This window comes from Physella acuta, unplaced genomic scaffold, assembly GCF_028476545.2.
Source record: "Physella acuta isolate Inbredline_101_S28 unplaced genomic scaffold, ASM2847654v3 ptg001810l, whole genome shotgun sequence".
NCBI classification, from domain to species: Eukaryota; Metazoa; Mollusca; class Gastropoda; family Physidae; genus Physella; species Physella acuta.
In genome coordinates this window covers 507,599-579,687 of record NW_026733320.1, presented here as the reverse complement: position 1 = coordinate 579,687, position 72,089 = coordinate 507,599, and the positions used below count along the sequence as shown (strand labels likewise).

General features: G+C 37.6%; 1 protein-coding gene and 1 long non-coding RNA gene across 2 annotated transcripts; one reads left to right on the top strand and one right to left on the bottom strand.

Moving 5' to 3' along the window:
- Positions 1-29,580: 29,580 nt before the first annotated feature.
- LOC131930620 (uncharacterized) lies at positions 29,581-34,184 on the top strand. Its single transcript, XM_059287187.1, has 4 exons — positions 29,581-29,611; positions 30,109-30,195; positions 32,594-32,739; positions 33,538-34,184. Exons 1-4 carry the CDS (start codon positions 29,581-29,583, stop codon positions 33,640-33,642), a joined length of 369 nt encoding a protein of 122 aa, XP_059143170.1. The 3' UTR covers positions 33,643-34,184.
- Positions 34,185-45,805: 11,621 nt separating this feature from the next.
- Positions 45,806-48,021, bottom strand: LOC131930631 (uncharacterized). Its single transcript, XR_009384139.1, has 3 exons — positions 47,810-48,021; positions 47,356-47,514; positions 45,806-47,237 (listed from the first exon to the last, which is right to left on the bottom strand). It is a non-coding gene; the product is annotated as an uncharacterized LOC131930631 (long non-coding RNA).
- Positions 48,022-72,089: the final 24,068 nt, after the last annotated feature.

Genomic DNA, 72,089 nt, shown 5'->3' with positions numbered 1-72,089 from the left:
GGGAGACGATATGGTCGAGTGGTTGGGCACACGATTGCTATCCCACTCGACACGGGTTCAAATCTATGTGTTCTAGTCAGTAACGTATTCAAACAACGTGTTTTTTACGAGTTGTCTTTTTACGAGTTGTCTTTTTACGAGTTGTCTTTTTACGAGTTGTCTTCGTTTACCCAAAAAAAGTGAAAAGATAAAATCGATAGCAAGATTTTAATGCAAACAAACAGACAAAGACTAAAAAGTAGAAAATAATAATCATTAAAAAAGTTTTTAAAAACCCACGTTTTCTGATTGAACTAAAAAGTAGAAAATAAATGCTATAGGCCCTACATCACAATAATGCAAGCGATCACTCCTATAAGCGAGCAAAAACGTGGGGCGCCGTGATTTTCTTAGTTTCTAATACTGTTGACTCTCTACAAGCTCCCTAATAAAAGTCAATAGTATTATCTAATCAATAGTAATATAACTTTTACTTCGGCGCCCCACGTTTTTGCTCGCTTATAGGAGTGATCGCTTGCATTATTGTGATGTAGGGCCTATAGCATTTATTTTCTACTTTTTAGTTCAATCAGAAAACGTGGGTTTTTAAAAACTTTTTTAATGATTATTATTATCCTGTTTAATAGCTATGATATTCAACCATATGGCCATAACAATTCCATCCCAGTCTATAGTAGAAATAAGGGACAGTGTGATCGAATGGTAGATTATTTGACTGCTAACCCGAAATTAGGATCCGGGTAAATCCAGCTCTGATAGGTACCTAACTCACTTTAGGGAAAGTACAGGCGGTTGGGTATAATGTTGACCACATTATCCCTCGAAATATCTAGGCTGCTGAAACACGTAAACTCTACTTCACTTTCCTCATTGACAATGAGGCTCGAAATGGAACTTTATTATACAGTAACAATACTATTCAAATGTAAGTAGGTAATAGGACTGATGGTCTCTTAGGCTCAGGTGAAATAGTTGTCTATTTTATTCTTTTAATCTTTAACCCCGATTATACATGGATTGTTTACACAGCCTTAATTATCTTCAAAAAGGTCGAACAATTACACAATTACAAAACACGCAATCAAGAACATAACAACGTTTTACATGTTTTATTTGTTACACACAAAACGGTAAAAAAGAGGACATGTATGTTTTGGTATACAAACAAGAAGAAAATGGAAGCTATTGAATATCGTTTGGTACCTATATAGGAATCTATTAGATGATTGAACGTCGATAGAAATCGAAATAGAACTAATACTATGGTAAAATAGGTAAGTCATGAAATACCAACAGAGGTCTTCATATTAATTTCACATAGTCATACTATAATTACTATTGGTTTTAGAATCGCAGAGGTGGCTAAATAGATATGTATCTGTCTTTAGTTTAAAGATGTCCCATCCAGACTGTCACAATACTTACACACACACACACACATACACACAAACACACACACACACACACACACTCACTACCGAGAAAAAAAACACTTTCGTCCTTAGCCTCCATCACCCAACACACACACACACACACACACACACGTACACCCTCCCACACACACCGATACGGGCACACTCCCACACACAGTCCCCCACCTTCCACGTACTTCCGGTGATCCCCACCCACACACACACACACACACAAACTCCCCACTCCCATTCAAAAACACACACATAGTAAAATGAAACTAAACTTTACTAGCACGGTGTACGGTATATCATGACTTGACCTCAAACTGTTACAGGCCAAATTACCAGTTTAACAGCTTGGTTTTTCCAGTTGTAAGTCACCATCTATTTAGGCACCAAATGTACCTGAACTTAGACAGGCTCCAATGTTGTTATTTTATTTCCTTCAATATATGAACATCTGTGATGACGCAAGATTACGTCAGACATGTTTAGCAGGTATAGGTTAGCAGAAACAGACTATAGGCCTAGTTGGTTGGTTAAAGAGGCCAATGGGCGCACAGGGCTGACCGGTCACGTGGGACGGTCAGCTGACCACTGAGGCGTGGGGCAGTAGAGCGATAGGCCAGGAGGGTTAGGTAGCGGTCAGAGACGGCCGAGAATGTAAATAGTTAGGAGTTGATGATTAGCTAGCGAGAGAGAAGGTGTTAGGAAGCGGTTAGAGACGGTTGTAATTTGCATAGCTAGAGAACAGTTAGATAGTGTTAGGAGTGGTCACGGGAGTGTGTAGTTAGTAGTATAGTGAACAGTTAGTAGTAGTAGTAAACAGTAGAGAGTGTAGAATAGGCTGGTTAGATAGAACTGATTATAATTTTAATAAAGAACAATTATAGTTGAACTTGAACTGTGTGTTATTGGATCCATTCGTTTCGCATCGTAAAATCCCCACCCTCACATCTGGTGGAGCGCGGGTCGAGGACAGGAAAGACAGTATATTGGTTACTCATGACGGAGTGTACTGGTGTACAGCTTTCTTCAACTCAACACAACAGCGGGTTTCTTCAACCGGAACGAGTTTGGATTACCAACACAAGGGAACAGTCTACATGTCCAAAAAGATAAGTACCTTCCAAATTTTTTTTAAACGTTTGGGTTTAGACTCGTGCTGGATATTTGGTGCCAGCGGTTTTTCTGCCTCTTTCTTATCTGTTTCTTCAACCACACTACCCTTAAAAATGCCTCCATTGTACGAAGTGGGCACTAAAACTGAGCTTAAGTCAGGCCTAGAAGAGTCAGGTAGAATTGATAACTCGTTACTAGATATAAATGTTCAGAATACAGTCAAAGTGAAAAGCAATTCAAGAACTATTGAGGATCCAGATATTCTGGATGAATTGATTATTAGGCTTGGACAATACACGACAACAGAAAATCGAGACTGGTTATTAACTGTGAAAGAATTTGACGCAAAAACTCTAGATGATCCAGATGCTATGGAAGATTTGATCAATAGAATTGTAGATTATAAGGTAACCGGAGATCCAGATTCCTTGTTGACTGAAGAAGAATATGATGCAAAGAAAGATGCCGAGTTAGCAGAGAAACAAAGAGAAGCAGAAACATATATTGCCGGAATTAAAGAAGAAACAGAAAGAATTCGTAAAGAAATAGAAAAAATGAGAGAACTTCGCCAAGCCAAACAAGAAACGGTGCAAAGTTTAGATACTAATAATAACAACCAGATAGCCGAAACAACATTTTACTATTCCTATGACTCAGATTCAGATGACACGTCCAGTGAAGCAAGCGAAATACCTACTACAAAAAGTGAAACACCACATACACTCCAAAAACATAATACGGCAAATCACACCATTCAGATTAACTACAGTCAACAAAAACACAATTACAGTGTCAGATGCTACTATTGTAATAGAACAGGCCACAAACAAATAAATTGCAGAATACGATATTATGATAGACGCCAACAAGATGCACAACGCAACAGAACACAATATAGACAAATTAATAGAATAGCATTCATGTCATCGTTTACAGAAGCCAGTAGAAGAACAGACATATTTACATCAAAAGTCAATAACAGATACGCCACATCTATTAGGGATACACTATGCTCCACAGTGGCAGTACGTAACACATTCGTACAACACCATCAATACACAGGCAGAACACAACGTGTTCACAGTTCAAGAGGCAGCACATATGATTGGCCAACAGCTATAGTCACCATAGCCACACCCTCAGCGTGTAAAACAGTTGAAGCAGTTGTTTTCAAAAACGGACCATACGATATGATATTAGGCAACATTACAGGAGTGAAGCAATTTAATGTAGAATTCATGAGTCACAAGCAACAAATAAACAAGCAGCCCAGTATTCGAGACAACGAAAAAGTAGACACAAAAGTAGCCGAGTTGCAAATCAAAATGGACCAGTTGATAGAAGAAATTAACGAGGTTATTGAAGATCATTCTAAAAAGACTACTGAGATTGGTGCAGTTGTTCTTAACTTAAGACTGCAGAACGACACACTCAGTAACAGATTGCTGAGATTAGAGAAATCAGTAAACAATGAATCAGAGGAATATGTAACAAGGAATTTGATAGCAGACAAACAGTACGGTTACTCCTGGTCAGCCATAAACCAGATGACCCCATCAACACACCTACACAAACACAAGTATGGTAATCATAGACCATGTGAAAGTTCGCAACACAATTGTCCACACCGAGCCCCGCCCTATCGGTCCTAGTGTGGTATATTAATGCCTGGATAGAATTTGACCCGGACCGCCCCCACTAATGATTTGAATAAGGAACATAAGATTGAAGTCAAGTCGAGGTTTTTTTTGGTGTGAATCTAAGTCGCCGAGAAGTCGGCGTGAAGTAAATAGAGTCAGAACTGAAGTCAAAGAAGTCATTTAGAGTCAATCGAGGTCAGTCAGCGATGTTTATGAAGTCAGTCGATTTAGTTGTCGCAGTGAAGTTAGTCGTCAAAGAAATTAGTCGTCAAGTTGAAGTAGTTGAAGTCGTCAAAGTGGAATCAGTCGTTAAATTGAAGTCAGTCAAGTTACTGAAGTCAAAGTGAAATAAGTGAAGTTACTGAAGTCAGTCAAAGTGAAATAAGTCGAGTTACTGAAGTCAAAAGTGAAGTCAGTTAATTATTCAAGCCAGCCAGTTTAAGTCAAGTCAGAAGTCAGATAGTGAGAGCTGCTCCACTATATGATTACGTGTTCAAATTTTGATTTGAAATGGCACTATATTATTGATATACACTCACATGTCTATTCTTTTTGTGAAACTATTTCTAAGCTCTAGTAGTGTTTACGTCTATTGAGTTTATTAGGCTTTACAGATTGTTGTTAGATTAGAGTGTACTGATTTTTTTTATTTGGTTATTTTGTAATGTTATTTTTTTTAAATGTTTGTTATGCCGCCAGACAAGTGTTCAGCACGTATAAATTTGGGATTGAGTTTTTTTAATGGAAGGTACCTCTGTCTGAATACTCGTCTGCGCGGGCACTAAAATGTTCACGTAAAGCCATTGCTCATGGTCTCGTAATACAATTTTCAGACCACCAACGCTTACAGAGAATGAGACGAGATGAAGCAGACACTTCAAAGAATGCCGCCACCTGAAGCCCTGATTACGTTGAATTACCTGGACAGCGAACAGCCCTGATGAACAGAGAATTGCCCTGGTCAAGATAGCGGACGCATCGCCACCGCTTCGCCCCCGCACTGGGGTTGAATAACAGACCGCCAGCTACGTACACCTACGTCGGCACATACAAAGGGTAGACGCCGACCCATCGTCCAAGTTCCCAGCGTCGGAACGTTACGTCATTGTTCGCCACCGCATCAGACAGCTCCAGTTCATCGTATAACCACTCTACGTGGACATCTCAATCAGCGTTGAGTTTGTTGCGTCATCACATTGACCAACGAAAGTTACGCCTACACCCGCCTCACGGGAATTTACATCAAAACTCGCCACAACCCACCCACCACAGAGGAACGCCAGCAATTACATAACACTTACACATACACTTACACTGCTCGCAGAGCCCGTTCAACCAGTTACACATTCTACTAAGATTAGCTCAAGGCCAGTACACGACAACCTAGCCAGAACTGAGTTACACATGATTGAATTCACGCATACCATGAAACATAGACATACATTATCAAGCAGAGACACCACAGACGTCAGGATACTTACACAAGAACGAAAACAATGACATTTTTTTTTCAGGAACACAGACACGAGATTTTATGTTTTTGTAAACTGTGCTGTCCCATTTTTTATTTTGATTTATATGATTGATGTTAGGGATAGAATATAGTAGTAAGATAGATAGTTGTTGATGTATTAGATTAGTAGTAGACGCTGAAAAATATAATTTGTCAGCTACAGAAAGGGAGGGAGATATGTGATGACGCAAGATTACGTCAGACATGTTTAGCAGGTATAGGTTAGCAGAAACAGACTATAGGCCTAGTTGGTTGGTTAAAGAGGCCAATGGGCGCACAGGGCTGACCGGTCACGTGGGACGGTCAGCTGACCACTGAGGCGTGGGGCAGTAGAGCGATAGGCCAGGAGGGTTAGGTAGCGGTCAGAGACGGCCGAGAATGTAAATAGTTAGGAGTTGATGATTAGCTAGCGAGAGAGAAGGTGTTAGGAAGCGGTTAGAGACGGTTGTAATTTGCATAGCTAGAGAACAGTTAGATAGTGTTAGGAGTGGTCACGGGAGTGTGTAGTTAGTAGTATAGTGAACAGTTAGTAGTAGTAGTAAACAGTAGAGAGTGTAGAATAGGCTGGTTAGATAGAACTGATTATAATTTTAATAAAGAACAATTATAGTTGAACTTGAACTGTGTGTTATTGGATCCATTCGTTTCGCATCGTAAAATCCCCACCCTCACAACATCGATACTGCGATCGATTATAACCACGTAGTTCGTGAAGCAAGTAACAACAATTTAAAAAACTTCAGCACGAATCTAAACATATGCCCTAACTGTAGCTCTAACTCTAGCCCTGTTCCTAATTTTGATCATACCACCGAATTAACATTCGAGTATTGATTCTACATTATAATAATAACTAGATATAGCTAATCAATAAGGATCGAAATTCTAAGCTCTGATTTTAAATAAATTTAGCCGCACTTCTTCAGGAACACACTCCTCTGTCGTAGTTTATCCTGATAACTAACAGACCGTAATCATAGCGGTCCTGGGACAGAGTGGCCTAGAGGTAGAGCGCTAGTTTACTAGCCTGGAAGTCTCGAGTACGAATCCGGATTCAAGTCAGTAAATCGTCCTTGAGTCCACCCAGCACTGATGGTCCCCTAACACACATTAGGAAAAGGATAGGTGTCTGAGCATATTCCTAACCTAACCTCACCATGCCTTTATATGCCGAGGTAAAGAAACATGAACTCTTCTTCATCTGCCTAATGGATCGCTGGGTCTAAAGAGGAATCTACTTTTTCTATTCATAACTGATTCATAATGCCTATGCATTTAAATCCACTTGTTGGAACTCTGCCTAGGAAAACATATAGGGTTGGTACCTATTTTATATAACTCGATTCTACACTTATAGCTAAAGAGTTCCTATTCAACAGTCCCGTCAAATTATGACCTACTAAGGCGAACTTATAGAGACCTTCACCTTTACGCTTGGAGAGTTCCAGGTATTTAAAATATAGGTAAACAGATCAATAGCTAGTGGAATCGTGAGGGGGGGGGGGGGGTTCATTAATTATATATTTATAATTACTTATATCTCGTTATATCGAGCCTACATATATTATATCTCTATTTATATATCGAGAAAGTGGAAATAAGACAACAGACACTGAAACACAGACAATCATTGATTGTTTAATTTAAAAAATCCAAACCAAACTTCAAGTTGTAATTTCAAAAACATAGTTTTCTTAACAATTTGGTTACTTTTATCCAATATTATATCTCTCAATCATTCGTTATTTTAATATCTGTGAGTGTTTTTTTCTACATTGACAAAGTGTATGCAACCAGTATTAATCTACTGAGTGAAATAGAGGTATTAATTCATAATTTAAAGAGAAGTTATTATTCATAACAAATAGTTTCGTATGTAATTAAATAATAATTTACCTGAATTATAATAATTTCATGTTGTTATTATATTATCGAGGAAAAAATACGTTAGCAATAATAGCAACTGAAAGATTACGTAAGAAATACATTTAAAGACACTTTGGTAAACAGAGGCTTTACAGTAAAAGATCGATTGAATTAATTACTTACATGCTATTGAAATCCGGCTCAGCCCAACACGAGAATATAAATCAGTAACGTTGTGAATAGTTTATTTCAGTTAATCATGTCGTCAAATATTCAGAACAACAACAACAAAAATAGTTCAGTTTGTCATTTTTATTTTGGTGTCACCTCTCAAATATCGTCAGAAGATCTGTAGAACTTCGATCTCTTGCGTCTGATCACGGTGCCAGACCAAAACACCTAAAACCCAGTCAACCATGACGTAAGGCAGGTAAGAAGAAAAAAATTCCAATGGCTGGGACTGTTTAATGTGGTGTGGGTAGTGCTGATACCCCCTCCACCCCTCCTCCCTCTGGTATACCCGTACAATCCCCGCCCCCCCCCCCCCCCCCCCCCACCCCTCTTGTCATGAATCTTGAAAATTTATTATTTATAAACTGCTGTGTCCGTAATGTCTTTGCGCTTGGCTTCTAGCAATGGATTCACTAGTAAAACGGCTGATAATATTCAAGCTACTTTATGATCAGCACTTAAAAAATAAAATGTTATACCTTTATTATGACAGAGTAGACGAAACAAACTATGAAATTGTGTCTCGAGGTGTCCCCCATGCATACAATTTCATGTGACCGGGGATTTGATTTAGATACTTCGATCTGCTTTGATAAAATTCTCGACTGCAATTTTTTTTTTGTAGTAAAATTTATCCAACGTTGTAGGGGTCGGCGTGGTCGAATCGGTAAAGCTCATGGTTGCTAAAAAGAAAAGTCTCGAGTTCGAACCGTCGGGCAGATGAGGCTTGTTAGCTGGGGACAGCAACTCTTCTAGGAGAGACAACTCGTTGCCTTGTAGTTTATTCTTCGTTGGATAAAGGCTATGGAAGCAATCCAAAAAGAAAAGCAGGCTGAAATCGGAGTCAATGGCCTCAATGGCGCATAACCAGTTGACACGTATCCTTAATTGTGTTGGAGGCGTGGTCGAGTCGGCAAAGCTCATGGTTGATAAATTCAAAAAAAATCTTGAGTTCAAGATAAGGCTCGATCCCCTCCAACACTAAAAATTAAGAACGAAGAAGAAGAAGATCCAACATTGTGGCTCAAGTCTTCGTTCAAGCTTTCAAAGAATGTATGAAAGAAAGACATTTTTTTTATCTACTGATAAAAATCTTGTCTATGATTTTTTTTAAAAGTGGTAACAGTTATCGAATCTTGAGACTCAGGTCAAATTGTCAAAACATGTAAGAAAGTAATAGCTTTTTATTTACTTTTATAAAAGTTTAGTCAGTATTTTTTTTAAAGTGGTAAAAGTTATCGAACCTTGAGATTCAACTCTTAGGTCAAGCTTTCAAAGAATATAAGAAAGAAAATAAAATTTCGATCTACTTTTAAAATATGTCCTACTTTAAGACAAGTCTTAGGTCAAGGTGTCCAAGAAAGCAAGAAAGAAAGACATTTTAAAGTATAATAAAATAAAACGTCATCTGATCTTAAAGGGTCTTAAGATAAGAATGATAACGAACTGGGAAGTTTAAATATTAGCGGCATCTGTCGTAGAAATAAAAGTTGATGTATCAAAAAATTTCCGGAACGTCTCAAGGACAAACAACCGAGTGACAAATAATAAGCTGGTGATGTCGTAAACGTGGTTAACATTACGTGCAGCCTTGTAGCAATGTAGTGTAATAAACTGATTTAAGGGGTGTCTTTACGAAAAGTAAAACTTTATTAAAATCGGTAAATTATGTTCATTTATTAGTAGCATCACCAGTGTGAAATTTTTAAAAAAATCAAAGTGATAAGTATAAATCAACACATTTTTTTCGCGTTTATATATATATATATATATATATATATATATATATATATATATATATATATATATATATATATATATATGTGTGTGTGTGTGTGTGATATACTAAATTCATATTTATATACTGTACTAGATAGAATTCATTTTTTGTGTTATCGTTGAGAAAAAAATGAATTATCTTACAGAGATATTGAAAAAGTTATCTAAAAAACAGAAACAGAGAAATATAGACAAAGAAAGAGAAAGATAAATAGAACGATAAAAGAGGAATGCAATAGAGATTGGGAGAGAGAAATAAGTTTGGATGCAGAGAGATAGAGGGAGTTTATCAGAAATTAGAGAAATTGGGAGATTGTGACTAAACAGGTATCAGAGAGAGGCGGTAGAGAGAAGTCAGTGTAGTATTAAAGAGAAATAAAGAGAAACGACAGATTTGATTGAGAGAGTATCAGGGGGAGATCAGGGGGAGATATATAGGTAGATTAAAGGAATAGAAGTGAGAGAAAGAGAGAAAGAGAGGATGTGAGGAAGAGGGTGAAAGGATACGCACGTGCTTCCTCCTCAGCTGATCCAGCTCAGCTAGCGACACCTGCGACAGGCGTCTGAGGCGACTGGCAGCGCCACCTGTGTAGAGCTTGGAGCTGAAGAGCGCGATGGAATCTTTCCTGATGTGTGCGGCCAGGCGTTGGTCAGCCAGGCTGGACATTGGGATCGAATCCTGGGAGCTCGAGGACATTTCGGAGCCCCGTCGGTTGAAAATGTCCATGTCTGAGGAAGGAAGGGTTGGATTGTCTACTTTTATTTATGTGGATGTCTCTTTATGTTATTAAATGATACATGAGTGTTTTCTATTGAAGGCAATCCTTCACATGTATCATGCTAGCATACAGTACTTGATAAGATATCGACAGGGCACAAATAAGTTAAACATTTGCACAATTCCTGCAGTAGTATACTTGAGCTTATATAAGCACTTGCATTTAAGATGATACTTTTTTTAAATTTTTTTATTTTCTTTTAATAGATTGTTGTGTTGACAAACGTAGACATGGTTGTATTCATTATGAATAATATAAACAAAAATAATATTAAAACAATCATGTAACGGTGGCTTTTAAAACTATTATACTACATAAGCAACGACAAAAAGCAACACTGTTAAATAATTTATTTACCGTACGAGCCAAGGGTGAAAATTACTTTTTTTTTTTTTTTTTTTTTTTTTTTTAAAGGGTGAAAATTACTTGTCGCTAACACCGAAAACATAATTCTTACTTATAGTGGTTACATTTATTTATATGTGTTTTATGTCTTTTGTTTCATTATTGTTTCAATTTTATATATTTTTTATTATTTTTTAATGAGAAAATAATTGTCAACTGCTAATAGAATATTTGTAAACCAACGCAATTAAAAGTAAACTTTTCAAATAATCAGAGCACAGAGATCATTAAAATCTTGAGATTAAGCGGGGCCTCAACTCTTTCTACTATAATTTACAAGGTAGTCTCCCTTGCAAAAGAAACTGAACGCCTACATTTGACATGCAAATAAAACTTACCAATCTGAAGTCTTTGTGGAGGACTCTTCTCCGGAAGTCTGATTGCTTCACGGTCTTCCATTTTAAACCTCTGTTTCTTCATCGGTACGTAGGGCTCAATATCTTCGCTGACGGGCATCCCTTCGGTTATACTCGGTAAATTCCGGTTGATGACGCTGTTCTCAGCGATCGGTGCCGACTGGCTACGGAGAAACTCCGGGTGCGATTTGTCGGATATTTCGTGGGGTAAGGGAGGCACGCCGTACCGTCGCTCGTTAGAAGGGATGTTGCCTAAGTAGTTGTCGATTTCTTCATCGCTTAGCGTTCTTTCAAAGTTGACCGAAATACCGACGCTTTCCTCGCTCGGATGCCGAGAGTGAACTTGGTTTGGCATGCTGAGATATTCATCTCTAGGTCCAGCTTCACGAAGGTTGCTGAAGGAAAGATTACTACGAGTTGCTTGCATGGGCCTTGGTCCGCTTGTCTGTGAGTTATCTCCCTGTAAAGGATGATCTATCGGGAAGGTTTGGGAATACTCCAGGCTAGAAGCAACTCGGCGTGGTTCTTGTGCAGCCATTTCCTCTTGGAGAGCTTCATGTATGTCTTCGTGAACTGAAACCCGTCTTTTAATAAACTCCAACGTGTCTTTGATCCTCAGATCATTCTCAATGTGCCGGCTTTTTAACGGAACATCAACCGGGATGTCTGATGATATCATTAACTGAGACCTGCGTCTGTATTTGCGTAAGCCTTCGCTCATGGGGACTGATGGTGAACTTGTAGGACTTCGTTCTGCAGCAATCGGAGCTGTTAACTTGGGCGATGGTAGCTGCCTTTGCATCGACCTTGCTCCGTCAACCTGTGTTGGAGCTAACGTGGCCAGCCTGGTCTGGCTTAAGCTGGGTGAGGTCTGTCTCTCGTCTTGAAAAGACACTCGTCTTTTGTCTTTGATGTTGTTGTTGTCATCGCTGGGCAGCAGCAGGTTATACATGGAACGTGTCGCCTTCATTCCACTTCCGTTTTCGGTTTCGACTGTTAACTTTTGTGATTGGGAGGGAATTCCCGTTGCTGGTTCGGTGTTTCCTACTTCAGTATCTATTTTAAGAGGCTGTTTTTGAACATTGTTTTCACTTCCGGAAGAATTTAACGCATTGATGCTTTTATCAGTGGCATCGGGTTTATTATCTTTACCCTCTTGTGTGTACTCGATGACCTTTCGACCCATCTTCGGCTGGCGTTTGATCTTCGTCTCGTCGTATCCCTCTGGCAGTGTCTCGCCATTGAGACCTCCCACGGGTAAAGACAAATTCTCTTGGCTTGAAAATGCAACATTGACCACGCCTTTCTCTTTTGGAAATTCTTCATTTTCTTTTTCCGTCTTTTCTGGAGGCACGTACAACCCGAAATCGAAATCTTTTCTCAGCTTCTCCAGTTCATTATCATCCCCATTTCTTTGATCAGTCGAAATTTTACTTTTATCATCCTTCAAAGTCCCTTTCTTTCCTTCATCGTCTTCAACTTTAACGTTAGTCTTAACCGCACTTTGGTTTAGTTTCCCGAATAAAGGCTTGGTCGTGATTCCGGAGCTAATCTCAGATTTCTCTAGCCTGGTTTTAGAAACGGGTTCAACGAGCTCTTCACTGTTGAGGTTAGTTTTCTTGTACTGACCTAGCAGGCCTTTAGCAAAGTTGGGCGGCAACTTCCCCGGGGAAGGGGCAGGCAGGGCTCCGGGGGTGTTGGAGAACCTTGAACTTGGTATCCGAAAGAGCCCGGGTTTGTTTTTATCCTCGGTCTGTCCTGTGTAGATAGAGCCGTTGGATTTTGGGGGCTCTTTTGTTTGAGGATCTTTTTCCGTGGACATCCTGAAATGTATCCAAAATAAAAGGAATTAATTTTTGGTACAAAAGCAATAAATAAGTAAAAGTACGCAACATGTTTTCCTCTTTAGACAGCAATCTATTTGACCGATTAAGTAGGGTTCATATTTTTCTTGATCGCTGCATATGTAAGTATAGTGTGGTCAACACTATGCCCAGTCGCCTTGACTTTCATCTAAGTCACAGCAATGTGGACTCAGCGACGTCCTACATTCTCATGTCTGAACCGAGATCTGAACTCGTGACCTTTGGTCTAGCAGCCAAACGCTCTACCGTTCGACCACGCCATCCCACAAAAGCTAGATAAATGAAAGTTTTTGTTTCATTTTCAAATTGTAAGGAAAGTGTTTTTCAAGAATTGTGGAGTTTTAGATGAGATTTGTGGGCATTACGTCACATGATGAATGTGTGGGTTGTGTGAGATGACAAACGTGTGTGGTGTGTGACACGCCCGGTACGTGTGTTACATACAACAAGACAATCGTGTAGGTAATATGTGACAATACACAGGAGAGTGTTATGTGAGATACTAAAGTGATACTAAACTATAAGATTTTCTCTTGATATCTACGAGATAATAGTGTGATGTTATATATAATGTAAGGATATTCTCTTGTAATCTAGGAAATGTATGGTAATAATATAATTTAATAATATATTTTGCAATCTACAAGATAATATTGTAGTGTTATGTAAGGTCAGGATACCCTCATGTTCTGACTATGCGTTTTCACACAATTCGGATATAAAAATTATTTTTTATTCACTCGTAACTACGGGCTGATTATTTTACATCGTGGTAGTTTTAAGTATAGAGTTTCTTTATATTAAACATATAAAACATCAATGTTGTATGTATCATGTTAATGTTTTCTTTATAATGGTCGATACATATTTATAGCTTTGGTATATCTGTCATAACCAATTTAAAAAATCGATTTTAAATGAAGAAGCAGTACATTTAAACCAAAAATAAAGTTAACTCAAGACGCAACCTTGTAATTAAATCTGACCCTTTTAATGAGGCGCTTAAGTCAACAGAGAACAATTTCAAGCAGGGGCGTAGCGAGGGGGGGCGGGGGTTGCGGACCGCACCGGGTGACACCATTTAGGGGGGTGACACCAAGGCAAAAAACAGCAAAATATAGAGAGAAAAAACTTGAGGGGGGTGCAAATCGAAAGTTTGAGGGGGGGGGGGGGGTGCAAATCCAAAACTTGAGCGGGGGGGGGGGGGGGCAAATGGAAAGTTTGGGGGGGGGTGCAAATCGAAAACTTGAAAGTTTGTCCCCGGGAAGGGTTGCAACGCCTCTGGAGGGGTGACACCATTAAGTGCCGCACCGGGTGACACCCGACCTCGCTACGCCACTGATTTCAAGATATGTGTGAGATATTTTTTTAACTTTGCTTTAATTTAAGCCATTGGTCCGGTTAAGGCAGGGAAAGGGTTGGGAGGGGGGACCATTTTTTGTAATTAAAATGTATAGCACAATCATGAAGTCGTCGCTTTAACGTGTATACAGGAACCAAAAGTTGAAAGTTAAAAATGTAATCAGAAGGTAAAATCCGGTCAGCTGTCCGTCAATTCAACACATCCGGTTGTCACGATAATATCCTCGGTTGATAACATGCCCCCGACGGGGGAAACCCCGATATCTAAAAATAACTCGGCTAATCATTGGCTTACAAAGTAAGGAGTGTCCACTAGTGCAGTGCATTGTTTTGAGTGCTAACCCCAGCAAAACACATGGATTTTAATTCACCTCTTCATCTCATTAGATTACTTTATGAAGCGTCACGTACCACGCTGTCTTAATGGATTAACTGAACAATACAGTACATTATTTTAGAAAAGCCAAAGGGAAATTCAGGAAAACTAAGCGATTGTGTATTTAAGGGAAAGCAGACTTCAAATTCATTGTTCACGATTTATGCCATAAAAGCTTGGTGGACTCAATGCTTTCCTACAAGCAAGATTTCAAAGGCATGAAGTTTTCTAAGGTTTGAACTTTAGGTCTACTCGGTCTACTAACATTGGTTCTACAGTTTGACCACGCAATATTTTCTTCACATATCATCATCTTTTCCTGTTCGTGCCCAAGACACATGGAGCAGATGAATTAGAGTTCACCTGTTTCAAGGACTTCGACTTACAAGGGGATAATGTGATCAGCACTATGCCCAGCTGTATTTCTTTCACCAACGTGAGTTAGTTACTAGTTAGAGCTGGGTGGACTCAGGGACGTTCTACTGTTTTGAACACTAGGCCACTCCGTCGCTTCAGGTAGGTGAATCTAAAGGTTGACAGTAACCGTAGCACTAAGAACATTTTGCTAATATAGTAAAGAGAGCAGAGCTAGACCACAAGGACACAAAAACAGAGCAACTTTACTTCTACTGAGAAAAGTGTACTCGTAAAGTGTCACTTTTATTGTTTTTTTTTTATTTCTTTTTTCTTTTATTTTTTTCGGTGGTAAAATGTGGAACATGTAAAATTTGACAGAAAATCAAAGATAAAACATTGTAATTTTTATGACTATAGAAACAGAGCTCTTTCGGTCTCTCCTCTGCTAAATTTTTTTATAACGAGTTTTAAAAAAAAAAAAATTTCCTTAAAACGATTTCATTTACTATTTCAAAAAACATTTTTTACACTAAGCAAGTGCCTCCTCAAAAGTACACTACACGTCAGGTTTTCTCTCTGTGTCTTGCTACATTATTCCTAAACACACCCCTCGCCACCCCCCCCCCCCCCCCCCCCCCCCAACCCCACTTTCTTGATTCATTCTTGTGAACATGATGATACCTGTTAGTTTAGATGAACGACACAACATAAAATATACAGCATACAGCACATCAGCATATATTATGTAAACAATGTTCGCTCGACTGAATTAATACAAGGCGAAGGTGTAGACATTTCAAGTTTTTTGCAAGTCGTTCATCGTTTGTCATCGTTTGCTAGACTGCATTAGCTACACAAGTTGCTAGTGACGATTTGCTACATATAATTTGCCAGTCACCATTTAAGTCACCATTAGCAAGTCACCATTTGCTAGTCATCATTTGCTAGTCATCATTTGCTAGTCACCATTAGCTAGTCACCTTTTGCTGGTTACCATTTGCTAGTCACCTTTTGTTGGTTACCATTAGCAAGTCACCATTAGCAAGTCACCATTATCTAGTCATCATTTGCGGGTCACCATTTGCTAGTCACCCTTTGCTAGTCACCATTAGCAAGTCACCATTAGCAAGTCACCATTTGCTAGTCACCATTTGCTAGTCACCATTTGCTAGTCACCATTTGCAAGTCACCATTTGCGAGTCACCATTAGCAAGTCACCATTTTCTAGTCACCATTTGCTAGTCACCATTAGCAAGTCACCATTAGCAAGTCACCATTAGCAAGTCACCATTTGCTAGTCACCATTTGCTAGTCACCATTTGCTAGTCACCATTTGCTAGTCACCATTAGCAAGTCACCATTAGCAAGTCACCATTAGCAAGTCACCATTAGCAAGTCACCATTAGCAAGTCACCATTTGCTAGTCACCATTTGCTAGTCACCATTTGCTAGTCACCATTAGTAAGTCACAATGAGCAAGTCACAATGAGCAAGTCACCATTAGCAAGTCACCATTAGCAAGTCACCATTAGCAAGTCACCATTAGCAAGTCACCATTAGCAAGTCACCATTAGCAAGTCACCATTTGCTAGTCACCATTTGCTAGTCACCATTTGCTAATCACCATTTGCTAATCACCATTTGCTAATCACCATTTGCTAATCACCATTTGCTAATCACCATTTGCTAATCACCATTTGCTAATCACCATTTGCTAATCACCATTTGCTAATCACCATTTGCTAATCACCATTTGCTAATCACCATTTGCTAATCACCATCATCCACAAACAACTCTCTTGTCACCATTTGTTTCCCACCATTTTAATTTTAGTACGAGTGAATTATTTTTTTTTAAACACACTGACAGTTGATCGACATCCGTGGACTACGCCCCGGTTCATTTCTAATGGGATTAAACTTAATCCTGGATTAGTGGACTCCGATGTGTGGTCGCTAGATGTATGAACCATCATTTGTTTCGCCGATAATTAATTATTAAAGGCTAATGTCATCACCACCTTCCGTTAGATTTGTACAAATTTCAATGTTATGGGTCCTTTATTGGCAGTCCGTTTGTCAATGCTGAAATAGGTCCACTCTCGCCATCCAGGGCCGACGCTACCTATAAGGCGAACTAGGCGGTCGCCTAGGGCGTATCCCTAGGGGGGGGGGGCGCAAAAAGGTTTAATCGCTATCATCAAAAAGTATCTAACAATTAAAAACTTTGATTATCTTTTATAAACTATAGATAATATATAGAGGAGTGGCGATCTATTTCGGCGCCCAGGACGAACTATCAATGTTGCGCCCCCATCCCAAAATTTGGTCTATAAAGGCTCAAATTTAATCGCGATGTTGAAAATGCAACCCCACCTCCCTAATTTAGAAAGGTCTGGGCGCTTTTTACCAATCACTTTGCCTTTTTATTTTAGTGTCAGATAATTGATGTAGAAAACGATTAAATAATTTCGTAATTTAAATTTTGAATATTCCAAACGGTTTTCTAATTTTAATGTTGATTTTGTGATCGCTCCAGCGCATGACGGGACGTTCCAAAAACACGTACAATTTTGGTTTTTAATAGGGCTTGTAAGTCTCGTTTTCTCTGACTTGGAATTAGAAATCTGTATAGAGTTTTGTAATGACGGGGTGTTTAAAAATTAAAGTATTGTACTTGTTTGGTTAGTTTTGATGAATCGTACACAATCGCTTAATCGGTGGAAGGCTGTTGCTGATATGGTTCCGTAGGTATAAAGTATCGAAGTGTTAAAGTGTCGAATTTTTTATTTGAATACACTACAAAGAAAGGTAGGCGTTCTCTAGCTGAAAAATCTTTTGTTTTTTTAGGAATCTAAATTACTACTCTTAAAGTATTAATTTATAACGAGCCGCCCCGCGGCATATCATACGCCGCTACTATTTAGTTGTTTTATTTTCTACTTTTCAGTAATTCATAATTTGTGAATTCGACAGTACCAACGCTGCCACTGAAAATATTTCTTTAAAACGCTATAAGTAGCGCGTTAAGGATAATAACCCCCCCCTCCTTCCCCCCCCCCTCCTCTCCCCCTCCGTTGAAGTAAACTCCACTTAGTTACCCCCCCCCTACGTTTAAAATCGTTTCAAAGTAAATTATCTGCCCTTAACAGTCGTCGCTAAACCCGGCTCTGCTTGTAAACATTTAGCGTGAACCACAGCTCACCAGACCATGTAGTGGTGGGTGTGGTAGGGAGCGCGCTTACAGCTTGTTTTCTAGCGTCTCCCAGAAGAGAATTATATATATAGATATTACATAGGAAAGAATTTATCACTAAGCGTAATCTTTGTTTTTTCAAATTATAAAATTTTTTATATTTAAATAATCGATAATAATAGCAATGTCTCAAACAGTTAACCCAGTGGTCGGCAACCATTTGAGACGAAAGAGCCAACAGTTACAATTTCTAAAAAATGTCCCATTTTTTTTAAAGAGCCACATTTTTATTTCAATATTATGGTATTTGATTAGGATTAGGTAAATAAATTTGGTTTGTTATTTAAAATAAATAGTTTTAATATGAAATAATATTTATTCATATAAAAACATACACGTTTCGCCAGCATAATAAACTTAGTAATCAAATAATTTAACAATAGGACTATACCAATCCTCTTTAGAAGCTGTTAACTTCTCTCTTTCTGTCTTTATCGGCATCACCTATTCAGGATGTGTCTGCCATTAGCCAGGCAGGCCTCAACACGGCAAACGACTAACTGGCTTGGATGTAGGGTTGACTACCCCGCCGTCCAGTACCCGGCTCAACAGTAGGACGCTGATAACTAAAAACCTACGTTACTCATGTCAAATTAATGATTACTGACAGATATGGATATGCAGTCTAAATAAAATAACATTCCCCATTTAACGATATTTGAAAAAGTCGACACTTGGGCAGTGGCAAGCATGGAATAGTCGCCACGGAGCTGGCTATAGCACGGATGTGGGGCTGTGCCTGGCGCCTAAGCGGCTATTAGCTGTCCGTGTACTCTCTACTCCACGTATTTTCACTGTTCTCTGATGATTGTTTTTATTCTGTTTAAATTTTTATTTTTTTAACAGTATAATATTTGTTATGAGTTTGAAAATGAAATAATATAACTTTTGATATTTGTGCATGGAGCTGGAGAGCCGCATCTAGACATCAAGAGAGCCACATGCGCCTCGCGAGCCGCAGATTACCGACCCCAGAGGCGTAGCGACCCCTCCCGGCGCCCGGGGACAAACTTTCGATTTGCCCCCCCCCCCCCCCCTCGAACTTTTCATTTGCACCCCCCCCCCTTCAAACCTTCGATTTGCACCCCCCTCAAACTTTCAATTTGGCGCCCCCCCCTAAGGTCGGCGCCCGGGGACATATGTCCCCCCCTCGCTACGCCTCTGACCGACCCTTAAGTTATCCGTATTTTAGTTTTTTGAAAGGCGTCCCTCTATTTAGAGGGGATCCAAAATTTAGATTATATATATTTTAACATTTGCAGCTGGGGGTCGAATGTCGTCAAAATTGACTAAAAGTATGTTATAGTAAAGCTAGCGTATTTAGACTTTCAAACAAAACCTACAGTTAAGTAGTCAATTAGTAAAATATAATATTCTTTTGACGCGGCTCCATAAATAATAGAAAAGATTCTTTATAATTATTGCGTAATGAAATTTAGAGCGTTTTATTGTGTTTTTCAAGAATGTCTTAGTTACACTAGGTTAATTTAGCTACTCTTGTAAAAGTTATTTCCCTTGACTAAAATTTTCGTATTTGAATTTCTAAATGGGAGATAAATCGTTGATTAACTTTACATTCATTTCAAATTCCTGCACCTTAGGTTGACCGCTTACTTATAAATACAACTTTAAGTTATTATTTGCTATTGAAAAATTATACAGAGCAGAAGTTCTAAATAGTTTGGTAGTTTTTTTTTTTAGCATTATCAAGTAGAAAAACAAAACACGTAAGTAGCGGTTGTAGATTGCAAAACTTAATGTTAGTAGACATATAGTATGAGTGCAAACACATGCGTCTAAAATTATCTTAGTCGCAAATTAATAATCTAATTAATTATAAGTCTTTTTCATACTGCTCGTCCTCTACTAAAGGATTCAGATATAACAATTGTAGGCTGGATCTATAACATTTATAACCTTTAATTTTAAAAACAAAAAAATCGTTACATAATCACACAATACAGACATTTTACAATTATAACTATAGACAGTCAAGCTTAAAACAGGTAAGTTCCAACACTACTATGCTTTTTTCCCAGTATTTTTTTCCAGACTTTTTTTTCTCCCGTTAGAGCGGGGAGGGGGTGAGAGGGAAGTTTACGAAAGGGGGGGGGGGCATTGTTGTAAAGGTACAAAATAGACTCGTAGACTTAGCAACAATTTCAATAGAATGTGATTACGTCTGCAAACTGGAATTGAAGGAATTAGTACAAACTTGTGTATCCCCCTTTCTCTCTCTCTCTTTCTCTCTCTCTTTCTCTCTCTCTCTCTCATACACGAACATAATATTGAGTCTTTTGTGTACATAACAGTGTCCACCAAAATGAACAACCACCTACCAGTTAAGATAAAAGATAACTGTTTTCCTTATGTTTTTTTTCTCTACCTATTTTTTGACGATAGCAGTCGAAAGCACTATGGTTTGACCACGCGCCCAAAAATATTGGAGTAATACTTCTCATCGAATAAATAGGTCCATACTTTGGACGTAATCTTATATCCAGTAATCGCAAATGCAGGTAATCCCCGCCATAAATATATTAAGTTAAGCCCCGCCACTTGAGACCTGTTTTTGATGTGGACACGTTTGAATAATTAAAACTTAAGCCATAAAAACAACTGTTCCACCTCTAGGGTTAGGGTTGGGATTAGTGTTTCTTCTAGACTTTTTTTCTCTGGGGGGGGGGGGGGGGCTAAAATTTTCAGGGGTCGGACACTGTAAAAAGTATATATTTTCTATATAAATTCAATTTCGTTCGGGGGGGGGGGGCGTTAGACTTTCTTCGGGGGGGGGGAGGGGGGGAGAAACTCTGGTTTGGATTAGGGTTAGTGTTGGGGTTTAGGGTGGGGTTAATGTTGGGGTTGGGGTTAGGATTAAGTTTTAGGTTAGGGTTGAGTTTAGGATTAGGGTTAAAGGTTCCAAATACAACCTTTTCATGCAAATTATTAATGGCATATGCCCAATTTCATCCTCTTCAATAAAATTTAAAAATATAAGTTTCGAATACTATTCTTTTTTTTCTTCTTTTTTTGCGGGGCTTATCTGGACAAGATTCCAACACAAAATTGTGCTAAATCCCCAGCTATATCTCGAGTTTATATCCTATTCGTAATCTTACGGTAGGACTTGGATTAGTGTATTGGGATAGGGTTAGTATTGACATTGGCTACACTTTACAACTAGTAACTTAGTAGTCTCTATTTAATGATACTAGTTTTGTAGCATGATCCGTGCATAACACCCCTAATTCTAACTATAACCCTAAGATAACTCTAAATGTATTGGCTAATACCATATGTAGCGATAACCCTAAGATAACACTAACTGTATTGGGCTAATACCATATGTAGCGATAACCCTAAGATAACCCGGTGCGGCACTTAATGGTGTCACCCTCCAGAGGCGTAGCGACCCTTCCCGGGGACAAACTTTCAAACTTTCGATTTGCACACCCCCCCCCGCCCCCCTCAAACTTTTGATTTGCACCCCCCCCCCCCCTCAAGTTTTTCTCTATATATTTTGCTATTTTTTGCCTTGGTGTCACCCCCCCCTAAATGGTGGTCACCCAGTGCGGTCCGAACCCCCGCCCCCCCCCCCTCGCTACGCCTCTGTGTAGCGATAACCATCTATACGAGTATCTGGGTACGGGTAAACGGTAAGCACCTCAAAGCTAGCCATATCACACACCAAGGCCTGCAGTGACCAAAACACGACTTGCTTCACAGTCCCCAAGTTTTTCATTCATTGATTTCACAACACCGCTACGTCGCCGTGCTGTCTTCTGCTACACACACAAACACGCACACTCACCGACACACACACACACACACACACACCGTGTCGTCAAGCTTGGCTGCGCGTGGCCTTGCTCAGTATTGATTGGACTAAAACTGTCTTTATCCGAATGAAGAAGAGAGAGAGAGAGAGAAATTACCGTGTGGCGAGGCATGGCCGAGGGCAGACGGATTTAGCGTGACACGGAACTAGACGCTACTCGCGAACCAAACAGTTTGACAGCTGTTTTTTTTTTTTTAGTTTGTTTTGAATTGCAGTTGTTTTAAAAAGCTGGACAGGAAACATTCAGAAATAATGTACACCAAGATGGATTAATAAGTTGTTTTTCTTTTCTCATTTCCAAATATTTGGGATAATGAAATTCTGAAGCTGAAGATATGCCAATTTTGTTGTATACACTAAAGTGATATAAAAGTAAGATGTTTCATATAGCGTGTTTAAATGATGTTTATATCTTATATGTTTTTATTGACTTTTTACTATTATATTTGTAAACACATTATAATACAAGTTAGGCCTAAATGTAGTATTTTGTATTTCTACCCCATAACAATGATTATTTTTTATGCATCGTAATCATTTAAATAAAAATAGAAATAGCTTTTCTGCTGAAGAATTATTTCGGTCATATCAATAATTACCCAATATTTAAAAAAAAAAAAAAAGAATCGTTTGGGGGAAAATCGTGTCAGGCATTACGAGTTAGATCGTTGGAGGGGGGGGGGGGGGCAACAAAATTCACAGAGCCTACCAATAAAATATTTTCAAAGTTCGACTAAACTATGTAGACAATCTTGTCAACAACAGCACCAAACTCCAATGGCTGTATATTCTGAGTATCCTTTTTTATCTGAACAAAGTTTTATAAAATTTAGTTTTCCGAGCTCTTTGTGAGATGTTGAGGTATGTGCAAATTCAAATTATTGGATTAGGATGGATAAGGTCAATGATTGTTAAGGGAGGGAGGGGGTTAAGGATTGGTGGGAGAGGGAAGGGGTTAATGATTGGCGGGGGAGGGAGGGGGTTAATGATAGGTGGGGTGTCACTGAATGATGGGGAGGGAGGGGAAGATCTATTACAGTGAGTGAAGGAATAGTTGATGTAAAATGAGGGGGGGATTTGTTTAGGCGAAGATCGAAAGCTTGGAGTAGATGCTGATGTGATCGGATCAACTTAATTAAGCAAGTGGTAATTAGCTGGTGTTTAATTACTTTATACTTCAAGATTATGTATCTTTAATTTTCCTCTATTTAAAAAATGTGATGCTGCTTAAACCCTTATTGTATACACACGCAACCCAAACCTTTTACCCGTTATGAAAGATCAAGCTTTTTAAATTTATTGTCAAACGACTTGATAACTAGACGTAACATTCCGAAAATAGCACATGCTAATGCACGTGAAGACCAGATATCGAAGGTAAACAATGGCCATATGGCGCTCATTAAAGGAAATGTAAAGACATTTTTCTATCCCAGGTCTAAATTAAGTAATGTCTCCGCCATAAACATATAAATAAGGTATCGATGTTTTATTATTGACATCCTGCTTAACCATATCGATTTTAGTTAAATAGGTATCGTAATGAACGTTATTATTAAGATCCAGTTTGTTATTAGGGCTATATTCGCCTGGTACCCTTTACCGGAAAAGTCCAATTTAAAAAAAAAATTGTTTTCAACTTAAGCCACACTACTATATAACGTTGAGCCTCTTAAACATTCTAGCATCTGATCCAGCTGTCTCCAATCCTGACGTCAACAGTTTTAAAATAATCGATAATTTATAGCCGCCCTTAGTGCGTTACTTGCTACACTTCCAAGGTGACATCAACCTCGCATTGATCTATTTACTTTGTAACGCACGTTTTTTTTCCCACTTCTTCTAAAGCTCACCTTAGTCAAGGGAAGTAATTCACTCGATAATCGAATGGGAGGTCACTCGAGTGTGTGATTTGCACACTTTTTTTTTAATTCATAAAAAAGTATTTAAAGCAAACATTTTCTTCTTTGTACGTTAGAGTCGTCGAAAAAAATATGTAGAGGGCAGGGGTCGAGCTTTATAAAAGTGTCTAAATGGGATAGGGAGGGTGTTGAAAAGTTTACGTTGTTTAAAATTGTTGTTATTTTAAGGTGTGGGGTGAAACTCTGAGAAAGGGAGTGGAGTGTGTGTGGGGGGGGGGAGGGGGGGGGTCGAGGTTCTAGATCTAAAATGGGATGACGTTGTTTTTTTTTTTTTTCGTTTTTTTTTTTCTTCTTTTTCATTTTTTTTTTTTTTTTTTTTTTGAATGGACGGTTCTTGTCATTTGGAGTTCACATACGTTTGTAGAACTGTGTTCAAGAGTTGACATCCTCCATTAGAATTGACAATTTATAGAATTATTAACGCTCTAGTACAGCGGTTCCGCTTCTTGTAAAACATATTGATCCTTGAACTCAAACGGTATAGGGTTAACTTTTCGTATGGGCATCAGTGTTTCTTCCAGACTTTTTTCTTCGGGGGGGGGGGGGGGGGGGGGGGGGGGGCAGACACTGATAAAATATATATATTTTCTATATAAATTCCATTTCGTTCGCTTGGGAGGGGTAAACTTCCCCGAAGAGATGCCTGGAAGAAACTCTAATGGGCATGTCAATGGCAAAAACAACCGGGCATTTACAAAGCTGAGCTTGTTATATCTGAAATCTATAACTTCTCATTTTGTCAGCTACTCAACCAACGCGTATTTGTCTATTTAGTCCATGTATCCAGCAATTTGAATAAGGGTTTTAATGTTAGCTGTTTAATATATCATGCCGTGGTCCTGTGTTCGGATATGAGTGAGAAACAAAAAAAAGGAGCCAATGGATCGCAAATCAGCTTAACATCCAAACTAGTTTGATGAATTTAGAAGTAGATTTTGTAATTACGTTTGGTATTTTTAATATATATTTATTCATGCATATAATTTTATTAATTTCTGACAAAAAAATCTCAAATTCTGTTTTACTCCAACCCTGTTCCCCTACAAGTTTCGACACATTTGTGCCAGTATTATGTTGTAAACAAGAAGTCCTGTACATGTTTATATTCGCTATTCTCTGGCATTTTTAAAACCTGTGTAAAGATGTCAGGTATAGCCTTTTAAATCGTGACTTTACAATCAAACATGTCTAATATCTAAGCGTAAATAATCCTTCACAATGTTGATAGTTTTTTGCCGTCCTTGAATGTACAAGTCCCATAGGTAATCTCCCATATTGAGAGTTAACTCCCCTTGTATTTACTCGTCGCACAAGTCTAGAGCTTACTGCCCTTGAATGTACAAGTCACATAGGTAATCTCCCATGTCTAGAGCTTCCTGCCCTTTTAATTCACTAGCCCCAATCTACCCACTGTTCTGCTTGCTAAATATCTGAGACCAAATGTACAAGTTCAAGGCCGATTTTCTTAAACTTTAAGATTGATACGATAACCTTAATTTGATGACAAAGTATCGTGATATACATGAAGACAAGACACTACAAAAGAAACCAAACTAAGCCCAGGTTTCTCAAAGAATTCTGGAACTAGAAGCACAAGTGTAAGAATCGTGTCATGGGACAGTTAAAGACCTGGACGTATGGGGGGATCCATCATGCCATGAGAAAGTAGGTCACACAGGTCATACGCGGGGATAGGTCAATTCCATAAGTAAGTCACTACATACATAGGTTACCTGTAAAGAAGAGAACTCGAATTTCCGTTGTTAAAGTGATCAATGGGACATAATTTGCCAACATTTTCAAAAATTATTCAGTTTTTTACAATCCCGTGTACGCGATAGTATAGACATTAAGATAAGTCTACGTGTGTCTATGTGTAAACTTGTGCCTACTTTAGTCTACGTGTGTCTATGTCTAAAGTTGTCTTTAAGCTAGTCTACGTGTGTTTATATCTAAAGTTGTGTTTAAGCTAGTCTACGTGTGTCTATGTCTAAAGTTGTGTTTAAGGTAGTCTACGTGTGTCTATGTCTTAAGTTGTGTTTAAGCTAGTCTACGTGTGTTTATGTCTAAAATTGTGTTTAAGCTAGTCTACGTGTGTCTATGTCTAAAGTTGTGTCTACCATAGTCTACGTCTATCTATGTCTAAAACTCTGCCTAAGCTATTCTCCGCAAGTCTGTCACGTGTGTCTAAGTCCACAAATGTCCCGCATCTAGAGCCGACGGTTCACTGGAATCTGCACTACCTAGCAGTTACTGTCACTACTTCCACTGTCTCCTGTGTCAGGTATCTGTGGCTTCCAGCGTTCGATGTTTACATGGTATCAAGGTCTACAGGTTCTTAAATTTGTTTTCACAATCATTCGAGTCATAAGGTAGAACTTTAATAAAGCATACAAACACTCGGGTCATAAAGTAGAATTATAACACATAATAGTATAATTCATATATATATATATATATATATATATATATATATATATATATATATATATATAAGTATTTATACATATATATTCGGTTGGACAAAGTACCTAACCCTACAATGTGGTAAAGAGCATAGAAAACCCAGTGAAACAAGACATTCGGAAAAGATTGTACAGATAGAAAGGCCATAAAACCTGTTAAAATATAACCACGTTTTACGGAATCCACAATGGGAAAAAATAACGGAGACATGAAAACTATTGTAGAAGAAATAAACCGGGAGTGATCTCCCCTAAACTTTCTCGAATATTTTTATATAAAATAACAGGGGGTGGGAACTCGGGCTATAGACATGATTTTTAATCCATTTTAAATACTTAAAGTTTTAAAAATAGAATAAAATCTCGTAGACAAAAGAATTGCACTCCAAGTGAACGCTAAATAAAAAAGCGCATAATAGTGCGCAATATTATTAGTACTTTAAAAATTTACATTAGTTTTTTGAGAAATCGGAAGTAGCGTAAATTACTACTTCCGTTCAACGGAAATGACTCAAAATTTAACAGAAGGTAGAGAATTAGATCTTTTACTTACATGTGAAATTTCATTTATCTATCTGAAATAGTACTCAAGTTATAGGCTTTTGAAAATTTCAAAGTAGGAAAAGTACCACTTCAGGTTATCAGAAATCGCTCAAAAGTTGATACGGATCTACGATTTTAATAAAATACTTATATATGAAATTTCATCAACCTAGCTGTAACGGTACTCAAGTTATCGTGTTTACACACGGACAGACAGACAGACACACAGACAGACACACAGACAGACACACAGACATACGGACAAGATTGCAAAATTATGTTTTTCCGTATCAGTGAGATGTAAAACGTCGAGATTTGTAAAAATCTCGATTTTTTTTTTGCACGATTACAATACTTTCTCTATACTTCGTTTATACGAGAAAGTAAAAATGGAAAGAAATAGAAAATATAGTATACGACAGAAAATCTTGTCGTATTTGGGAATTGAAACAGGCGAAGAAGATGAAGAACAATACACAGTTTTCTTTGGTCGCGAGAAAAAAAAGGAAGGAACAATTATTTTCTTTTGATAACAACTGCAAGACATAGATACTAAGGCTGCTACAGCAAAGAGTTATCTAGTTGACATCTATGTTCCACGTCTCCATACGTTGACCGATATTTATTTACATGCTGTAACTCCCATAAAACTTCTCTCAATCCTTTATCCCCAGTTGTAAACGTGACACACTGTATTGGCGACCAGCTTTGTATTGAGATACAAACACGCACACATAAACACACACACACTAACACACGCACACATAAACACACACACACAAACACACACACAAACACACGCACACACAAACACACACACAAATATACACAAACACACATATATACACAAACACAAATAAACACACACACATACAGCAATAAATAAACACTAACACACACACGTACAAACACACGCACAAACACACGCACACATACACAAACATACAAACAAAATTGCACACATACATACTCACACACACGCTCACATACAAAAGCATACACACAAACACACACACATACACATACAATAACAAACACACACACAGAGGCCTCTCGATTTTAACATGTGTTGCGAGCATCTGGTGCCAGTGATCCAAAAAACGACACTGCACGTTCGTTCATTTTCACCTAGGGGTGGTCCATATTGACGACACACACATAGGGGGTAGTAGGGGGTCTTAGACTTTTTGTGACAGTATGTGACGAGAGATAAAGGGGGGGGGGGGGAGCTAAGAAAATATGTCGTAGAATATATTTTGTACTTTATAACAGTACAGAAAAACGTAAAATGTAGTTATGATTCTATTTTTATGGATGTGGGCAGAACTTTGTGATGCCATGTATGAGAAAGGGTTTGGTATTTTCTGACGATAGGGTGGACCGTGGGGGAGGGGGTTGAAGGGGGGGGGGGGGGTGCAGGATACACAACTTCAAATGCGTGAAGTGCTTTATTGACGATCCTTGATCATGTTTTAATCAGCCCTTTTTCAGCAGGTTGGTTTGATAAAAATCAGCTTGATTAATCGCTTTTTATCGTGGTGTAATTATATCCTTGTTCTCTTATTTCAGAAACAGGACAACGGCTGGTCATGGTGAAGAATATAATCGAATACTCAAGCTCTTGCCTGGACTGTTTGTAGTCAACAGCAGGGTATCGATTCTCAATTAAGCTGAGTATCGATTCTCAGATAAAGTGGGAATCGATTCTCAGAACTGGGTATCGATTATTAAAACAAAAGGGTATCGATTTTTTTGGGAATATGACTGTGACTGTGGCCCACGTGCCGGACACGAAAACGTCACTTCCGGAGACGAGCGGCCACGTGATAGAGTGGGACGACAATGAGAGTGAGTAGAGAGGAAAGTTTATGATAATGAGAGTGAGTAGAGAGGAAAGTTTATGATAATGAGAGTGAGTAGAGAGGAAAGTTTATGACAATGAGAGTGAGTAGAGAGGAAAGTTTATGATAATGAGAGTGAGTAGAGAGGAAAGTTTATGATAATGAGAGTGAGTAGAGAGGAAAGTTTATGACAATGAGAGTAAGTAGAGAGGAAAGTTTATGATAATGAGAGTGAGTAGAGAGGAAAGTTTATGATAATGAGAGTGAGTAGAGAGGAAAGTTTATGATAATGAGAGTGAGTAGAGAGGAAAGTTTATGATCATGAGAGTGAGTAGAGAGGAAAGTTTATGATAATGAGAGTGAGTGGTGAGGAAAGTTTATTTTAATTAGTTAACGACGAGCTACGCTTCCAAAGACTGGATGTCTAGATTTAAAATCTAGAGCGAAAACACAGCAACCTAAGTTTGCTTCCCCCCCCCCCCCCCCCCCTCCACCCCCAAACACATATCACCTCACTGCATCAAAATTGACAACCTGATAGGAATTGGTGTTTTATGTAAGTTAATATATCGCTGTATATTAATAAAATAAATTTTAACATCCCCAACCACCCCCCTACCATCATAACTACATTTGTGTAATACACTTTAAAATGAATGCCATGAAGGATAATCACCCTCACGGTGCTACTTGTTGATAATCCTCGGATTATTACTACATTTTATGTGACGTGCAACACCTGTTCTGTCCCCCTGCCCTTCCCATTGCACGCCATAACTGTAAGCATTTGTATATAGCCAACATACTCATTTACATGTCACAAGTTGTATCTACATTCCTTCATGAGAAAGCGAAACCAGCAATGTGTTAACAGTACATGATATATATATATATATATATATATATATATATATATATATATATATATATATATATATATATATATATATATATATATATATATGCATAGTAGTATCTGTTGTCAAGCCTATTATTAATCTAAACATGTTCCCAAACCATAACTCATCAGTTGACGTCATAATATCAGGAAACCAATAACGTTTCATCAGGTAAAAGTCCATCATCAGCTAACCTTAGTGTGAGCGAAATGCCTGAAACAGTATACCAGATTATCACCAGTCTGGTACCTTATAACGGAAATGTCTATTTGTTCAAACAGGTACAGCCGCGCCCGGGTTGTGCTGCCTACAGGGCTGTTTAGCTGCCTCGGCTGTTGGCTTCTCTTTCTTCATAGCCCTCCCCACAGGTATATTAGATCACTGTGTTTAGTTACTATCGAATTATTGTTGTATGGTTAACAATAAAACGATCCAATTTCTAGACATTTAATTATTGTATATCTGCATCATTAAGTGTTTTATGTCCAGTCCAACAAGTCTTGTGTATTTTACCAACAATATAATTGCATCATATTGCAAATAATTATTTATGCCTTAATAAACAATTTTTATACGTCTTATTTAATATTTAAAGTGTCTAAACAATTATTTTACGGCTTAATAAACAATTATTCTATGTCTATGTGACGGCGTGGCCTCGCGGTAGAGCGCTAGACTGCTAACCTAAAATTCTCGTGTTCTTATCCGGGTTCAAGTTAGTGGAACGTCCCGGAGTCCACCCAACTCACGTTAGGTAAAGTAAAGGCTGCTGGGCATAGTATTGACCACATTATCCCTTCATATGCCGAGGTCACAGAAATAGGTAGACCAATAGATTGTCAGGTTCGAAAAGGGAAATTTACTTTTTTTTAAACCAACAATGCATATTTAATTTTTTTTAAACTATGAAATATATAATAATAATTATTAATATCACTTTTTAAATAGTAAATAGTTTAAAGCGATGATCTCACACAATCATAAAACAGGAGTTCAAGTTTTGGGGAGGGAATGTGAATGCAGGAAATCCATCATTGATACCCAGGTTTAAATATTCATTAAACCTTGAGTCTACTCAGCGCTAATCGGTACCTGTCTCGAGTTGGGAGGATAAAATAAAAATTTAATAAAATTTAATTAGTTTTCTACTTCTAGTCTCAACGTTCAAAGGGTAGAATTCTCTGTAACTGTTCAGCTGTACCCCATCTTACTATTCTTCTAGGCGTGCTACACGAATAGAATCATCGTACCATCAAGGCGTGCGACTAGAATAAAAGTCCTTTATCACAATATACATTTTATAGTTTATACAAACGCAGATTGAATTTAATTTAATCTTAATATGGCTCCCTAGGTATAAATTGTAATTCAGCTCTTGGTTTAATTTTCATAAGTTTAGCTTTGTTACATTTTTAATGAAGTCCATTGTATAATAAACAAATACATTACAACAAGTTGAAATTTGTGTCGACTCTTCGACCAAGCCCACGGTAAATTTGTTAATTAACTAAAATAAAATCAATGGAAACACGTTTTAATTACCGAGGCTTTAAACAACGTTATCGAGATAGCGCTGAAACGGGGGAAATTGATTTTCTTAGGCATTATCTGGGCGGTGTAATTTTTCTGTAAACGTTTGTCGTGGTATCTGTAAACGTTTGTGTGTGTGGGACATTTTTGACTGTCAAAATTTGTTTGTGTTATTTGTCAAATTCAATTTTAAGCATCATGCTTATTACAATATACTGTAAACATTCTAAGGTGTTATACTTGATGCATTATCCTATAAACATTGTTTTTAGCTATTATCCTTCTGTTCTTATACTCTAAACTTTCTATTTTAACCACTATATTTTATGGTATTATAATGTAAATATTCTAATAAAGCATTAGTGTTGTGTTTCTGTACTATACAGATTTTATTTTGGGCATCAGTTTTACATTGCTGTACTTTAAACATTCTATTTTAGACAAGGTTTGTTTTTCTGCACTGTGAACATTCTATTTAAGGCATTAATTATGTCTTCCTGTACTGTAAACTTTCTATTTTAGGCATTAGTTTTGTATTGCTCTACAATACTTTCTTTTTTCGGCATAGGTTTTTTAGTGTAGCTTTCCTGTAAACATTCTATTTTAGCCATTTAATCATTTTTGCTGTACTATAAACATTTTATTTAAGGCATTAGTTTTGTGTCAGCAGTACTATAAACATTCTATTTTAGGCATTATTTATGTTGGTGTGCTGTAAACTTTCTATTTTATGCATTGGTTTTATGTTGCTCTACTTTAAAATTTCTTTTTTAGGGATTGGTTTTATCTTAGTCTACTGTAAACTTTCTATTTTACCCAATAAAATCTTATTGCTCTACTGTAAACTTTCTACTTTAGGGATTGGTTTTATCTTACTCTACTGTAAACTTTCTATTTTAGCCAATAAAATCATGTTGCTCTACTGTAAACATTCTATTTTAGGGATTGGTTTTATCTTACTCCACTGTAAACTTTCTATTTTACCCAATAAAATCTTATTGCTCTACTGTAAACTTTCTATTTTACCCAATAAAATCCTATTGCTCTACTATAAACTTTCTATTTTAGCCAATAAAATCCTGTTTCTCTACTGTAAACATTCTATTTTAGGGATTGGTTTTATCTTACTCCACTGTAAACTTTCTATTTTAGCCAATAAAATCCTATAGCTCTACTGTAAACTTTCTTTTTTAGCCAATAAAATCCTATTGCTCTACTGTAAACATTCTATTCCAGGCATCATCCTGGTGGTTCTCTCCTCCAGTAACCATGACAACGCCCTGCTGGCGGCCGGCTGTGTCCTTGTCTCACTGCCCCTCGTCATGCTCATCATCGTCATCGTCTTATGTCTCAATCAGAAGAGGCTCAAGTGTCTCAAAAAGGTTGGTTGGATGGCCCCCCCCCCATTTACATGCTCACACCGCTGAACTGTATCTGATATCTCACTAAATACACCTGAAAAGTTTTACTTTAATTTTTAAATAGCAACTTAACTAAAGGAAGTGTATCCCAATTGGAGTAAATGTCCAATTAAGCTAATGAACTCATTGATTGGTATCAGTATAATTAAATCAAAAATGTTAACGCATTTTGTACTTTAAGTAATTTAAGTAAAAATAGTGTTAATCTATTTATATATTTTAGGTTTGGGGTGGCGGTGGGGGTGTTGTGGGGAGGGGGGGTCTTACATCAGATTGGGAACTGCTAGTCAAGATCAAAAGATTGATATTAATGTATGAATTATTCCAATGATTAGTAATACATTACATTTCATCAGTGGCGTAGCGAGGTCGGGTGTCACCCGGTGCGGCACTTAATGGTGTCGCCCCCCCCCCCCCCCCGGAGGCGTAGCGACCCTTCCCGGGGACAAACTTTCAATTTTCGATTTGCACCTCTTAAAAGGCTATTTAACACTCGAATTAATCACTTAATTAAGTGGAATTATCATTTTTCTCTATACATTTTGCTATTTTTTGCCTTGGTGTCACCCCCGTAAATGGTGTCACTCGGTGCGGTTCGCACCCCCCCCTCGCTACGCCACTGCATTGCATGCAGAAATAATTTATGCTTAAAATCTTTTAATAGTTTACTGCAAAGTTTGTGAAGCTCATTATTACACAAGGAAGCTTAAAACCCAAAAATCCATTTACAATTTGAAAACCACGTGTTTTTTTTTTCAGAAAATAAAAAGAAGGAAAAAAGTGTTTGAAGAAAACTCGACTATTGAAACCACAGTAACTAGTGGCCTTTCTCCTTCCTCGACCGGCTTTGAATCTCCCGTGTAATGTGTTGTGAAAATTATTTCACTTTCAAGGGAAATAACTCATGGCAAAACAGATGAAGAAGGAAAAAAATCGGTTACTTCCCTTACATTTCAAAGCTAAGTTCGCTAGACATCTCAAAGCTGAAGTTTTATTTTAATTTATAAATAGCAATACAATTAAAGGAAATGTATTCCAATTGGAGTACATGTCCAATTAAGTTAATAAACTCATTGGTCGGTTCGAAACTTTATCAACCACAAATTTTTACAAATCCTAATCAAGTGCAATATAAACAATTAGCAATTTCTTCAGTTGTGATGTGTTTATCATAGTACTTACCTTGCCTTATTCAGGTAACAATTAAAAACGCAAATTAAAAATATTTTTAGGACTTTCTTAAAGATGTATTTACTATACTGCTGAAGACTAAGGAATTCCTCTTAATATCAATAATCGTTTTTGATTAGTAGATTGCTAAATGCTGTTTTTACATTCTACCACACAAAAGATTTTACAAGATTTTGTTTTAAAATGATATTATCTTTTTATGTATAAATTAATCTCATATTATAACTAACATTATGTGGGTGCTTTATACTCTATCTAACACTTATTGAATAAATCCCCCAACTTTAATATATGACACTATTGTTTAGCTTTTTGGTATACTTAACGAAATAGCTTCTAACTTAACAATAACAAGTGTAGTCATTTATCAATTGCTTTTAATAAGTGAATACACAAATATTTTTAAAACTCTTTAATATTGTTTAAATATCATATATAATGTACAAAACTTTTAATTGAAATAAAACAGTATATTTTAAAATGAAGATTAATTTTAAATGTTGGAGTAAATGTAATTTTTAGTCTACAGAGCCAACAGTTGTGAAGATAGTCATGTCTGTAACAAATACTTATGTTATATATTAGTGTATGGTAGGCTTTATGTTAACTCCAGTACTTACGGTATAGATTTATGTATAGTAGGCTCTGGTTTGTGTTAAAGTCATTACATTACGGATTAATTAAATGTTTATCAACATTACATAGAAGACATAAGCAGGATCACTGGTAAGATTCAGAAACATTTTACAATGTTCCAGTGTGTTTATTTGTTGTTAGCAATTATATGTGTGATGGTTGAAATGTTTTAACATTCCTCAATAATAGATCACACCAGTAACAATCATCCTGATATACACCTAGCTTTAGACACATAGCTTTAGCAATTTACTAAGACAGCTATTTCAAAGGACATAAATCTTTTAGTTGTTTTATTTATTTATCTGTTTGGAGTTTCTGTGTAAATTATTTGTTTTTAATTCCATTAAAACTGTTGGGTTTAATGTACTCTTTCTAATTAAAGAAACCAGCATTTAGTTGTTTTTTCCCATAGATTGTATCTATTTGGTTTTTTTTTAAGAAATAACATATTTTAAAATTTGAATGATTTAAATGCAAAAGACTGAGGATTGAGAGAGTTATTTTATTGTAATAATACAAAATGTTGTGTAAAATTATAACACTTTATATTTTAAATTGGACCAGAATTTGTTGGTTACACTGTTAATTTATGTCAACATTCCTACCCTTCACACACTGTATCTGTTTTATCCAATCAAAGGGCTGAGCTATTTTTATCATAGAATGAAGCATACTTATCAAACCTAGTTGTGAAGAAAACTTGAGTTAAAATCCATTTTCTCTTTACCAATCAGATTTTTTTCATGCTTTTGTTTTATATGATGTATATTATCTTCATTATTTTGTTTCCACATTTTAGTTAATTGTTTTATTTGTGAATGAAAACCAATTTAACCTTAACGAGAATTTTAGTAGTTAAATTCATATTTAAGTTTTGAGGGGCTATTTTCACAAAATAATTTTTATTATACTATTAACTCTTTTCAATTCATGCTGGGTATTCATTTACAGCTGCGTTATTTAAAGTCAAGATCGTGGTATTGTCTGTATTTGAAATTAGAACACCCTGAAAAGTGGTAATGGGTTCTTACAGCCACATATGCAAAGTGTAGTCTTCAGAAAGGGTTTAATACATTTGAATGATTGATACTTGATTACGTCCAACAAATTTGTGAGAATACTTAACAATAATACATTTTGAGTAAAAAAAAACATCTTTTTATGTAACAGTTCTTGTATACAGAGGCGTAGCTAGGGGGGGGGGCGGGGGGGGCGGCCGCCCCGGGCGCCGACCCTATGGGGGCGCCAAAAGGGGTGGGAAAATTTTTTTAAAGCTGATTTTATGCTGCAGTTTTGAATTATAAACTGTCTAAGTTAAGAAATGTAATGGCTACACGCATTTACATACTGATTTAACTGTTTTCTATCTTGATTTCTTAATGTAAAACATATACTCTTAAGAAACAGTGACCGGCAAAACCGCTTTGAAGCTTTTCCTAGATGGGGGGGGGGCGCTTTTTCGAGACTTAAAACGGAAGAATTTACACTAGATTGTTGAGTCGATAAACGTTACCACTATTAAAAGAAACCAATTGTATTAAAACGTATTGTACGATTGTTGAACTGTAAAATACGTTAGTGACTTATCAAGATGGTGCAGGGGGGGGGGGGGGGCGCTTTTAGGCTAAATAAAATAGAAAAATTACACAGGATTCTGAGTAAACAACCTTTAGCTCTCAGAAAGAAACGAATTGTACTGTGCATTGTATAATTGTGTAACATTTTTTAAAAAAAAAGTTAGTTACGTTAAAAACCGCTCTACAAACTTTATCCAAGATGGTTGTGATGAGTGTGTGTGGGGGTGGGGGGGGGGGGGGGCGCTTTTTTCGCTAACAAAAATCGCAAGTATTTGTACTGGATTGGTGAGTAGATAACTCTCTTAACACTTAGTAAAGAAACCAAGCGTATTAACGCGTAATGTACAATTTCAATAGCCAGTTTTGTTAAAAAAAAAGACACGACTAGTTCTTTGTAAGATTCTTACGATTCTCTCAACTTCAACGTGAGAGATCAGATACTTTTGATCAGTGTTTCTTCCAGACTTTTTTCTCCGGGGGGGCACTTGAAATCTTCGGGGGGAGGGGGGAGGCGGTAAACTTTCTTCGGGGGGGGGGGGGGGCGGACACTGTTAAAAGTATATATTTTCTATATATAAATTATATAAATTTCATTTCGTTCGGGGGGGCGTAAAATTTTTTTCGGGGGGCTTCGCCCCCCCCCCCCCGAAAAGATGCCTGGAAGAAACTGTGTGCGAGAAGGCAGGGCAAATCTGCGAAATCCAAGACTACGAGCTGTTAACATCCGTTGGATTCCAGTTTGTTTTCTCTAGCTTGTTTTGTCATACCATCAACCAATCAACGAAATACCCATATCGTATTCCAATGTGAACAATAAATATTTCTGATAACTTCTTCTTGTATGTCACTTGTGTGTCCTTACTCTAACAAACTTCGAATCCAACTATGTACCATATCACAACAGAGATCGTTCAAAACTAGAACATAAAAGGCTGGTCTAAACATATTAGCGTTAGCTACAAACTACCCTCTAACACAGATCAGGCTTATTTTTTTTTACTGACATTACTAATCTTTCGCAAAAAAAGTTAAACGCATCTTAATGGGAATTAAATTGTCGTAAAGTTTTAAGGAATGAAAATCATACAATGTAATTATTAAACCTTGTCCGGACTGTAGCATACACGCTTACACACACGCTTACACACACAAATACACTCTTACCCACACACAAGCTTATATATAAACACACTATCACACACATAATTATACACACACACACACACACACACACACACATATATATATATATATATATATATATATATATATATATATATATATATATATATATATATATATATATATATATATATAAGCGGGGGGGGGGGGCGCCAAATTGAAAGTTCGCCCCGGGCGCCGGGAAGGGTCGCTACGCCTCTGCTTGTATAACGAGAACATCTTTCTTAAAAATTATTAATTAAATATTGCATTTGTTTAATTAGCTCCGCAATACATTTGTATGTATAAAATATGTATATAATTTTAATTTACATATTAAACTCAGGAAAATTGAGAAAAAAATTATTTTGGTTTGATTTTATTTATTTTTCTCTAAATTTTACGTATTCTAGAGTTATAGGGGCAAATTTGCCGTGGAAATGTCATAACAGATGAGAAAAGGGAGGTAACTGTAAACAAGTTAAATGTTGCACGAGTCCACTCACCTTTTTTTTACGGCAGCTACTTCGCTAGGGCACGGAGTTCTGCCTTCGAGGGCAGATTATATATTTTTGTTATGTATTTTTGTTTATATATGTGGCAGCGTCACAAACCTTTGCATAATACAGCAGTGTACAGCTCTCTCTCTCTCTCTCTCTCTCTCTCTCTCTCTCTCTCTCTCTCAAACATACACGCACACACACATAAAGTTGTTTTGTTTTTACTAAAAGTTAGTTTAACAGGGAGATGACTGCTTCACTCCGTTATCATAGAGCACTTGAATTATGTCCCTTCAACATACAACTTAGCAAAACGCATTATTGTTTACATGAGTTAACATTGCAAACATTCAGGCTATATAATTTTAGATGTTTAATTACAAACTATAAAATGTTCAAAACTTTAGACTTGTCCCTTTGAAACCTTTTTTAAAAAAATGTGTTCACAAAATAGCGTGACGTCATGACATTCCATTAGGTCCCATCTTCTTTCCCTATAATTATTGTAATTTAAATTTTTTAAATCCATCTCCAAAACAAAGGGAAACAATTCAGAAAAGGAAAAAAAAGAACCACCACCTAAATTCTGTTGAGTGACGTACAATAATTTTCCCCGTCACCCCCTCCTCACGAACACAAGCCTAGTCGGTCTCGTTAGGAAAACAAGTGCACCCTATCCGTATCCAATACGCACCATGACGTGCACCGTGCACGTAATTTTGATAATTGTCCCACATTATTTGCACAATGAATTACCGCCCTGCACCGACCAACACTAGTTAAGGGCCGGTAATCGAGTCTGTATTGTATTACCTCCCTTTGAAAAAAACCTTACTATAGTGTGGAGTTAACCACAGATTTTTCCCGAAAGTTTTCACTGAATCATACATTAAAAAAAACATTAATGTGTTTAGTTTGCAACGCCAAATGAACTGCATCAGGAATGTGTGTTATTTTTTATTTTCTTTTTTATGTTATCATCAAAAGCGATTGGAATTGAATGGGACATTGATTTTTTTTTTACCCATCGTTTTATTTGATACCACTCAGCCGATCAATTATTAGTGAATTATCTCCATGCTAGTAATCCCATGAGGGAGGGGAGAGAGGGAGGTGGAAGATAATGGTAAACTGGTATAGATTTCTAGAACCCGGTGGGAAACAGAGGCGTAGCGACCCTTCCCCCACTCAAACTTTCGATTTGCACCCCCCTCGAACTTTTCATTTACACCCCCCCCCCCTTTCAAACTCCCGATTTGCACCCCCCCCCCCCCTCGAACTTTTCATTTGCACCCCCCCCCCCCTCAAACTAAGGTCGGCGCCCGGGGACATATGTCCCCCGCCCCCCCCTCGCTACGCCTCTGGTGGGAAAGGATACCTACTCATTTCGCTTAATTCACATCTTCTACTTCCATAGCCGTGTTCTTCTTCTTCGTTCTTAATTTTAGTCTTGGAATGGATTCCAATTAAGTATTACGTGTCAACAGGTTATGCGCCATTGAGGCCATTGACTCCGATTTCAGCCTCCTTTTCTTTCTGGATTTGCTTCCATAGCCTTTGCCCAACCAAGAACAAACTACAAGGCAGCTTTTCACTTTCGATACCTAACGTACGTCACGTTTTGGCGTATGCATGCAAGGATTATTTTTACTTTACCCTTGCTCTAAAAATAGACACTTCAAAGACGGCCTAAATTACCGTGAGAACCCACCAGCGTGTACATATCGTACAACTTGTACATGAAGGTAATGTTTTAAATAGAAGCTCCTTGCTTGCTGTACAAAAAAATAAATTAAAAAAATAGTAGTAGTTACTAATTAGACGAGGCGGGCAACGTGAACTTGGGGGGGGGGGGGGGGGGAGAAGAGGATGTTAGGTCATCGTGACATCGAGGGGTGTTTTCACGTTTTTTTAAAAATTATGAACGCTTTTGTGTTTGACATACAGTGATGGGAGCGGGGGGGGGGGGGGGGGGGATAAAATTTCAGCTAGAAGAAAATAGTGCATCCTTACCTCTTTCTCTTAGCTTTTCAGTCGAAGTTTAAAAGGAATTTATAAGTTAGTTGATGTTTATAATAAGTGTTATTTTTGTTTTCAATGTTTTTTGAAAGCTTTTGTTTATTTAAAGTTATTTTGATGTTATATTGTTGTTCTATTGATATTAAATTGATATTAAATTGATATTATATTAATGTTATATTGAAGTTATATTGATGTTATATTGATATTATATTGATGTTATATTGATGTTAATGGTAAACTAGTTTTGATTTCTAAAATCCATGGTGGGATTGGATACCTACACCCTTAGGCTTATGTATCACACCATGCTTCATAGGGCACGGGTGTTGTGGCAAAACGTGTGGACCCTAGCAAACCTTGAACAGACCTGGGTTGGCACAGAAGGCAGAGGTCACTAAATGGGTCAGAGGTCAGTAAACTGACCCTGGTGACTAAATTGGACAGAGCCCTTGCTGACCGAATTTACTAGCCAAGTCATAAGGTTACTAACCTGGTCTCATTTCTTTCAACTGATCCAAGGTTATTAAACAGATGATTAACTTTAACCTAAAGCCTAATCCTAATATATGAATGTTATTATTTTTTATTAATTTTACTATTGCATCTTAAGCACTTCATTGATGTTGAATGGTCTTCTTCTTCTTCGTCGTTCTTAATAGTATTCATATCGGAGGACAACAAGTACGAAGTAGAACTGGACAATGGTTTCCAGATCTGCGGGCAGTAGCGTAGCGAGGGGGGTGGGGGGCGGGGCGGGGGAGGGACATATGTCCCCGGGCGCCGACCTTAGGGGGCGCCAAAATGGGTTGGAAAATTAAATTTAAAGGTTGAGGGGGGTGCAAATTGAAAGTTTGAGGGGGGGGGGGGTGCAAATCAAAATCTTGAGGGGGGTGCAAATCGAAAGTTTGAGGGGCGGGGGGTGCAAATCGAAAAGTTTGTCTGTTTGCGGGCACCCCATACATTGTGTTTGTTCTGAGAGGAGTGTATTGGGACCAGAGTCTAGACCGCGCCTAATCATACATACGGCAGTCATGCATGACGCGTTCGATGATTTATGGATATAATGGTCTAACTAGACTTCTCTGCATAGGTACGATGTTCATGTCTATTGTATGCCCAGTACTCATTAAGGCTGAGTCTTCACAAGTCGAAATCATGTCCTGGTTAGTATTCCAATCTGCAATACTGGTAGAAAAGGTCATGATTTACGGGACTAATGTATGCTTGGTACTTTTTTATCCTGACTTCTCTAATCAAAATCATGTCTTAACCAGTGTTCAAACGCTAAATATCATAATTTACAGGACTAATCTGTGCTAAATACCCATTAAGACTGAGACTTTCCGCGTGAATCCTGAAACCGTGGTGCTAAATATCATAATTTACAAGACTAATCTATGCTAGGTACCCATTAAGACTGAGACTTAGCGCGTGAATCCTAAAACCGTAGTGCTAAAGATCATAATTTACAGGACTAATCTATGCTAGGTACCCATTAAGACTGAGACTTAGCGCGTGAATCCTAAAACCGTAGTGCTAACGATCATAATTTACATGACTAATCTATGCTAGGTACCCATTAAGACTGAGAATTAGCGCGTGAATCCTAAAACCGTGGAGCTAAATTTCATAATTTACAAGACTAATCTATGCTAGGTACCCATTAAGACTGAGACTTCCCGCGTGAATCCTAAAACCGTGGTGCTAAAGATCATAATTTACAGTACTAATCTATGCTAGGTACCCATTAAGACTGAAACATCCCGCGTGATTCCTAAAACCATGCAGCTAAAGATCATAATTTACAGGACTAATCTTTGCTAGGTACCTATTAAGACTGAGACTTCCCGCGAGAATCCTAAAACCGTGGTGCTAACGATGACGATCACAAGATTCCCCCCCCCCCCCCCCACGTTTCCTGCGTGAGTTTTTACGACTTCCCGTGAGCAACAGACAACATGCCGTCAGAACGTCAGGGGGTGGGGGGGTGGGGAGGTGGGGAGGGGGGAAACGAGGGAGCAGGTTTGTTCTCCATTCAAGCCGTGTCTTCTAGCTAGTCCAAGGCTTCCCAAACTGTGCTAGGTGCAGAAGGGAGCAGTGTTTCTTTCAGACTTTTTTCTCCTTGAGGGGGCACTTGATATTTTACGTGTGGGTGGACTACATTTTCCGGAGGGGGGGGGGGCGACACTGGTAAAAGTATCTATCTATATAAATTCCATCTCGTTCGAGGGGGGGTAGACTTTCTTCGGGGGGGGGGGGGGGCTCCGCCTCCCCGAAGAGATACCTGGAAGAAACTCTGAAAGGTAGGGTCAAACTATTTACCCCTCCCTTAACAGACGCTATTCTGGAATCACTCAAGTACTAATAAGTTTGGAGAAAACAAATATTTAAATTAATATCAATAAGTTATTTGTAAAAAAAATGTTTTTAATAACTTATTTTTAAAAACTTTCGTAATTACATTTTAAAATCTTTTAAAATTTAATAAAGCAATTAAACATTAAGATTCTATGTAACTTGTAAAAATTTGACTATGGAAAGTATTTTGAATATTTTTAGACTCTAGATTAATACAAGCACATTTAACTTAAGACAATGTAATTTTATTACTATTCACTTTGATTGCCTTTAAAAAACAAAACAAAAACAACAACTTCAGTACACAATGTTGCTTATTGTATACTTCTGGTTAAAGTTTTTGTCTGTGTTTATGAAATGTCTAAGGCTAGGCCTAGAATTTGTGATAGTACGAGAACCGGTGCCCTAAAAATGGCATATTTTATTCCATGTCTGGTGAGCGAAGGAGGAAAAAAACACACTGCGTATGTAGAGGGTTGGGTTTTTGGGAGTGGGGGTTGATGATGGGGGGGGGCGAGTGGGAAGGTGATAAGATTAAACATGAGGCATAAAATTCCAGCTCTCCCCCATATCAACGGTATTTCAGGGAGGGAAAGCTATGAAAGATTCCATCTCGGTGAATCTATGTGTGTTTATTTTAGCACCAAATCTATCAAGGCCGCTGGATATCTTAGGATAAAGCGTTCTTTGTATGTGTGTTGGTACATCATGTATGTGTTGTGTTTGGTATGTTAATGTTTTGATATATCTTGTGAATGATGTATGGTACTTTGATAGTTACTAGGTTGTTAAAGTGTTGCTACATCTAACGTGTGTGTTTTAGCCGTGTATGTGTCGGTGCTATATGTTGGCCTGACATATGATGGTTGTTTAATGTGTTGACACACCAATTGTATTATCTTATGGTGTTTATGGGTTGGTTAGTGTGCTGACAAATATTTGTATGGTGTTGTATGGTGTTGTATGGTGTTGTATGGTGTTTAGGAACATGTTGGATAACGTGTACAAGTGAGTTAGTGTGTTGTTGTTTGTGTTTGATTCCATATGTAGTTGTTAGTGAATGTTGGTGTGTGTTTTATGTCTTTTCTTGTAAATGAATCAGACATTAAGTTTATATATGAGTATGTTCAAATGTCGTTCAACTATGTTCTCGTCTGCCCATTAATACTAGTCTACTATTTTTTAGCGCAATTTCCATACTGACAATTGCGATTATTAATTCGTTATTTCTGGATGGATGGATGTGTGTCCGCAGCTTTAAGTCGTATCTCCTCCTCAACGAAGCAATATCGAGGACTAGTTCCAAAAGCAAATATGTTAAGCAAGTTCCGAGGATGATTGTGGGCCAAAAACATTCCGGAATTCCTTCCTGGATTTCCCGGAAAAGCCAAAAAATCTCGAAAAAAAAATGCAGTTTTTGGCCCATAACTCGGCAACCAGACCACTTAGCGACTTGAAACATTTACCAATCGATTTCTGCCATAATTTAGAACAATATTGCCGAAGAAAGTTTTCAAAAATATCCTTTCGTTCGGTCACAAAAAATTAATTAAGGAAATTGCGCTTAAATTGTCACTAGACTTTTTATTAACTTGTTTCCTCTTTCTATTACGTAGCTCTAACTCTATCGTTTACTCTAAGCTTGTGGGAAGTCTAATACAACCTCTGGCACTACATTTTTAATGCTCATTTTACTTGTCATTTTAACGTGATCTGACACAAGTAGAATTGTAAGTGTTTAGTCCAGAATTATTTTTTTTTAGATGTAAATATTTTGTTATGCGGTACCGTACACAAAGACTTATAATTACTTTTTTTTCGAATAAGTGTTGCATTTTATTTTGTCATTTTATATATTTTTCTTTATAATTTTTTTCTGCTTCTTAAATTATTTATCTCTAAATATTTCACTGTATTCGAATTTCATATATCTTTATGAAATTTAATAAATGTATCTCTTTGCAAAAAAAAAAAAAAAAAAAAACCATTTACAACAACACAAAATATCACTGAAAATATAAGTAAACCTAGTAATATTTAGATTTTTCTAAGCAGAAATAATCCTAATTAACTAAATATTAAAGATTGACACTGTTCTCGGTTATTTAGCGCCCTATGCAAAACTTTTAAAACGCCCCCTCTCCACACAAATTATCAATTGCTAAAACATGCATAAGAAAACAATTAATTAAAAGTGACTTATTTATATATTATCAATAGCATACACGTTATAATTAGACATGAATATCAAGTTTTACTTGCCTCCTTCGTCTCAAAAGTTTCTACTAATTCCTGCAATTCCAGTTTGTAAGCGTAATCACATTCTATTGAAATTGTTGCTAAGTCTTCGAGTCTACTTTGTACTTTACGACAATGCCCCCCCCCCCCTTAGAAAATTTCCCTTCCCTTGATAATGTTTAAAAAACCTACCAAACTATTTTTTTTCCCACGTTTTCTTTAACTTGCTTTCGCGTCCGGTTTTCCAATCAAATCTTGCGATCGAAATTTCGGGCACTTGCCAGTTAGCTAGCGCGCTGAAATTTTCAGGGAAGCTTTGTTTTGGATGACCATAGAATATTCAATTGTTATTATTACTAAATTGATCCATGGAAACATTTTATTGAGCATTTTAGACCGCTATATAATCTTTATATATAATTCTCCTCTGCGAGCCGTTAGAAAACAAGCTGCAAGCGCCTCCTTACAGTCCCCTCACTTTCTCTCTACCACCCCACCCCACCCCCACATTGTCTGCTGAGCTGTGGTCACGTTAATGTTTACAAACCGTACAGCCAGGTTTAGTGACGGCTATTAGTAGGCTGTTGCTCGTAATTTTTAAACTCCACTAATTTCAAATAAAATTATACCACAAAAAAACAGTATTTTTTTCCCTACACATTGATACCAATTTTGTGTCTCTAGCTTAATTAGGAGCTAAGATATGGCCTTTTAAAAATTTGTGGGCGTGGCTAAAACAGCTTAGACCTTCGTCATTCAAGTCAATGTTACATAAACAAAAAAGTTGGCACCGATGGTTTTTTTATTGCATCATCACGGATTCGCATTTTTCGAAAAATTAAAAAATTATAATTTTATTGCATCATCCGGGATTCGCATTTTTTGAAAAACTTAAAAATTATAATCAAGCTTAAAGCCTAAGTTATACTGGACTGGATGTGATTTGAATGAGTAATTACATGCCATTGTCAGCCTCATAACATATTGACTTATTGCTCCATGTACAAAAAAAAATTAATGTGGGTTTAAAATAAAACTATATCTAGTTATTGTAAAATGAATTATTAATATTTAATACTGTTACTACACTACTATTATTATATTATAGAAATGCACAAGCACATATTACTGCACACATTCTTATTGTAATGAACAATATTACTTGGGTAGATGAAGTAGAGTAGACCTACATACACACACACACTACATGATAAATGAAAGTTGCAACTGGTTGCCTTGACGTTACTTTCTCAGACCCCCCCCCCCCCCTTTGTACTTGATATCAGTGTCTATATCAGTAGGCCATAATAAAATTATAAAATAAAAAGGAAACAGCTGTCAAAGTGTGTACCAGTATTTATTTATTACTAGTAAATAATTCAATGTAACAATACTGACAATACAGACATTTCAATGTTTGCTAAAAGAAATATAAATTATTAAAATACAGTTATCAGATCACCACATGAATTTTGATTTTGTCTAATAAAATAGAAACATTTACGAGAATGGCAAAGTAAAAAACAAAATTTTTTTTGCAATAATTTAAAAATATGTTTATCAGAGCAAAGAAATAAATTACATAGCGACAACCTAAATTTAGCCTTTGTATAATCTACAATCAACATAGTAATGTAAAACAGTTACATAATCATAATTAGTGTGAAGAAACAAATCTACAGTACAAGAAATCAGCCTCGTCTCATTACGATCCCTTTTAAGAAGAAAAATAGTATTAATTATCAAGGAATAAACACCCATGCCTTGAGTGTATGCTGGGAAAAAAAAATTAGTGACAACAAATTTCTTGGATTACTTTAGTGTTTAAAACAATTTTCTAAGGTATCAATTGTAATTAATCTTTAGATAAAATTTCAATTAGCACATAAAAGGAAAAGAAATAAATTTTTAAAAAGCGTTACTACTTGAGTGATCAAACTGAAAAAGAAAATAGTTTAAATTAGTTTGGACCAACATTTTTGAAGCACGTAACTACTGATTCTAGGATTATCTTGCTGATTCAAATTACCCTGAAAAATAAGTTACGTAATTAAAATGTAATTATTTTTTTACATTATGAAAACAAAACTTAATTATAAACATTGTTAGTGTTAGTTTTCAAAATTTTTACAATTCACAGCAAACATTTTTTCAGTAACAACTTATAAAAACACTAATGTTAAAAAAATAAAGTTAATTTGTATACTACAAATGAAAGAAGTACTCTGTAACTCTTGATTAGCAATTATTCAGTAAGAAAAACAAGATTCCTACAAAGCAAGTCAACAACCAGTGATTCTGCCAGATGACAGATTCTCAGCATTATCCTAATCATCTGCCCAGTAGCTTATGGTGTAAAGAGCTGACTTTTGTTTTGTTGCTGGCACCCTTTCAATAGTCCTTCCACTGTATTGCGACACACCCTGATCACCTTGCTCCCACTTATGAGTCAGCTGGACACCAATCAGATTTCCCATCAGATACCTCTCCAGCTGTCGCACCAAGAAAGGCTCAGTAGAAGTCAACAACGCTTCCATGACTTTAAGAAACAGAGTACATTTGATCGCCACATTGCGTTATTGTAAATGATCTTTATCAAAGGGCCAGAAATTAACTTCTTAATCAGCCTGAGTGCTTGCGGTGCTGCACGAGAACCCCAGGCTTCTTGAGATCTGCAAGCAGTTGAATGTAGATTTTAGTTATGTCCCAGCAGCCACATCATTCTCTTTAAGATGAGCCTTGAATAAAAGCTGGATCTCCATGAAAACTGTACCTGAAAAGAGAAGGGCAAATGGAATTAGAATTAAGCAGACCATTTCACAAAATATATATTTAGCTCAACATATAAAATAAATATAAAAATTAGAAATAAATTCAGCCTCCATACTTACTAAATGTACTTCCACCTGAGGCATTGAACATAGATAGGGCTGTACACAAGTTCAACCAACCTAATCCACTCACAAGCCTCTGTTCTCCTCAGCCGCTTTATCTCAGCCATCAACTTTCTGATTACTTTAGCAATCCTCCTTACACTGGGTTAGTCTTGCCTATAAGCAAATAAGATTTATAAGGAAAACAAATTTACTCAAGCTGTAGGCCCTATGTATAGGCCTATTTTTTTTTTTTTGCTCTAAGTCTAGTATTAACTTCATATTTAAATAATCTGCTGAAATAATAGAGGGCATAGCATAGGGCTTTATAAAAAATTATATATAGGCCTAGTTATATAGATATATTATATATACATATATATTATATAGACCTATTATAGGCCAGGCCTATTTGATGGAGAATTATGCCTGAACTAGTCTAAATCTAATCTTAACAATAACAATGTCTTACTATTTTTACAAGATCTAGACTAGATCTAGACTCCTTGGATGAAATAGAATGCAAGTTTCTGCAAAAATAAAATAATAAACATTAGGGGCCTATTGTAACTAGATCTAGGCCCTAAACAAAATTAACTAGTCTATTTCTTAAAGTTAATAGATAGATCTAGATTAATTTTTACTAGATCTAGATCTAGAATACTCGAATCTTAGATCTAAATACTAAATCTAGATCTAGATCTAGATTCTTTTTAATTTTTTTTACTAAGTCTAGATTCTAGTTACTAGATCAGTAGATTTTTCTAAATCTATTCTTGATGATGTAGAATATAATTAGTAGATCTAGCTAGATCAAGATCTAATAGCCTATTTTTATGTAAAGATCTAAAAATAAAATAAATGTACAGTCTAGAGTCTAGATCTAGACCTATTCAACCGTAATAATTTAGTATGTAGGCTACTTAGCCTAAACTAATAAAATTATAATTAGAATCAAGGCCTAAGTGACAATGAATAACTAATACTAATATCAGAGAGCGGATATCAAGAGATGCGATATTTTAATTATGTAATAATTACTGGGAATTTGGCGCGAGAATAAGGCTTACTCGAGGGCGACATTTCTGCCTATGTGGAGGGTTAAGACATAATTTTTTAACAGATATTAATTTTTTTCGACCCTTAGACTTGAATCATTAATATACTTTTCTCTGACTTTAAATTTTAAGTATATAATTAATTATCCAAACTTACCTTATATTTGAGCACACTAATCCTTGGTGATGTTTCAAACAAAATACAAGAAATAAAACGCGATTAATTTTTAAAACATCTTATCGTAAAGATGAGGACCCCTTCGTAATTAAATGTAGACCGTGGGCTCTGCTCATTAGCATAAACTGATAGGCCCCTAAATACCTAAGGTCAACCGGAAACATGGAATTTAGGTTCAAGGTACAGCCATGATTACCATGGCAACAAAGGTCACGGCGCAAGCTGCGCAACTCGCTACTATTAGGGGCAGATAATTTAGTTTGAACCGACTTTAAACTTACAGGAGGTAACTAAGAGGAGGCTGCTTTCACGGGGGGGGGGGGGGGGGGTTAGGGGAAAGGAGGGGGGTTAGTGTTTTAAAGCAAATATTTTCAGTGGCAGCATTGGTACTGTCGAATTCACAAATTATGAATTATTGAAAAGTAGAAGATAAATCAACTAAATAGCGGAGTATGATACGCCGCGGGTCGGCTCGTTGTAGTAAAACGTGGGGAAAAAGGGACATAACCCAGTAACTGTAATTTGTGTACAAACAACTGTAACAACTGGTGGCCAGTATGGGGGAGACGATATGGTCGAGTGGTTGGGCACACGATTGCTATCCCACTCGACACGGGTTCAAATCTATGTGTTCTAATCAGTAACGTATTCACACAACGCGTTTTTTACGAGTTGTCTTTTTACGAGTTGTCTTTTTACGAGTTGTCTTCGTTTACCCAAAAAAAAGTGAAAAGATAAAATCGATAGCAAGATTTTAATGCAAACAAACAGACAAAGACTAAAAAGTAGAAAATAATAATCATTAAAAAAGTTTTAAAAAACCCACGTTTTCTGATTGAACTAAAAAGTAGAAAATAAATGCTATACATCACAATAATGCAAGCAATCACTCTACTATAAGCGATCAAAAACGTGGGGCGCCGTGATTTTCTTATAGTTTCTAATACTGTTGACTCTCTATAAGCTCCCTAATAAAAGTCAATAGTATTATCTAATCAATAGTAATATAACTTTTACTTCGGCGCCCCAAGTTTTTGATCGCTTATAGTAGAGTGATTGCTTGCATTATTGTGATGTATAGCATTTATTTTCTACTTTTTAGTTCAATCAGAAAACGTGGGTTTTTTAAAACTTTTTTAATGATTATTATTTTAACTTCTGCTCTATATAATTTTTACAATCTATATATATAATTCTCTTCTTCGAGCCGTTAGAAAACAAGCTGCAAACGCGCCTTGCAATCCCCTCTCTTCCTCTCTGTCGCTACCATCCCCCACCCCACCCTCCTCCCCCCTCAAATGGTCTGGTGAGCTGTGGTTCACGCTGTTTACATTTTACAATCGTGGAGTCGGGTTTAGTGACGGCTATTAGGGGCAGATAATTTAGTTTGAAACGATTTTAAACGTGGGGGAGGGGGGAAGGAAGGGGGGGATTATGGTCCTTAACGTGCTACTTATAGTGTTTTAAAGAAATATTTTCAGTGTCAGCGTTGGTACTGTCGAATTCACAAATTATGAATTACTGAAAAGTAGAAAAAACAACAACTAAATAGCGGCGTATGTTATGCCGCGGGCCGGCTCGTAGCAAATAATAACTTAAAGTTGTATTTATAAGTAAGCGGTCAACCTAAGGTGCAGGAATTTAAAATGAATGGAAAGTTAAGCAACGAATTATCTCCCATTTGGAAATTCAAATACCAAAATTTTATTCAAGGGAAATAAGTTTCTCAAAAGTAGCTAAATTAATCTAGCGTAACTAAGACATTCTTGAAAAACGCAATCAAGCGTTCTGAATTTCATTACATAATAATTATAACACATCTTTTGCATTAATTATGTAACCGTGTCAAAAGAATATATTTTTCTAATTGACTACTTAATTGTGGGTTTTGTTTGAAAGTCTAAACACGCTAGCTTTATTAAAACATTCTTCTAGTCAATTTTGATGACAGTATCTACCAACTATCATTAAATTAAAATTTATCAGTAAAATTTTGGATCCCCGAATTAAAGGGACACCTTTCAAAAAATTCAAATTTGGTTAACTGTTTAAGGCAGGGGTCGGCAACCTTTTGAGGCGGAAGAACCAAAAGTTACAATTTTCAAAATTTCCCTGGTTTTAAAGAGCCACTAACATTTTTTTAATTTCAAAATATTTTATTTTTTTATTAAGATTATTAGTATTTGTTCAAGGAGCTGGAGAGCCGCATCTTGATATCAAAAGAGCCGCATGCGGCTCGCGAGCCGCAGGTTGCCGACCCCTGGTTTAAGGTAAGGCATTGCTATAATTATTGAATAAATATAAAAATAATATTATTTGAAAAATAAAGTTTACGGTTAGTTATAAATTCTAGCCTATATAATATTATAATACTTTATGAGTGGTAATTTAGATTCCTACAAAAACAACTAAAGATTTTTTAGCTAGAGAACACCTACCTTTCTTTGTAGTGTGTTCAAATAAAAAAAAAACGACACTTTAACACTTTGATACTTTATACCTACGAAACAGTATCAGCAACAGCCTTCCGCCGTTACTCCCAAATGTTAACGATTCATCAAAACTTTAAAAAAAAACAAGTACAGTATTTTGTACATCCCGTCATTACAAAACTCTATACACCAGAACAGATTTCTAATTCCAAGTCAGAGAAAACGAGACTTACAAGCCCTATTAAAAACCAAAATTGCACGTGTTTTTAGAACGTCCCGTCATGCGCTGGAGCGATCACTAAATCAACATTAAAATTAGATAACCGTTTGGAATGTTTGACAATTTAAATTACGAACATATTTAATCGTTTTCTACATCAATTATGTGACACCAAAATAAAAATACAAAGTGACTGGTAAAAAGCGCCTCGACCTTTCTAAATTAGGGAGGTGGGGTTGCATTTTCACCATCGCGAATAAATATAGGCCTATATAGACCTAATTTTGGGGTGGGGGGCGCAAAATTGATCGTTCGTCATGGGAGAAGAGATAATCAAAAAAGATAATCAAAGTTATTCATTTGTAGGTACTTTTTGATAATAGCGATTAAACCTTTTTGCGCCCCCCTAGGGATGGCGCCCTAGGCGACCGCCTAGTTCGCCTTATAGGTAGCGCCGGCCCTGGTTCTCGGTCGTTGTTGTAGTAATTAGGATAACTCTCTGTGACGTATCATATCCGCGTAGAAAGCGCTAATTAGCATCAAGCGAGAGAGTATAATTACCCAGAATGCCTTGCCCGGAACCCCCACCATTGGAAACGTACTGATTGCGAGATGACTCCCACAAGGCATGGAAACCCCCCCCCCCTACCTGCGTATCCGGGAAATTCATGACAGTCTGGCCTTGATATGCGGCTCCTGCACATTTTTGTGTGAGACGTTGTGATATTATTCGGGGGGGGGGGGGGGGGGGGGGGGGTTATAGTATGAGATGGGGTGAAGGAAAATGATGGCAAAGTTCAGAATTAGTAGACGCTCTGTGTCTCTGTTGTAATCACAGATACTCGCTCAGATGTTTTTTGGGGGAAATAAAGTAAGGTATGGTGTGAAAGAAAATAATGGCTAAGTTCAGAATTAGACATTCTGTTGCCGACATTGTTTTTTTTTTTTTTTTTGTTTTTTGTTTTTTTTTTGGACGGGGGAGAAATTATTGTAAGGGATGGGGTGAAGGCTAATGATGACAAAGTTCAGAACTAGACACTCTGGGTGATCCCATATACTCCCTGAGATGTTTGTTGGGGGGGGGGGGGGGATAAAGTTATGGATGGGATCAAGGATAGTTTGTATATTCATCAAGGAGTTTCGCACGTAGTTATAATATGTCGAATTGCGTTCGTTTGAAAAGTGATTTTAACATTGAGACTGACTTTTTCATCAACAATTTTAAAAATAGTAGTTTTAATTTTGCGAGTAAAATTAATTTTAGTAATGTAAATGTTGAGATTTTGTATTGTTAAACAGGCTTCCTTCCAATAAACCAATAGCTTTTACTTAACTTATTTCCTCTGTCTGTCGTCAGTCTGTTTGTCGTCATAGATCGAAATGCTCGAGTGAAATTTCTGGCACTTATAACAGACAGATTCGGGTCAAAAGTTGGCACGCATGTCAAGAATTGAAGACAATGCAATCGGACATTAAATTAGATGCCTAATTAATTGATTATGAATTAATTAAAATTGTGTCCAAATTATTATTTTTTAATCAGAAACAATCTTTCCTTACAGCACAAAAAAAGAGGATTGTTTAAAACTAAATCAGACACTAAATTTGTACCTGCATACTAATAGAAGAGGATTAAAGTTAGCGAAATTCCTAATGAGGATTAAAATCACTTGGTTTTAGCGTTTAGCAAAACGAAACAGCTCCATTTCCTAAATACTAATTTAAACAAATTTCATTTTAGAAAAGTAATTGCAGAATTAAACTTTCTAATTAAACCTAGTCATTACTACCCCACGGATAGTGTAGATTTTTATTTGAACTTGTGCTGCGCTTATATTTTAGTAGAGGTGAGAGATGTTATGTTGTTAGCACATGAAGTAATTTTTTTTCTATCTTTCACATCTTCATCCACTTAACGTACTGAGAATATTATAACAAAAGCATATTCAACTTATCTGTGGATTGACTATTGTATCCAGTTTTTGTTGAGAATGGTAGGCCATGAGTAAATACTTTTATTTTTGTATTGTTTTATGTTCAATGTTTCTTTCAGAAATTTTTCTCTGGATATGTAGGGGAAGGGGGGGGGGGGTGAAAATTTGAAAATCCGGGTGGGCACACTTCAAATTTCCTGATAGCGGAGGCGGACATTGGTTAAAGTATTTAGTTTCTGTACAAATAATGTTTATTTTTCTATTTTGTGCAGAAGAGAGGGGGGTGGGGTGGATGTTTCCTCGGAGAAATGCCTGAAAGAAACTGTATATGTTCTGTTTTTTTTTAATAATTTTAAAAGACAAACCGGTCGCACGCGACCCTCGTTCCTTGATGTACAACCATAATCGAAGAAAATGTCTGCAATATTTTTTCAGCCTGTTAAAAAATATTCTGTGCGCCGACGTCCACGTTTTTAACGAACACCAGACGAGATTAGCGGAAGCGCGGAGTTTTGTAGCAGACGGCGTCCACCACACACGCAGACGAGGTCTGAGTCATGTCGGGTTCCATCTGTCAGACCGTTCTTCACGTGACGGCCGGCAGAACTCACACCTGGTGTCTGGCCGGGGATTGACCTTGATCTTGACCTAGATTAGCGCGGGGCGTAATGTGAGCAGGTTGAAAGAAAATGAGCTAAAAGCTGAAACTGGGAGGTGTGTGATTTCTTTGGGTTTTGGAGCTAAGAAAATAAGGAGGGGGGGGGGGGGAGGAGGTAGATGGATGTGAAAAGGCGGGTGGGTTAGCGGGAAAGAATGTTTGGAGTGCAGACAAAATATCAAGTTTAAAAAAAAAAAAGAACATCAAACAGACATTTTAACACCAGATCCGATGAGTACCTGACCAGTTTGCGCAGAGATCCTATTCGGCCTCCGGATAAACCATCAATCCCCCCCTTCCCAATATAGTTATAGTTATTCAAGTGGTGAAAAGCGCCCCCTCACCCCCCCCCCCCCCCCCCCCTCACACAATTGGAAATGGTGTCACACAATTGATATAGAATAAATTAATCCGTAGAGCCCAGTATACACCCGGTTTAGCAGTCTATTTTTCTTAACTTCGACTGTGTATAATTCAAGTAAACACAGAATGAGCGGTTTAAGTTTTTTCCTACCGCGTTTGGCGCCTTCTAGGGGTCGTCCCCCCTACTCCCCCTAGCTACGCCGCTGTACTAGATTCACATGAGGAAGGTAAAGGAGACATAGCGCTGAACACACTATCCCTTCAAACAGCTACGTCACACAGGTCTATGGCCCACATGTTGGCCTAATATTCTGTTTACAACCGTGACAAAAACAATGCAGAGTTTCTTCCAGGTATCTCTTCGATGAGGGGGAGGGGGGGGGGGGGGGGGGCGAAGAAAGTTTAACCCCCTCCCCCTCCATCGAAATGGAATTTATATAGTGTCCGACCCCGGAAAATTTAGCCCCCCACCCCCCTGAAAATATCAAACTGTTGCTCGCCTATCAATAGAAGATTTTTTTTTTACATAGGTGCACTTTAATATGTGTGCACTGCTTGTGCGTGCACTTCTACATACAGCAGTTTCCACAGAAAGTGAATATGTGTTCATGTGTGCGAGTTAGAGCGCGTATATGTGTGAGTATGTGTATGTTTGCATATGTACGCTTGTCTGCTCGTGTATGTGTGTGTGTATGTGTGTGCCTGTGCGCGCGTGTGTTCGTGTATGTGTGTGCGTGCGGGCGTGTGTGGGTGGGTGTGTAGTCCGTATTCATTTTTTAAAAGAGGTTATGATGATTTTTTAAACATGTTTCAAGCACCTCCATCAGATACTGTTGCTTGATGTCTGGTTAGAACTCAACTCTCCTTGATGTGATGCCGCATTCTTTTTCCCCCACTGCATTTACAGGTAATGGAAGGCAGGTAAAGCTTATAGTCCAGGTAAATATTTTCTGAACATTAGTTGAAGAAACCAAGACTTGGAACTGTGCATTCGAAATAACACATGGAATCATGGAACTTCGTATGTTGGGCTAAAATGTATTAGCTACAGACATATATGTTTAGTAATGTAAAAAGTAAAGTTCCCCTTTCAAACCTGACGGTAATGGGGCAAGTGAAGTAGAGTTCACCTGTTTATGTGACCGCGGCATATGAAGGGATGTGTGCTCAGCACTATACCCAGCCGCATTTTCTTTCCCTAAAGTGAGTTTGGTACCCATCAGAGCTTGTGTGGACTCAGTGACGGTCTGTTTTATCAATGAAATTATTTAATTTTAAGTGCCATTTGTTAAGCTGATAAAAGGATTTCACATTTTTCAATTAGATCTTTAAACAGTTATTTTTTTTAATATTTTGTATTTGACTATTAAAAGTAAAATCTTATAGATTATTCATCTTTTACGTAAACACAATTCCCATAATGTTATTCCGTTACCACGCTACAACTCCCATAACGCAGAAAATATGACTCGTAACGAGAACACTCTACAGTTCCCAAAATACACAAATGTATACATTGTTCACAAATAGTTTCCTAATGCTAGAATACGCGGCGTTGATGAAAGGCGCTCATTCTCGGTTTCGAATTTCCGAAAAGCACTCACAAATTCATCTTTTTTTTTAAAGTCAGTGTAACCGCACCGCAATTAGCAATCCCCTTGGTAATTACAAACAGCCATAGGAGAAAATCAATTAACCACTAATTACTAAATCTGCAATCATATCCACTCGCCCCCCCCCCCCCCCCCTAAAATACAACTCATGCAATAAAAAATCGCAAACAATGCTTCAGAGACTGCGCCTATATTTACATCAATGCGCATGCGCTGTAATTACAGTAATTACTACGTAGTATAATGCCTCGGGTGTGATTAAGGCTTGAACACATACGACGGGTACATGCGCGCCATAATGATCAATGTAAGGTGCATTTGGTGCGCGTGATGCGTGATTACGGTGTAAATGTCCAGATATACTTTTGCATTGTATGAGATACATGGTGAATATATGAGTTCGGTCTTGTATTTAGAGCAGGGGTTCTAAAATTGTATTTTTCCGTTGTCTTACTTTACTGCTATGATCGAATCCCTGACAGAATGGTTAGGGTGAATGAAGACAACTATAAGGAGAATAGGTTTGTTCCCACGGAAGTGTAGAGGGGTGGGGGAGATAGGGTTTGTATCTACGGATGTGTAATAAGGGGTAGGGGAGTATGAGTTTGTATCCACTATAGTGTAATGAGGGTTTGGGGAGACTGGGTACAACCCTCTATCAGCATGAACGATTCTACAGACACACGATCAATCTAGTGCCTCGTCTCTAACATGCTACATCTTCTACAACAGCAACTCACCCGGTTAGAGAAAACATTCTGAGTACGCCCATGAAAAGGTAGGAGGAGTGGGGGGAGGGGAGGTTTGTTAAAGCAGTTACATTGTGCAATAAGGAGAAGGCTATTCTAGACTTTGTAAAAACTGTGAGTCTAGAGTTACGTGGCGGGATGAAATGTAGGGAGATGAGGAATAGCAGGGAAGAAAAAAGATTATGACAGGAACGAAAAACTGATAATAGAACAGAAAGGAACGGAACAGAACTGAAAGAAGTAGAAGGGAATTGGAATTGGAATTGGAATTGGAATTGGAATTGGAATTGGAATTGGGATTGGGATTGGGATTGGAATTGGAATTGGAATTGGAATTGGAATTGGAATTGGAATTGGAATTGGAATTGGAATTGGAATTGGAATTGGAATTGGAATTGGAATTGGAATTGGATAGAATAGGATGGAATGGAATGGAATGGAATGGAATGGAATGGAATGGAATGGAATAAAATGGAATGGAATAGAATGGAATAGAATGGAATGGAATAGAGTGGAATAGAATGGAATAGAATGGAATAGAATGGAATGGAATGGAATGGAATGGAATGGAATGGAATGGAATAGAATGGAATAGAATGGAATAGAATGGAATAGAATGGAATAGAATAGAATAGAATGGAATAGAATGGAATAGAATGGAATAGAATGGAATAGAATGGAATAGAATGGAATAGAATGGAATAGAATGGAATAGAATGGAATAGAATGGAATAGAATAGAATAGAATAGAATAGAATAGAATAGAATAGAATAGAATAGAATAGAATAGAATAGAATAGAATAGAATAGAATAGAATAGAATAGAATAGAATAGAATAGAATAGAATGAAACGATGACAAAAACTATTGAAACGAGAGAATTTAGACCTTTAAAGGTACGGGCAGTGTTACTCTTCTTGAAAGTTGTTAAATTTAATTTAAGAACATGTTGTAACGGCAGAGGATAAATAAAGGAAGTTTTTAAAAAAAAAACATGTTTTTACTTCTTTGAAGCGGGTAACGAGAAATGGAAAAAAAAGTTATAGATAACAAAAAAAAACGCATAAATCATCTTGACATTTTCTTAAAATTTTTTAAAGTTCTTCTCAAATGCAGGACGAAACAGAGTATGGAGAGAATTCGACATTGGTTGTGTAGTATAGGCTAATGACGAAGTTGAAGATCGATATTGTATGTGTTTAAAAAAATATACTGGTATTCGTAAAGTTTAGTTTGTTTTTATTAATAAGTAAAAACTTTACTATAAGGCCGTAAACCATTGTTAAGCATTATGATCATCTTATTGGTTATTAATCGTATCGTGAATAGATTGTATTGTACATTCATCGTCTTCTTCTTCTTGTGACCTACTTAGGTCTTGTATTTTTTTTAGTTTACATTTATTACCCAACCATGAATGGCCTGTGGTGTAATCACCGGTATTTTTCCATAGTTTCAAGAAAGATATATACCCGGTACTTTTCCATCACGAGTTGTGGTGTAATCCTTCTATAATTACGATTGGTTGACTCGGACATCGGCGGTGGTCTAACAATAGTATTGTGATTTGAAGGTGACCTCCCATGTTTCCAAAGTTGATAAAATCCATGCGCAGAACCTTTTCTGGGCAGCCGACCGCAGCAGTCCATAGTAGCCCAGATCAGTCATTCTGAGAGAGGTGGCCGTGTGAGTCGCCATATTGTACTTTGTAGTTATAAGCAGCATTTTCCCTTATTACTTGTGGTTTTAAGTAATATTGTGTGCTTTAAGTAGTGTCGTATAAGCTGTGGTGATTTTCCTGAGTGCCATATCCTGTGATAGTGTAACATAGTGTTTTTCTTCAACTTGTAAGTTGGGTTTTTGTTATTTTACTCATTCATTTTATTCTGTATAAAGCTAGAGTCTTATCTTGAATTTGTACACATATTAAAGGTTATATATGGATTAAATGTGTTGTTGGTATCAGGAGTTCCTCGAGTGTATCCCCTAGACGTTATGTACGAGTCCTCGTGAACTGTTGTGCCAGCTACCTTTTATAGGGCTTTAAGCCATCTGTGTGTAACCATCTAAACGAACCCGGGTACGTTCGCCAGCTCTGCATCTGTTAGAGTGGTGTTGGTAACATTCTTCTTTCTTATTTTTTAAGATGGAATTCCTCCAACACAATTAAGTATCATATTTATATGGCCCTGTACATATAATAATATTGTTACCTTTTTTGAACCAGGCGGATCTATTTCTTTGACCGCAGCCAATGAAGGAATAGTGGGGTTAGCACTATGCCCAGCCGCATTTTTGTTTCCCTAATTTAAGTCAGGTATTCGTCAGAGCTGGGTGGATTCTGTGTACCCAATTTCAGAATTCAAGACATTCAGGTGTCAACAGTGGCGTAGCGAGGTCGGGTGTCACCCGGTGCGGCACTTAATGGTGTCACCCCCCCCCCCCCCAGAGGCGTAGCGACCCTTCCCGGGAACAAATGTTCAAATTTTCGATTTGCAACCCCCCCCCCCCCTCAAACTTTCGATTTGCACCCCCCCTCCCCGCTCAAGTTTTTCTCTATATATTTTACTATTTTTTGCCTTGGTGTCACCCCCCCCCCCCCCTAAATGGTGTCACCCGGTGCGGTCCGCACCCCCCCCCCGCCCCCCCCCCCCCTCGCTACGCCCCTGCGTGTCAGACAGGTTTCATTATATTGTTAGTGTTACTTCCATTTTTTAATTAAAGGGACATAACCCTTAACTATATTATTTAAAGTAGCAAAAATTACAATTAAATTAAGTTATGAAACGAATATAAATATGGATCATTATTTTGTATATAATATAATATTTAAATTAAAATTCATTATGAAAATTTGAAAATGTAGTTTATTACATAAATATTAGATTTATTATTGTAGTCTACTTTTTAATTTAAAACTTTTAGCTTTTTAAATACTCTTTAACTAAAGTCTTGTTGACTAACATTAATCAACGTTATATTCATGTTGCATACAAAATTGATGTTTTCAAAACTTCATTTAAAAAAAAAAAAAAAGAAAAAAATATATATATATAACATTTTTTAACTAAAATTAAACTTTATCAAACTACGAAAATGTGTCAAAATAAGTTTATTAAGAAAAGATGAGAGTACTGCAATAGATATAAATGTTTAAAAGGGAAGAATGTTTGATTTGACGTGTCTCATTGTACTCAACATAAAATTCCGGCTGCGAATAATATTTATAATATTATTTTTCTTTAATCCCAAATTTATTTCAGCTCTACTTAAAAGTTCAAACCTCCTCAACCCACCATGATGATATAAAAAAAATCCCTTGAACCAACATTTATTTACACATTTGCTTTTTCAAGTTTAAAAATAAAATTGTAATTGGACGTTTTGTATTAGATCTATGTATAAGTTAACCATCTTAAATGAATCAAAGTAGGCTACATATAAGAAAGAAGTATTACTATTGTAAATCTGTATCAGTCCTCACAAGTCGATGATGAATACCATATTACTAAAGCGAACATGGCAAGACAAACTGACGTTGTAAATTATGTCTGATTTACAACAAAAACAAAATAATAATTTAAAAAAATAAAAAAAATAAAAAAATATAAATACAGAAAATTATACTGCAAGGGAATCTAAATAATTCGAACGTATTTAAGTAAAATGATTGGAGTTCTACTACTGCTTTAGCAGTGGTTCTGGAATCAGACCATTTGCCGTTGTAGTAATAAAATGTTCATAAATTGCTGATGTACAACATTTGACAGGTGTAGTAATAAAATGTTCATTAATTGCTGATGTACAACAGGGGTCTCCAAACTTTTCAGTCCCAGGGCCTCATTAACTATCAATTTTCAGTTCGGGGCCAGTTAGTTCCAGACATGTCTTTAATTTTTCAAAGTTCCTCAGCCATCACCAGCAAACGTTTTTTCCGTGGACAAAAGGATCTCCGCGGGCCGGATGAGATGACATCGCGGGCCGCATCCGGCCCGCGGGCCGTAGTTTGGAGACCCCTGATGTACAATATTTGCCGTTGTAGTAATAAAATGTTCATAAATTGCTGATGTACAACATTTGACAGGTGTAGTAACAAATGTTCATAAATTGCTGATGTACAATATTTGACAGGTGTAGTAACAAAATGTTTATAAACTTTTGTACAATATTTGACAGGTGTGGTAACAAAATGTTCATAAACTTTTGTACAATATGTGACAGGTGTAGTAACAAAATGTTTATAAACTTTTGTGCAATATTTGACAGGTGTAGTAACAAAATGTTCATAAATTGCTGATGTACAATATTTGACAGGTGTAGTAACAAAATGTTCATAAATTGCTGATGTACAATATTTGACAGGTGTAGTAACAAAATGTTCATAAATTGCTGATGTACAATATTTGACAGGTGTAGTAACAAAATGTCCATAAATTGCTGATGTATAATATTTGACAGGTGTGGTAACAAAATGTTCATAAACTTATTTGCAATATTTGACAAGTGAAGTAAAAAAAAAAATGTTTAGAAACTGATGTACAATAATTGACTGGCGCAGTAACGAAATGTTTATAACTCCTGATAAAAAAAAATCTTTTAACCAACATATGAGGACCTGCCTTGTTACAGAGCAAACTCTAATACAGGTTTCTGGCCCAAGTCATCCTGGTCAAAATATCTCAACCGTTTGTTTCAAAGTTCCAAAACATTACTGCTCACAAAAAATTTGAAGTTTTTTGTTCTCTCAGCCTAATGTAAACTGTGGCCATGAATTTAATTTCCGTACCCCGGAAACTTCGCCTTTGTGGCAGAGTTTCTTACATGTATCTCATTTGGGGGAGGAGGTGTGGTATGGGGGTCAAGTACACGGGGGGGGGGGGGTCCTGCGTAACCCCCCCCCCCCCGATCGAAATGGAATTTATATAGACAATATATACTTTTACCATAGCCCCCCCTCTCCACACCGAAAATATATCAAGTGCCCCCCGGAGAAAATAGTCTGAAAGAAACGCTGCTTAGTGGAACCGAACTGTTACAGAAAAAGAAGGCGTTAATTCGCATTGATTTTTTTTTTCAAATCAAGCAACAGGTTTTCTTAATCAATCGATGTTTATATTGAACGTGCTAAACAGATAAGATTATTTTGTTTTCCTCATTCCAAATTGAATCGTTTAAAAGTTTGTATTTTTGTAGCCAATCGTGATATCATGTATATATGTAACTGATCTAGGTTGTAATAAGGATACTACACGCAATTTATTTATAATAGAAAACTGCTGGAAAATATACACAGAGATAAGGATCTATAAATAGCAACGGAAAAGTTGGCAGTGCGCGAGTCGCTGAATGAAACGGAGATGACTGCAGTAGCTTGCCAGGGGAAACAAATCCAGCATATTTCTAGTAAGTTCACGTGGAGTGTAGAAAGCACTTCTTGTTGCTAATTTTTTTTGGTGTAAGGATTTATTGTAAACACTGTGGTGAGTATCAAATAATTTTTATTCTATTTTTACAAGCTTTTATTAACTTGCTTCCTCTGTCTGTCTGTCGTGCTTCTTCATTCGATCACTCGTAACTGACCGATTCGTTTCCAACTTCGCACATGGGTCAAGAACCGATGACAATGCAATCTGACTACACATTTTACTTAATTGGACGCCTAACTGTAACTTTACTCAAACTACAGTCACGAGATTACAGTTGTTTTAACAGATGTCTTAACCTGCAAAAACCTGTGCTTGTTAAACGATTAACCCTAATCCTGTAGCAACCAAAACACGATCTACCCATGAGCCATAATTAAATATTTAGAAAAAAATAATTTAATGAAAGGTGTGGTTGTGCATGTGATGGCTAGTTATGACAGACGTGTTCCTATGTCGGGCAGCTTATGACCGTGCTTTAGACAGTGAGCTACATTGTCGAGAACAGCTAATCTCAGGTCAAGGTCATTGTTTATATTTTCTGCTGCCACTGCTACATGTTTGTCTGTGTGTGTGCGAGTGCGAGTGCGTGTGTGTGCGTGTGCGTGTGCGTGTGCGTGTGTGTGTGTGTGCGTGTGCGTGTGCATGTGTGTGTGTGTGTGAGAGAGAGAGTGAGTGCGTGCGTGCGTGTGTGTGTGTGTGTGTGCGTGTGTGTGTGTGTGTGTGAGAGAGAGTGAGTGCGTGCGTGCGTGCGTGTGTGTGTGTGTGTGTGTGTGTGCGTGTGCGTGTGCGTGTGTGTGTGTCAGAGAGAGAGAGTGAGTGCGTGCGTGCGTGTGTGTGTGTGTGTGTTTGTGTTTGTGTTTTTAGCTTCATTCTAACATAATATTTTGTTTCGCTTTCTCAAATAATCTAGATCAGGGGTCGGCAACCTGCGGCTCGCGAGCCGCATGCGGCTCTTTTGATATCAAGATGCGGCTCTCCAGCTCCTTGAATAAAACCTAATAATCTTAATAAAAAATAGAATATTTGAAATAAAAAAAATGTTAGTGGCTCTTTAAAACCAGGGAAATTTTGAAAATTGTAACTTTTGGCTCTTCCGCTTCAAAAGGTTGCCGACCCCTGATCTAGATCTATAGTGTAGGTAAATTATGGGCTTAGAAACGTTCTCAGACTTACATTGCCTAGTCCAAACAAGCGAGCCTCAGAATATATAAACACCCAGAATATGACACAGATCTAGTCTAAATAAAACAACTTTTTTTCCTTTTTTTTTTGAAATTTGGATGGCATAACAAACCAAGCTTATTTTAATTTGCTGTAACAGAATCAAAATGGAGGTTAGAATAGGTAAATAAACTTAAATAGCTGAACAGTTGAACATCACTGCTTTAGATTATTTTCTTACAAGAAAAACTAAGAAAAGAGTTGTTTTTTTTTCTTTAAAAATCATTACAAATTCTAAATTATTTTAAAATAAAGCTTTTGAAGTTGTTTTTCGCTTATGAAATTCGAAATTTATAAAAGCCAATGCATATTTATCAGCATTATGCCAAGCCGAATTTAATTTTTCTAACGTGAGTCAGGTACCCGTTAGAGCTGGGTGGACTCATTGACGGTCTACGGCTTTGAATTCCAGACTTAGCCTTCTTATGCTCTACCATTCAACCACGCCATCCCTTTACAAAGCATCAGTCAATAATCAATGCAGGTAACTAAATATCGATCTATCGATAAGGCAGTCGATCGTACAGATAGGACGTGCTTTAACGTGAGTACACGCGCTAAAGATAACAATTGACATCATGTGCACGTGCACGGCGCCACGTACTTACACCACTTCCTCCCCTCTACTTGTCGGTGAGGCTTCACAACACACACACACACACACATACGCATACGCATACCCACACATACACATACACATACACATACATCCACCTCAACAAAATCTGTTACGCTCCCCTCCCCACCTTTCAAAGGTGTAGCGAAGGGAGGGCGGGATGGGCGTACGCCCCGGGCGCCGAACGTAGCAGGCGCCGAACGGGTCAAAAAGTTACATTAAAAGCTCATTATGAGCTGCATAACTGATTTACTCACAGTCGAGGTTAAGAAAATAAACTGCTTATTTGCTTTACGTAATTAGTTCACTGTTTGTTACATCAAATGTGTTACACGATACTAAAAAGATAAAGTAAAAAGTATGTACCGACTTTTGTATATAAGGGGAGGGCTTTTTCACCAACTTGAACATCTAGATATAAATGTGGGGATGGAGGGGAGCACAAAATTGATAGTTCGCCCCTGGTGCCGACATGTGTCGCTACGCCTCTGCCGCCTTCATCAATTTTGTACCCATCATTATATTGTGTAATATGATGTACACATGTAATTGTGTATTAACAGTACATCGTCATTTGATTGTGTGCTATGATGTACCCTCATTTGATTGTGTGCTATGATGATGTACCCTCATTTGATTGTGTGCTAATGATGTACCCTCATTGATTGTGTGATATGATGTACACACATTTAATTGTTCGCTATGAAGTGCCTGCATTCGATTATGTGCTAATGATGTACCCTCATTGATTGTGTGCTAAGGATGTACCTTCATTAATTGTGTGCTAAAGATGTACCCTCATTTAATTGTGTGCTATGATGTACCTTCATCTGATTGTGTGCTAAGGATGTATCCTCATTGATTGTGTGCTATGATGTACCTTCATTTAATTGTGTGCTAAGGATGTACCTTCATTTAATTGTGTGCTAAGGATGTACCTTCATTTGATTGTGTGCTATGATGTACCCTCATTTAATTGTGTGCTAAGGATGTACCTTCATTTAATTGTGTGCTAAGGATGTACCTTCATTAGATTGTGTGCTAAGGATGTACCTTCATTTGATTGTGTGCTAAGGATGTACCTTCATTTGATTGTGTGCTATGATGTACCCTCATCTGATTGTGTGTTAAGGATGTAATTTTAAACATAGAGCCTGTGACTGTAACCGTTAATGATTTTTTTTTAAATACTTTTTTACAACTTTGTTCATCCAATGACAAAACATTCTTTCAAGCCAAATGAATTAAACAACAGAACAAAACAAAAAAAAAAACGTCTCCATTATCCATTGTCAGGTTGTTTTATATTTAAAAGCAACTGTAATCTTGTAGGTATATAATACATTTTTAATATAAATATTCATCTTTATTCTATCTTTACGTATGTCGTTAACTGTCTCAACTATACATAGTTATCTTATCTCTGCTGTAACACAGTTCCCCTTAGTTTTATGGTTATTGCAATAAGCTTATCTAAACAGTTATAAACAGGCTTCAGTTAAGTAAAGGCCATTAACTCGTCAGTTTATAAAATTAACGCCTCCCATTGGAATTCGGGAGGCGTCATGTATATATATATATATATATATATATATATATATATATATATATATATATATATATATATATATATATATATATGTGTGTATATTTATTTATATATTTATTTATATATTTATTTAATTATTTATATATATATATATATATATATATATATATATATATATATATATATATATATATATATATATATATATATTTCGATGTTGTTATCAATTGTAGTAGCCCATCATATTCCCAGTGTAGGGCTCTTTTTAAAACGAACGTAGGCACCACATACGCCATTTCTACGAATAGATAATAATGTTGCTTCTATGTACTTCTTTTAACAAAGTAGTGCCTACAGCACAAAAGTAAACAATTACATTACCAGATATTTGTGTTTTATATGTACAGCATAAAAGTATTCCGAACTCTACGCCACCTGCCCTATAGATCTATAGGTTTGAAAGGGGAGCTTTTATGTAAAGCATTCCACTCAAATGTAATATTTTCATGGTCAAAATTTCTTTATTTTCTAAACTAAACCTTACTTTAAAATGTGATATTTAAATATTTATAACGCTGTTTTCATTTATTGCGTGCAACTAAGGGTGTCGTAATTAACATGTCATTTAGACGTTTATTAGACACGGATGGTGCTGATTGGTTGGATGTAGGTCGACATTACTCGGCCTGTTTTATGAACGAGAAAACTTGAGAGTGGGAAGTTATGTGGTGGTCAGGGGTGGTCAGGGGTGGTCAGGGCCGTAGCTACCTATAAGGCGAACTCGGCGGTCGCCTAAAGCGCCATCCATGGGGGGGGGGGGGGCGGGAGCGCAAAATGTTTAATCGATATTATCAAAATGTACCTAATTATTAACTATAAAAGAATAGCGATCGATTTCGGCACCGAGGACGAACTATCAATTTTGCACTCCAACCCCAAAATTAGATCTATATAGGCCTATATTTATTCGCGATGGTGAAAATGCAACCCCACATCCCTAATTTGGAAAGGTCTGGGTGCTTTTTACCAGCCACTTTGCCTTTTTAATTTGGTATAATATAATTGATGTAGAAAACGATTAAATAAGTTCGTTATTAAAACGGTTATTTAATTTTAATAAGGCCTGTAAGTCTCGTTGTCTCTGACTTCTGAATTAGAAATCTGTCCTGGTGTATAGAGTTTTGTAATGACGGGGTGTTCAAAGTATTGTCACTTGTTTAGTAAGTTTTGATGAATCGTTTAGATTTAGGAGTAACGGTGGAAAGCTGTTGCTGATGTGGTTTCGAAGGTATAAAGTATCGAAGTGTTAAAGTGTCGTATTTTTTAATTGGCTGTTGTGTAGTTGCAGGTCTAGTTGAATCTGATTGGTAATAGAGAAATAAGAATCTAGCAGGGGCGGAACTACAGTGCCGCCAGACCCCGCAATGCGGGGGGGGGGGCCCGGGCCGTTTAGGGGCCCACTGCCGACCATTATTAATTTTTTTTTCCAGTTAAAAAAATGTTCTTGCATGGTTGTTTTGTAAAAAAGAATACTGAAGCTGCGGTTTCATTATCTTTATTCTATAGACACCATCCCGAGTCCTCTTTCTCCTACAATCAAACACACGCTGTTGTCGGCAAAATTCTTTTGAAAATAAATCCATCGCGTGAAAGATAGGCAAACGTTCAAACCACTTCCAAGACTTATTTCCCATTTTTAATAGTCAAATAGGTGTGCTCCTAAGCACCTATTAATAGATTTGCACTAAACAAATTAAAAAGCAATTACTTCTCATAATTATTAATTTTTTAAATCATAATAAAGAATAACAAAGCATAAAAAGGAAATATATTTAAAACTAAAAATATAAATACGAAAAAACATGAAAATAAACATAACGCGAGAAACCATTACACATACAAAGCTTTCATCCTTCATATTCTTTTGACCGTCGACCTTTTAGGAAGCATTACATGTCTGTGGCTGTTTAAAAAAATTAAAAATAAATAAAAATAAACTTCACATGCTTGGGTCAAAAGTTTTGCATTCTCAAAAAAAAAAAAAAAAAAAAAAAAAAAAAAAACTAATAGCGCCGACACAAACGAAGTGTTGTTGTAACTTGTTTCAATTAAAAAAAAAACTAAGTAATTTTAAAATTTATTTTAAAACTCGAACAAGCCCGAAATGAGTACTCTATGTTGGTATTTTCGTATTTTGTTTATATATATATATATATATATATATATATATATATATATATATATATATATATATATATATATATATATATATATATATATATATATATGGGGCCCAAAAAATTTCTTTGCGGGGTGGCCCTTTTTTTCTAGTTCCGCCACTGGAATCCAGGTGATGAGGTATCGTGATTCTTGCGGTATTAAGGTATAGAACTATATTGACTGTTAAACTGTAGTAGTAGGTCCAGTGAAATCGTTGTTGATTGGGAGTACCGTTTGTAGAGCTTGGTGAAGTTAAACGAGTTGGTGTCGTAGTTCTGGAGCATCGAGTGTATTTATGTTTAGGTATCGAAGTTTGATATGTGTTGTGAATGTAGTAGAGTATATTGAGTTAGATGATTTCAATTCTGTACGGAACCCACTACAAAGAAAGGGTGCCCTGTCAAAACGGCCCGGGACAAATCGGCCCCGTCAAAACGGCCCCGTTAATACGACCCCGTCAAATCGACTCCCGACAAACCGACCCCGTCAAAATAGCCCCGTCAAAAGGGCCCCGACTTATTGGCTCCCGTCAAATGGGCTCCCGTCATATTGACTTGCGACATATAGGCTCCCGACAAATGGGCTCCCGACATTTAGGCTCCCGACAAATGGACTCCCGACATATTAACCCCTGACAAATAGGCTCAGGACATATTGGCTCCCGACAAAGCGGCTCCCGACATATTGGCTCCCGACATAAGGGCTCAAGACAAATGGGCTCCCGGCAAATGGGCTCACGACATTTTGGCTACCGACAAATGGGCTCCCGACATATTGGCTCCCGGCAATTGGGCTCCCGACATATTGGCTTTTGACAAAATGACTCCCGACATATTGGCTCCAGAAAAATGAATGATATGACCACTATTGGCATAAAAGTAACCATTGTGTCCTACCTCCAATACCACCATAACCTCTTTTTAATGCCCGAATGAAATTATTTTTTCATGAACCAACATTAATTCACAAACAAATCGAGCCCTTAACAGCTAAATTCCACCAATTCTAAAGTTTTGATAATGTTTAATTTACAACAGAAAAGATCTGTTGCTTAAAAGCGGGCACAGAAGTGTAAATGTATGATATACATGATGTTAACATGATAACAGCATTTTGTTTTGATAACCTACAAGCACAGTGGCGTAGCGAGGTCGGGTGTCACCCGGTGCGGCACTTAATGGTGTCACCTCCCCCCCCCCCAGAGGCGTTGCGACCCTTCCCGGGGACAAACTTTCAAGTTTTCGATTTGCACCCCCCCCCCAAACTTTCGATTTGCACCCCCACCCCCTCAACTTTTTCTCTATATATTTTGCTATTTTTTGCCTTTGTGTCACCCCCCTCAATGGTGTCACCCGGTGCGGTCCGCACCCCCGCCCCTCCCCTCGCTACGCCCCTGTACAAGCATATTGCAGTAAGGAAGGTACAGCGTGGACCCTTCTCCCCACACAATGAGTTGGAATAGCCTATAACCGACTCAATTATGGATGTCATAGATAGATGATCCTTAAATTAAAACATACTATATTTTACTAGATAAATGGCCCGTTGAGGAAGGGTACAACGGGCGCTAGGCTGATAGTGCTGTCTCTTTTCTCTAAACTAAAACCATCCCACCCCCCACACACACACCCCCACCCCCACCCCCCCACTCCCCCCACCCCCACCCCCACCCCCCCCACACACCCCCACCCCCACCCCCCACACACACCTCCACCCCCCACACACCACCCACCCCCACCCCCCACACACACCTCCACCCTCCACACACCACCCACCCCCACCCCCTCACACACCACCCCCACCCCCCACACACCACCCCCCAACCACCCCCCACCCACCCCCACCCCCACACACACCACCCCCACCCCGACTGGTGTCGCGCTTAGCCACTACGCGAAGAATTGCATTAAAGAAATTGCGAGAAAACCACTTTTTAGATTAGACACATTAATTAGGTGGTAATTTTATTATAGAGTACCGATGAGGAAACCACCCCACCCCACCCCCCCCCCCACACACACACCTCCACACACCACCCCCCCCCCACCACCCCCACCACCCACACACCACCCCCACACCCCCGCACCCCCCCCCCCCCCGCCACCCCCCACACCCCACCCCCCACTCTCAAAAAAATCATGTCTACCGTCCCATTCAACGAAATATAATTATATACTTTTTCCAGTGTCCGCCCCCCTTCCCGAAAATTCTACCCCCGCCCCCGAAAATTTCAATTACCCCCACCCCTCTCCGGGGAGGAAAAAGTCTGAAAGAAACACTGGTGTCGCGCTTAGCCACTACCCGAAGAATTGCATTAAAGAAATTGCAAGAAAACCACTTTTTAGATTAGAAACATTAATTAGGCGGTAATTTTATTATAGAGTATCGATGAAGAAATTTCTTTTGAGTTGGGGAGGGGGGGGGAAGGGCTCAGACGTTCCTACGCGTGGGGTGGGGCTTCGCCCCTACCCGAAGAACTGTATGCAAGAAACTCTACACGCAAACCATTAAGATTAGACAACATTTCCTTTTTATTCAATGTTAACGCGAAAATCAATGACGTCATATAACTGTGAGCACTCTATGGGTTTGAGATTATTTTCTACTCTGTGCGCTAAATGTGTCGACGTCATACTTCGTTTTTCGAAATACTGTGCATGTTTTTAAATTCCTTGTGTTTTCTCTAGAGCGTTCTTGTCAGATAGAATTTTTTCTTATGTTTTCTCTAGAGCGTTCTTGTCAGACAGAGCGTTCTTGTCAGATAGATAGATACATACACAGACAGCGAAACTATTATTATAGACTAGATAAATGGCCCGTTGAGGAAGGGTACAACGGGCGCTAGGCTGATAGTGCTGTCTCTTTTCTCTAAACTAAAACCAACCCACCCCCCCCACACACCACCCCCACCCCACCACACCACCCCCACACCCCCACCCCCACAAACCACCCCCACCCCCCACCACACACCAACCCCACCCCAACCCCTCACCCCCACACACCACCCCCACCCCCCACCACACACCGCCCCCCACCCCCACCCCCCCCCCCCAAAAAAAAACATGTCTACCGTCCCATTCAACGAAATATAATTATATACTTTTTCCAGTGTCCGCCCCCTCCCAGAAAATTCTACCCCCGCCCCCGAAAATTTCAAGTACCCCCACCCCTCTCCGGGGAGGAAAAAGTCTGAAAGAAACACTGAAACCAACCCACCCCCCCACACACCACCCCCACCCCCCCCACCCCCACACACCACCCCCCCCCCCCCCCACACCACCCCCCCCCCCACACACACCCCCCCACACCCCCCCCCCCCCCACCCCCCCAAAAAAAAACATGTCTACCGTCCCATTGCAAGAAAACCACTTTTTAGATTAGACACATTAATTAGGCGGTAATTTTATTATAGAGTATCGATGAGGAAATTTCTTTTGAGTTGGGGAGGGGGGGGGGGGGGGCTCAGACGTTCTTACGCGGGGGGTGGGGCTTCGCCCCTACCCGAAGAATTGTATGCAAGAAACTCTTCACGCAAACCATTTAGATTAGACAACATTTCCTTTTTAATTCAATGTTTACGCGATAATCAATGACGTCATATGACTGTGTGCACTCTCTGGTTTGAGATTATGTTCTACTCTGCGCTAAATGTGTCGACGTCATACTTCGTTTTTCGAAATACTATGCATGTTTTTAAATTGCTTGTGTTTTCTCTAGAGCGTTCTTGTCAGACAGAGCGTTCTTGTCAGATAGACAGACAGACAGCGAAACTATTATTATAAATAATAGATAAACTAATATAAAAATAAGGCCTGCCGAACAAGTGATGCATACGTAGTATTACAAAAGAGTGTTGGATAAGCTAACTCTAAAGAATATTGATGATATATATATATATATATATATATATATATATATATATATATATATATATATATATATATATATATATATATATATATATATATATATATATATATATATATGTATATGTATATATATATATATATATATATATATATATATATATATATATATATATATATATATATATATATATATATATATATGTGTGTGTGTGTCGGCCTACATATGCCTAAAATGTATATATATGCCACATACTGGTACACGTACGTGTTTAAGCTTTAATCACTGCTGACTTAATAGTAACGATGTTTATCTACAGTCTATTTATAATACAGTTGGATGTAGCATTGTTTTCTTTATAGTTTACGTTTACGTCGTGGTGTCACACCCCCCCCCCCCCTCTTGATATAATTTTCGATTTGAACTTAGAAGACTATTTAACTTTAGCTAATGGATCTGGAAAATGGCATTTCATTCTATAAATTTTACAATTTTTTGCCTTTGGTGTCACCCCCCCCCCTAAATGGTGTCACCCGTTGCGGTTCGCACCCCCCGCCTCGCCTTCGCTACGCCTCTGCGTTCGGCTACAGAGGAGTTAAACGAAGAGATCAACTTCTACTTACGATGGATATTTTTTAATATATAAAT

Excerpts from the sequence above, each read along its gene's own strand:
- LOC131930620 (XM_059287187.1), top strand. The coding sequence starts at position 29,581 with ATGAATGCCATGAAGGATAATCACCCTCACG. Across the intron at positions 29,612-30,108 it reads GAAGGATAATCACCCTCACG|GTACAGCCGCGCCCGGGTTG; the intron begins GTGCTACTTGTT and ends TTGTTCAAACAG. Across the intron at positions 32,740-33,537 it reads GGCTCAAGTGTCTCAAAAAG|AAAATAAAAAGAAGGAAAAA; the intron begins GTTGGTTGGATG and ends TTTTTTTTTCAG.